This window comes from Muscardinus avellanarius, assembly GCF_963383645.1.
Source record: "Muscardinus avellanarius genome assembly, chromosome: X".
NCBI classification, from domain to species: Eukaryota; Metazoa; Chordata; class Mammalia; order Rodentia; family Gliridae; genus Muscardinus; species Muscardinus avellanarius.
Window position 1 is genome coordinate 60,389,249 of NC_137792.1, and position 72,089 is coordinate 60,461,337.

Here is a 72,089-nt window from a genome sequence, read left to right on the forward strand (position 1 = left end):
TGTCGTAAGGCTATTTATTTGAAGATTTTCTGTTTTTCTTATGTGAACACTCAGTGCTATAAATTTTCCTCTTAATACTGCCTTCAAAGTGTCCCAGAGATTTTGATATGTTGTTTCTTTATTTTCATTAGTTTCTAGAAATTTCTTGATTTCACCTCTTACATCTTCTATGACCCATTCTTCATTCAGAAGTGTGGTGCTCAGCCTCCACATGTTTATGTTGTTTCTTTGGGTCTTCTTATTGTTGATTTCTAGTTTCATTCCATTATGGTCTGAAATGACACAGGGAAGTATGTAACATTTTTTAAATTTGCTAGTGCTCATTTTGTGTCCCAAGATGTGATCTATTTTGGAGATGGTTCCATGAGCAGCTGAGAAAAATGTGAACTCTGCTGTAGTTGGGTGAAATATTCTATATGTGTCCAACAGGTCCATTTGGTTAATGGTGTTCTTTAGTTCTGAGACATCTTTACTGACCCTTTGTCTGGAAGATTGGTCTAGTATTGTGAGAGGTGTGTTGAAGTCCCCCAGTATTATTGTGTTTGGATTTATGTGTGACTTCATGTCACAAAGAGTTTGATTTATGAAAGTAGCTGCCCCTATGTTTGGGGCATAGATGTTGATTATTGTTATTTCCTCCTGCTGGACTATTTCTTTTACCAGTAAAATGTGACCTTCTTTGTCTCTTCTAATAAGTTTCGGTTTGAAGTCTAACTTGTCTGATATCATAGTTGCTACTCCTGCTTGTCTTCGAGTACCATTAGCATGGATAACCTTTCTCCAGCCCTTTACCTTGAGTTTGTTCCTATCTTTACTTGTAAGGTGTGTTTCTTGTAAGCAGCAGATGGATGGATTCTGGTTTTAATCCATTTTGCCACTTTATGTCTTTTTATTGGGGAGTTAAGGCTGTTTACATTCAGTGTGATTATAGAGAGATAATTTTAAATTCCTAACATGTTAAGATCTTATTTCTGTTTGAGATACTGTTTATTCTTCTTTGTTTAGTTGTCTGCTGGATGGGAATTTTTGTTTCTTTGGTTCTGGCGTGTATTACCCATTTCCTCTTTGCAGTTAATCTCCTTGAGTACTTTCTCTAGCGCTGGTTTTGAAGACATAAATTCCTTCAGTTGCTGTTTGTCATGGAAGCTTCTTATTTCCCCATCTAATTTGATGGATAGTTTTGCTGGGTAGGAAATTTTTGGCTGGAAGTTGTTTTCTTTCAGAGTTTGGAATATGTTACTCCATGCCCTTCTGTCTTTCATAACTTGGTTTGGGAAGTCTGGAGTGATTCTAATTGTTTTGCCTCTGAATGTCACGTGGCCTTTTGTTTTTGTTGCCTTTAAGATTCTCTCTTTGGCTTCCACATTAGTCATTTTGACAATTATGTGGCGTGGGGATCCTCTTCTTTGATCCTGTCTAAAGGGAGTTCTATAAGTTTCCTGGACCTGTGTATCGACCTCTTGCTCTATGTTTGCAAATTTTCTGCTATTACTTCCTTGAAGAGATTGTTGATCCCTTTGGTTTCACCTTCTTTTCCCTCCTCTATTCCAATTATTCTTAGGTTAGCTCTCTTGAAATGGGCCCATATTTCTTCAATGTCAGATTCCTGCTGTCAGGTTTTTTTTTCTAAATTAGAAACTATGCGTTCATTTTTGGAATGGTCATCTTCAAGAAGCGAGATTCTGTTCTCCATGTGGTCTAATCTGTTGTTTATACTTTGAATTGAAGACTTCACTTCATTAATTGCATCCTTTATCTCTTTTTGACTCTCTCTAAATTCTTTTCGAAAGTCCTCTATTATTTCTAGAGTTATTTTCCTAATTTGATCTTCTAGAGATCTTTGGATTTCTGTGTTATCAGATTCTGATGTTGTGGGGTTGTGGGCATTCACTACTCCATTGTTATTTCTCTTTCCCATGATTTTGGAAGTTTGTGCCTTCTCTGGGTTCTTCCCTGTGTCACTACGAGTTCACTTAAGATGTTCTGGATCTCGAGTCTGTGGTATCTCAGTCACCACTACTCCTTTACTGAGTTGTATCACAAAGTCTCAGACCCAGGGAGTCAATTGAGGCTGCTTAGACCGTGGGGGGTGCCAAGTTGGGTGTTCTCTAGCGGGGAGTTGTGACTATGGTATGATATCTCTGCCACTGCCACTCCCCCACTGGGCTGCACTGCTAAAATCTCCAACCCAGGGAGACTATCTGCGCAAGTCCCTGGGAGTGCAGTACTGGGATTTCTCCCCTTAGGGCCGCAATTTGACTCACGTTTGTTGAGTGCGCTGATGGAGCTGTAGTGAACTCGGTGGATTCGCTGCTGCCGCCACTGGCAATATGGCACCACTGCCACGCCCTTGGCTGTGATGTGGCCTATTTCTTCTCTGGTTTTGAGCTCCACTGAGTCCCTGCCAGATGTGTTGTGCCCGGTCCTTGGGAGCTTTAGACGCTCCTTGCACCAGAGAAACTGCTGACTGCCGCCCGGCTCTTCAGCAGCGGCTTACCTTGGCTCGCTGTCCACCCCTCCTCTCAGGCGTCTGGTGGCTGGTTGTGTGGGTTGGTTTAGGGCCGTCTGGTGAATTCGCCGCTGCCGCCAGCAGTAAGACGCTGCTTCTGCATCCTAGGCCGCGAGGCCAGAGTACCTCCTCTCTGGATTTGAGCTCTGTTTTGAGTCTCCCTCCTCTCTGGAGCCCGGTGCTGCTAGGGGAGATGTAACCCGCGCCGCTCCGGCCACTCTGCGCTGTGACTCAGGCTGCTCCGCACCACGGGTCTGGCCGCTCTGGCCTCTCTGGCTGCTCTGCACTGCGGATCCGGCTGCTCCGCACCGCGGGTCTGGCCACTCCGGCCGCTCCGGCGGTTCCGGGAAGCGGCTCTGGCTGCTCCGGCTGTTCTGGCCGCTCCTCTCTGGCTGGTCTGGCTGCTCCGCTCGGCTGCTCCGGCCGCCCCGCTTCGCGCCGTGGCTCTGACTTCTCTGCACTGCGGCTCTGGCCGCTCCGGATCCTCCGGCCACTCCGCGCTGCAGCGGGCACGGCCCTTCGGTCTGGTTTTTTTTTCTGATGTCTTGTTTTTCCAGCCCTTTTCCTCTGTCCCTTGTATTTACCATTTTTATTTCTTTGCTGGTGGTGTTTTCTGGCTCTGAAAGGCGCTGGTTTTGTGGTAATAGAGTTCGATTGTTAGCGGGACTTGTAAGTGCCGCTTTCCTCGGTCGCCATCTTACTGGAAGTCTTTAGTCATCAATTTTAATGCCACTTATTTTAGGAAAATACCTTAGTTCATTACCACTGCAATAAGAAAATACCATACAAAGGTAGTTTATAAACAACACATCTTTATTTTTTATAATTCTGGAGGAAGAGAAGTCCAAAATCAAAGTGCTGCCAGATATGATATCTGAGGAGGCCTACTTCCATGGAGATAGTACCTGTATTATAGGTGGCTCAGCTTTCATGACACAGTGAGTTCCAAAGTCCCAGCCTCCTAATCAACTTGGAAATTGGGATGTCAAAATATTAATGAAATATTAATATAATTAATTAATATTAATTAATCTTCTTTTCATTGTAGAAAGCCTTCCCTGATACCTCAGTCTAAGCATACCACATCAGAAAATATTAACATAGCACTTGCTATTTTATTCATATGAACCATTTCAATTTGTACTTATATATGTTTTCTTTTTTTTTTTTTTTTGCAGTACTGGAATAGAACTGAAGGGTAATCTACCACCAAGGTACACTCCTAGCCCTATTTTATATTCTTTATTTTGAAACAGGGTCTCACTGAGTTACAAAGGGTCTCACTAAGTGGCTGAGGCTGTCCACAAAACACGATCCTCCTGTCTCAGGTTCCCAAATGCTGGGATTACAAGCATGTGCCATCACACATGGCTTCATTTAGTTTTTAACTGACAAATGAAATAATATATGTTACATAATGTGCTGACATAGTTATATACTGAGAATGGCTCAAACTAATATATCAGTACCTCAAACAGTTAGCATATTTTCTCAACAATATTTTTTGCGTTACTTGGGATTGAACTCAGGGAAATTCTACCTCTGAGCTACACTTCCAGCCCCAGTTTTTATTATTTTATTTTAAACATGGTCTCACTAAGTTTCAGAGAGCATCACAAATAGCTGAGGCTGGCTGAAAAAAAACTGCAATTCTCTTGTTTGAGTATCCCAAGTACTGGAATTACAAGCATGCACCACCACTTTTGATTTAGCAATTTTTAACTATATTTTGTTAAAATATCTATAGTCACTCTGAAAAATATGCATCTCTTAAACTTATTTATCTTGTTTAGCTGAAACTTTTTATCCTTTGACCAACTTGTCCCCTAACCCCAGGCTCTGGACCCCAGCATTCTACCCCTTGTTCTTATCAGTTTAATGCCAGTATAGTATACTTGTATGTTAGAGCATGCACTATTTGTTCATCACATTTCATCTAACATGATGACTTCTAGTGATGGAACAACCAATAACTGAATGTACTTCTTTTTCAAGATCAACTAATATTTTGTTTTGTTTACATACCATATGTTTATTCATTCATCCATTTGTTGATGCTTAAGTTGATTCTCTACCTTTGCTATTGTAGAATAGTGTTTCAGTGAATATGGGAGTGCAGATATTTCTTCAGGATACATACTGATCTCCTTTGGATATGTTCCAATTAGTGAAATTACTGGATCATATGGTAGTTCTATTTTTAATTTCTTAGTGAAATTCCATCTTATTTTTCTTTCTTTTTTTTGTGGTACTGGGGGGGTGGAACCTAGAGGCTTTCTACCTCCAGGCTATACTGACCCATTTTATATATTTTTTTGAAACAAGGTCTCACTAAGTTGCTGAGAGCCTCACTAAGTAGCTGAGGCTGGATTTGAACCTGCGTGATCCTCCTGTCTCAGCCTCCCAAGTGCAGGAATTATTTTTCACCATAGCTATACTAGTTTACATTCCCACCAACACTGTACAAGGACTCCCTCTTTTTCATGTTCTTGCCAACATTTGTTATCTATTGTCTTGTTGACAGTAGCTATTCTAACTGGAGTGAGGTTTTGATTTGCATTTTCTTGACAAGTTTTAATGAGGCTTTTTTATATTCTAGATGGATATCTGTATGTCTTCTTTGAGAAGGGCACAGAATCAACCTTAGGATTTTTTTTCTATGGTTATAAAAATACCAGAATTTTTGTAGGTATTGTATTTGATATGTATATATTTTGGATAGTATGCATATTCAAACAATATTATTCTTCCAGCCTGTGAACATGGGCTTTCTTTTTATTCATAGTTTCTTTAATTTTTTTTCATCAAGATTTTAGAGTTTTATTTATTTATTTTTTGGTGGTACTGGGGTTCCTGGAAACCCTTTTACTTCTGGGCTACACTCCCAGACCTATTTTTATACTTTTTAAATTTGGAAACAGGGTCTCTTAAGCCAGCGCATGCAGCTGGCTTTGAACGTGTGCGATCCTCCTGTCTCCACCTCCCAAATGCAGGGATTATAAGTGTGCGCCACCATGCCTAGCTAGATTTTAGAGTTTTAAAGTGTGCAAATTTTTAATCTCTTTAATTTCTAAGTATTTTCTTCTTATTTTGATGCCATTGTAAATTGAATTTCTTTTCTAGAGAGTTTCTTGTTACTCTACAAAAATACTACTGTTTTGTATGTTTATTTGTCCTTAATCTTAATAAATTTGTTCACTAGCTCTCACTGTTCATTTGGGATAAATTTTAGTTTTTTCAGTATGCAAGATCATATGATCTTCAAACAAGCAGTTTTGCTCTCTTTTCCAATCTGAATAACCTTTATTTCATTCTCTGTCCTGTTCTAGCCTGAACTACTTACTAGTACTTGGCTGAAGAGAAGTGGCAAGAAGAGCATTACTTTTTGTTACTGTTCCTAGAAGAATACTTTCAGTGTTTCAGCATTAAGTGTGTCCTGTATAACCTTTATTGCATTGAAGTACTTTCATTCTATATTTAACTTATTGAGACTTTGTATCAATGAAAGACTGTGAATTTTTCAAATGCTTTTACTACATGTATTAAATTGGCCAGATGTTTTTATTCTTTATTCTATTAATGTGATGTATTACATTTATTCATTTTGTTTGTTTAATTATCCTTGCATCACAAGGATAAATTTCACTTGGCCATGCTGAATGATCATTTATTGGTGCTGTTTGATTGGGTTTATTAGTATTTAATTGAGGCCTTTTACCTTTATTCATTCAGGAAATAAGCTTGAAGATTTTTTCCCTCTTTTCTTTTGTGATGTCCTTGTTTGGCATTTTTATAAGAAGTAGTGGGAGGCTTAAATAAGTTTGAAATTTGTTTCTTTCTCTACAGTTCTTGGGAGAGTTAGACAAGGATTGGTAGTAGTTATTCATTAAATATTTGGTGGAATTCAAAAGCAAAGCCATCTTGTGGTGATCTGGTCTTTAATGGAAAATTTATTACTGTTTCAGATCTCTTGTTTTTTTTTTTTTACTGATCTCATTGATTTTTTATTTCCTCAACATTTACCCTTGATTAGTTTTATACATCAAGTATATTCTCTGTTTCTTCTAGATTATCAAATTTGTTTATATATCATTGTCCTTAGCATTATATGTTCTTTTTATTTCTGAAAATTTCATTATATATATCAAACTTGTTGGACTCATTTATCATTATTCTAAATAAAGTTTTGGTTTTTTAGTTTATCTTTTCAAAATACCAGTTTTGTTGACTTCTTATTTTTATTATTTAATTTGTAACTTTTTTATATTTACCTTTATTATATTCTTTCTTGTACTAATTGTGTGCTGAGTTAGTTACTCTCTTTATGCTTCTTGCATAATATTATGCACTTTATAGTCTTTATTATTCTGGTTTGATTTTGTTGGCATTTATTTCTTCTTAGTACTGCTTTCACTACATTTCATAAGTTTTGCTATGTTATGTTTCTGTTTCTATTTTCACTAATATATTTTAATTCAATTATTAGTTTCTACTTTTACCCATTAAATTTCCAGGAGCATGATATTAATTTTTACAAGTTTGGGGGGTTTTGAATTTTCTTCTATCATTCATTTCTAGCTTAATTTAATTATGGTCAAAAGGATGCTTGATATAATTTTAGTTTTCTAAATTTGTTAATACTTGCTTTGAACCTTAACATGATGAGTGTTGGAGAATATACTATGTGCATTTGTGAAAGATGTGTATTAATAGTCTTTGTATGTATAATATGATTAATTGGCCTAAAGTACAGTTTGAGTAAAATGTTACAGTTTGAGATAATGTTACTATCTGGGAGATCTGTCTTCTGTTGAAAGTAGAATATTGAAGTTTTCTTTTATTTTTTCTAGGTAAAAATGATATATTATAATTTTATATATTTCTATAATACAATATGATGCTATGATACATGTGTGCCTTGTAGAATTATTGATTCTTACATATGTATCACATTTTATATTAATCATTTGTATATGATAAGAATATTTAAAATCTATTGTAGCTATTTTGAAATATACAGAAATTTATTTTAGATATAATTACCATGCTATATCATAGATAATTGACAATCTTACTGAAATCTTGCACCTTTTGACTAACTTTCCTTTTTTACAAAGGAAATTCTTCACTCTTTGTATGTGGAAATTCCAATTCTAATTCATTCTAATCTCTACTTCTATGAAATACATGTCTTTTATTACACATGAAAGTGTAATCATACAGTATGATATTATGTTGCCTGGTTTATTTCCTTCAGCATAATGCACACTAGAATTAACAATGTTTTTGCAAATTACAGAGATTCTTTCATTTTTGGGGGGGTTTATGTAGCATTCGATATTGTATATTATATATTTTTACCCATTAACATATTAAGGGACAACTATACTATCTCTATATCTTGACTATTGTGAATAGTGTTGCTATGAAGATGGGAGTGCAAATATTACTTTCCCAAGTTGATTTCAATTCCTTTGGATATATATGCATTTGTGGTATTGAAAGATTGTATAGAAATAATAATTTAATTTTATAGAAAACCTTCATATTCTTTTCAAAAATGGATATAGTAATTTATAGTCTCACTAAAATATCTAAAGTTTCCCTTTCTTATCATGTAAAATAATGTTGTCTTATTTTTGGTAATGGCTATTCTAATGGATACTAGGTGATACCTCATTGTAATTTTAATTTGAAATTTTCTGATGACTAGTAATGTTAATCATTTAAAAATATATTTGTTGGCAATGAAAACATTCAAATAAGATGAAATATTCTGTTTCCTGGACTGGTCTCATTTATGAAACATTAATACCTCAAGCTCAACAGACTTGTATTCTGGCACCTCTAAACCTGTGTCCTGCATACTCTTCTGTTTTTCATCTCTTATGCTTTAAGTTCAGTTTAACTTCTGTGAGAAAGAATGGTTGTAAACAGCTTAAATTTAATAATAATTATTAAAATATTTCCTACCTAGGCATAGTGGCACACACTTGTAATCTTAGTACTTGAGAGGCTGAGACAGGAGAATCAAAGGTTTGTGGACAGCCTCAGCTACTTAGTGAGGTTCTTTGCAACTTAGTAAGACCATGTTTCAAAATAAAGAATAAAACATGTGGGGGATGTATCTTGAAGTTCAAATGTCCCTGGGTTTATTTGCCCATACCACACATACACATACATACAGAACTATTTTCTTATACTCTACGTTATGCTTTTGGTATTGTCAGTATTTAAAAATTACATAATTAAATGGTCATTGGTTTGACAAAATGTTTAATCTTATTTTTGGAAAACCTTAAAACTCCATGTAAACAAAACTAATAGTTTCAGGACAAAAAATTAGTATTGAAATGGCAGGATTTCTATGCAATAATAACAAACTATGCAAACTAGAAATTAATAAGACAATCACATTTACAATAATATCAAAAAGAATAAAATACTTAGGAACAAACTTAACCAAATAGATGAAAGACCTATAGAGTAAAATGTATAAAGGATTGACTGAAGAAGAGACAGCAGAATTCAGGCATGCTGAGTGTCTCACCTCAACCAACTAAAAGACTGATTTTTAACAGGGAAAGAAAAGTAATGAAAAACTAAATAAATTAAAGTTAAAAAGTACTGAAACCAGAACTAGGAAAAGATAACAGAGAGATGTAAAACACTCTATGTGTTCCACATGGGGATTGGAGACCTGAGATAGGAGGCAGTCACATCTGAGTCAGGCCACTCTGGAGGAGCAGAGCAGATGATACAGTCATACATTGCGGTGGTGGCTAAACTCATCTCTCTATGGTATCATGGGCTAACAATTGGGAGATAAGCAGTGGTCTCTTGGGAATGCATGAAGTCCCAAACAACAAACTTCAGGCCCTAAATAGAACATGTTAGCCTCTGTTTCTGTAGAGTTTGGGCAAGGATAGCACAGCAATCTGCAGTCAATCAGAGATTCCTGCTTACCTTCACTAAGAACTATATCTAGTCAGATTCTGGGGGGAGAAAATAAAATGTTTGTGTATTCGAGTCGGATTGTTAGGGGTGAACATATACCCCCAGCATAAACCTTAATATAAAGGGATAACAAATAAACACAGGACTCAAATAAAAGAGAATAAAGATACCAAGACAACAAAAATGCAAACCTGAGGACTATGAAAATATGAAAATGTGAAACAATGAGGAAACAATAAATTCCCACAACTCAACAAGGGAGATCAATAAAACTGATCTACAAAAAATGCAAGAATTCCTGAATTTCATTTTCAGTATGATGAAAGGCTTCACAGAAAGTGTACAGAAAATGAAAGAGGAAATTGAGGCTTTAAGAAAGAACCAGAAAGTCTTTGAATGAAATAAAGAATTCAATAAATGGAAATGGAAATATAAAACACTTCTGACAGGCTTGATCACATGGAGAACAATATCACTCTTGCACTATAGTTCATTCAAAACCAAAAGCACGCCGGGCGTGGTGGCGCACTCTTATATTTCCCGCTCTTGAGAGGCTGAGGCAGGAGGATCGCACAGATTCGAAGCCAGCCTCAGCTACTTAGTGAGTCTTTCAGCAACTTAGCGAGACCCTATTTCCAAATAAAATATAAAAAAAGGTCTGGGAGTATAGCCCTGAGGTAAAAAGCCTCTGGGTTCCACCCCTAGTACCACAAAAAAAAAAAAAAGCACAGTCAACAGTACACAGAAGTCATTATAACAATAAAACCTAAACAGAGAAATTATGGGACTATAAAAAACATCCTAACTTATGAATAAAAGGCATTTAGGAATGGATAGAGATACAAATCAAAGATATCAGAAACCTCTTTAGAGAAATAATTTTAGAATAGAAATAATTTGGAAATCCACATGCAGGAAACATACAGAACACCGTTAAGACAACATCAAAGAAGAAACTCCTGATGCCACATAACAATCAAAATTACTAAAATAGAGGTTAAGAGAAGAGTCTTAAAAGCAGTGAGAACAAAAGAAAAGGTGAGACAGCTGGGCATGGTGGCACACACTTATATTTCCAGTATTTGGGAGGCTAAGACAGGAGGATCATGGTTTGAGGACAGCCTCAGCTGCTTAGTGAGGCCCTTTTCAACTCAGTGAGACCCTGTTTCAAAATTAAGACTAAAAAATAGGGATTGGAATGTAGTTCAGAGGTAGAATGTCTTTGGGTTCCATTCCCAGTAACACACACACACACACACACACACACACACACACACAATGGTGATATTCAGCAGCAAAACAATAAAATTTGCTCCAGACTAGGATCGACTAATATGAAGTAATCTGAATGCTGAAAGAAAACTTGCAATCAAGGCTGCTATATGCAGAAATCCTATCATTCAAAATTGATACAGAAATAAAAACATTCCAAGATAAGCAGAAACTTATAAACGAATGACTACCAAGCCAGCACTAGAGAAATATTTAATGAAATAAATCATAGAGAAGAAAAAAGATGCAAATTTCAGAACCAGGGAAGAGGCAAAAATTTTACCACGTGGGAAACTAAGTAAAGGAGAAATAGCCCTACATCAAATAGAACATAGGGTACAAAATGATAGGAAAAAAAAGTCATATTTTAATAATAACATTGAAGGTCAAATACTTAACTCCCCACATAAAAGACAGACTGTTAATGTAGATTAAAAAACATAATCCAACAGTTTACTGTTTGCAAGAAACTCACCTTACAGCCAAAGATACCCATATGCTAAAGATATAAGAATGGAAAAATATATCCCAAATCAAACAGGAATAGCAAAACATAATTTAATCTAAGCACATTAGAAGAAAAAAATGTGGCACTTCTTATTAATAAGAAAAACAATCCAACAAGAAGATACAAAACAGTTATGCCTCAATTTTGGGTGCACCCACATTTGTAAAACTGTCTACAGGACATAAGTTATCAAATAGACCCATATATAAGAATATTGATATACTTAAACACACCACTAGATAGATCAAATGAGAAATGGATCAAAACAGAAATGAGTACAAAAAAATTTTTGGTATTAAATGAACATAGTGATATGACATATAAAAACCTATGGAACACTTTGAAGGCAGTGTTAAGAATAAAATTTCTAGCACTCAGTGCACCCATAAGAAAAACAGAAATTCAACAAATAAAAAACTTAATAACACACCTCAGTGACCGAAAAACCAGGAGCAGTCTAATCCCAAATCAGCAGAAGGCAGGAAATAAATAAAATCACATAAAAATAAATAAAATAGAGAATGAAATACAATAAAAGGATCTATAAATCCAAAGACTGGCTCTTTGAAAAAATTACCAAGATTTAAAAATCCCTTAGCCAATCTCATCTAAAGAAAGAGCACTGGGCGTGGTGGAACAGGCTTGTAATCCCCACTCTTGGGAGGCAAAGACAGGAGGATCACACAGGTTCAAAGCCAGCCTTGGTGGCTTAAGAGATCCTGTGTTTCCAAATAAAAATATAAAAAAAATAGGTGTCTGTGAGTGTAGCCTGGAGGTAGAAGGGTTTCCAGGGTTCCCAGTATGACAAAAAAAAATAGAAAAAGAAAAGAAAGAGAGAGAGAGAGAGAGAGAGAGAGAGAGAGAGAGAGAGAGAGAGAAAGAAAGAAACAACCAAATCAACCTAAATTAATAAATTCAAAAATGATAAAAGAAACATCAGTACAGGATTGGGGAAATTCTGACAATCATCAGAAACTATTTTGAAAATTAATATTTCCATAAACTGGAAAACATACAATTTAAGCAAATACAAACAGATTTCTAAACACATACATACTACCTAAAATAAACCAGGAGGATATAGAAAACTTAAGCTGACAAATGGCAAGCAAAGAAACAGAAACAGCAATTAAAAAAAAAAAAAAAACAAGTCCAGATGGTTAAACCATTAAAGAAAAACCAAGTCCAGATGGTTTTAAACCAGAATTATAAAACTTTTCCAGAAAAACTAAACCTAATACTGCACAAGTTATTTTACGAAATTGAAAGAGATGGAATTCTTCCAACTTCTATGAGTCCAGTATCAAATTAATATCAAAACCAAATGAAGATAGCTCAAGAAAAATTAGAAACCAATATCATTAATGAATACAGATACAAATATTATAAACACAGTACTAGCTATGTGGATTCAAAATCACATCAAGAAAATTGTACACCATGACCAAGTTGGTTTGATATCAATAAAGCAATGCTTGATCAACATGAACAAATCAATACATATTATAAATCAAATAAATAGAAATAAGAACAAAAATCACAGGATCATATCAGTAGATACTGAAAAAGCACTTGATAAAATTAACAGACATTCATTTTAAAAACACTGCGGTAATTTGGAATAAAAGGAATTTATCTCAAAATTATCAAGGCAATATATAATAAACCAAAGGCAACATCATATTGAATGAGAATAAACAGCAGAAATTCCCTCTAAAATCAGCAACAAGATACCCCCTGTCACCACTCCTTTTCAATACAATCCTTGAGACTCTTGCTACTCAGTGAGACCCTGTTTCAAAATAAAGAATATAAAATAGGGTTAGGAGTATTGCTTGGAGGTTGAATGCCTCTGGGTTCCATCACCAATTCTGTAATAAAGAAAAAAAAAGGAAAAAAAGAAATTTAAAACATACCCATGTTTATAGGAGCACAATTCACAATAGCCAAATTATGGAACCAATCCATATGTTCATCCACAGATAAATAGATTACAAGTTTTTGGGAAATACACAAATTGGGATTCTATTTATGAATAAAGAACAGATTATGTAATTTGCAAGAAAAAGGAAGGACATGAAGAACATTATGTTAAATGAGATTAGCCAGTCACAGAAAGTCAAGGGTCATATGTTTTCTCTCATATGTGCATGGGAGGAAGTAGTTGGGATATAAGAAGAAGAAATTTCAGTGGATCCAGGGAAGAGATATATGGGTATGGGAGGAGAAATATTGTGGTTGATTGATGGAAATATTACCATTGACTATGTGTATATAGGTAAATATACCAATATCAATCACAGTACTTTATATTGGGAGGGAGAGAAATGGGGAGACAGTACAGGGTCCATCAAGTGCTGTGTGCATGCATATTATTGTCAATTTGAATTACATTATGATGTGAGACTATAATGTACCAATAAAAGCATATTAAAAAGTGTAAAGCATTGTCAAAAGAAATTGAAAGAGACATCAATAGAAGCAGTCCATGTTCATGAACTAAAACTTAATATTTAAGCTGTTTGTGCCATCTAATTTGATGTATATATTCAATACAATGTTGATCAAAATACCAGTGATATTGCCAGGTATGGTGGCGCACACTTGTAATCCCCGCACTTGGGAGGCAGAGACAGGAGGATCGCACTGGTTTGAAGACCCTGTTTCAAAAAAAAAAAATTGTAAAATAAATCTGGGAGTGTAGCTCAGAGGTAGAAGGGCTTCCAGGAACCCCAGTACCAAAAAATAAAAAAATAAATAAATAAATAAATAAATAAATAATAATAAATAATAAAATAAAAAGAATACCAGAGATATTATTCATAGACATTTGAAAGGAAATCATATATTTTTATGCAAATACAAAAATTCTGAAGTAGCCTAAGTAATATTAACCAGAAGGACAAATCTGGCTATGCATGGTTGTGCATATCTACAATTTTAACACTTAAGAGGCTGAGACAGGGGGACACAGGTTTGACATAAGTTCAAGCAACTTTATAAAGCCCTGTTTCAAAATTAATTTTTCTAAATAAAAAGTTCTGGAAATGTAGTTCAGAATTGAGAGTGTTCCTTGGTTTAATGCCCAGTACCAAATAAGCAGCACATTACTTTTTTTCAAAATGTGTTACAAAGGTATGGTAATCAAAACAATATAGCACTGTTTTTGAAAGAGACACACAGACCAATGGAATAGTAAAGCCCTCAAATAAACCCATTTATGTATGGTTAGTTGGTATTCGACTAATTCCAAAATTACAAAGCAAGGAAAGAGACATCTATTTAATTAATGATATCCACTTTCCCCACATCTTTAAATAAAAAATGGTTCTTGAATACAAGAATCAACTCAATTGCCTTAAAGACTTAAATATAGCTGGGGTAAGGCTATATTATCTGTAATTTAAGCTTGGAAGGATGAGGCAGGAAGATTGCAAGTTAGGAGGCACTCTGGGTAACTTGATGAGCCCCTGTTTAAAAATAAAAGTAAGATGTAATTCAATCCAGTTTTATTACCTAATACTGAAAAGAAGACAGAGTATACCAAAAATAGCAAAAGGGAAGAAAAAGAGACTAAAATGTAGTCTTAAAATTTTAAAACTATGCAAGATGGCGATAGAGAGATGCAGCATACCTCACTAGCTGAAGCAAATTAAGTTCAACTACTGAGACAGAAGCATCTAAATAAAGAAAAAAAATTAAACATAAGATCCAAAACAGACTTGGGAACTATGGCAGAAGGAATCCAACAACTGAACTGCAAGATTCACCACAACACACAAAGAAAGCAGAAAGTGAGCTGAAGACGCAGGCAGCTTGCAGAGTACAGGTGCAGGCATAGGCGCAGGCAGCCGCAGGGCCGCCAGCCCAATTGGGACTTTTGGGTCCTTAACATTCCGAGAGAGGCTCTAAAGTCTGAAAGTGGCCAGAGAGTTCCCATACCTGAAGTTACGAGCTAACTGGAGCTCCTGAGCGGCACTGTTCACCTACCAAAGGCAGCCCTGCAGACAGGTGTCCAGAGATCTGCAGGGACCCAGAAGTGGAACTGCTAACCGCAGAAGCAGAAAGTCAGTGGGATAAGGAAGAGCTGCCAGAGCTCCAGAGCCACAGATTGGACTGCCAGCATGAATTCAGAGGAGCCACAGGACCTGGCTAGCACACAGTGAGTGCGATAACTGTGAATGCCAGTGTGCGCAGAGTGGGCCACCTCAACTCTGGTATCACAGAAGGGCGCTTAAGGCATGATGCCTGCACAGGGCCACAAGGGGACATTACAAGCAAATACCAAACAGTGTCACATTCATCATATATCAGTAACATAGTAGGACTTATTTATTTTATTTTTTATTATTTTTCTATCATTTTATATTTTATTTTTTATTTTTGCGGTTTGATATTGTTTGTTTTACTATTTGGGTCATTTGGTTTGTTTTGGTTTGTGGTTTTCTTGGGGGAAAAGTTTTTGGTTCCTTCTTTTTTTACTTATGTATGGTGGTTAGTGTTTTGTTTTATTTTAGTTTATTCTCATCCTGTTTAGTCTTAATCTTTTCTGTTCTCTCTGGGTGGTATTTTTTCTTTCTTTGTAGAAGTTGCTATCTATACATGATGTATAAAAGTAAGCCTTTGTACCTTATTTTGTTTCTTTATCTGTTTGTCTTTGCTCCTCTCCCACCCCTTCGACAAAGTCTTCAATTTAGGCTATATACTATTTTCCCTCAAAACTTTCTCTCTGTCCCCTAAATGTATCTCTGTGTTTTATACACAAAATTTCTCAAAACTCCATACTTATATATTCCAATAATTACAACAACCTTACTATCTAAACTTCTTCCATTCTCAACTGGATACAAACTTATTATATGTAAATTTTTCTACAACATAATCATATTTTCTACCTTACCTGAATCCTGAAACCATCACCCTAGCTACTCCACCATCACCCAACCCCCACCACTTGAAAAAGTACTGCTTATCGGCTGAGTTTTCTAAATTCTTAATACTAAGACTGGGCTAAAAATAATATCCACTAATGATGGGAAGACAGCAGAAAAGCAGACCTGAGAACTTTGAAAATATGAGAACCGGGGAAGATGGTGACCGAGAAAAGTGGGGCTTAAGAGCCCCGCCAACAACCAATCTCCATTACCAAAAAATCAGCGACTTTCATAGCCAGAATACACCATCACCAGAGAAACAAAAAAATCACCAGGCTCCAGAGAGGAAGGGGACTCAAACGGAGCTCAGAGCCACAGAGGAGATACACCGGCCTCATGCCTGAGGACGCAGCAGCAGCGCCTTACTGCCAGCAGCAGCGGCAAGTTCACCGGACTGCTACAGTGAGCTGAGGTGAGCTGCTGCGGAATAGCCAGACGGGATTTTTTGGCGCAGGGAGCATCTAAAGCTCCCAGTCGCTGGGCTCAGCACACGCAGCAGTAACTCAGAGTGGAGCTCAAAAACAGAGAAGAAATATGCCAGCCTCACGGCCAAGGGCGTGGCAGCTGCACCATATTGTCACCAGCTGTGGCAGCAGCAGCAAATTCACTGAATCCACTACAGCTACATCTGCGTACTCAACAACAGTGAGTCAAATTGCGGGCCCCAGAGGAGAAATCCCAGTACTGTACTCCCAGGGACTTGACCCAGTGGGGGAGTGGCATTGGCAGAGATATCACACCATAGGAGAACGCCCAACCTGACACCCCCCATAGTCTAAAGCAGCCTCTATCGACTCCCCGGGTCTGAGACTCTGCGATACAACCCAGTAAAGGAGTAGTGGAGTCTGAGATACCACAGACTCGAGATCCAGAGCACCTTAATGAAGTCATAGTGACCCAAGGGAAGAACCCAGAGAAGGTACAAACTTCCCAAATCATGGGAAAGAGGAATAACATTGGAGCAATGAATGCCCACAACATCAGAACCTGATAAATCAGAAATCCAGAGATTTCTAGAAGATCAAATAAGGAAAACAACTTTAGAAATAATAGAGGTGTTTTGAAAAGAATTCAGAGAGCCAAAAAGAGATAAAGGATGCAATTAATGAAGTAAAGGCCTCAATTCAAAGCACAAACAACTGATTAAACAACATGGAGAATAGAATCTCGCTCTTAGAAGATGATCATTCCAAAAATGAAAGCATAGTTTCTAATCTAGAAAAAAATATCCGACAGCAGAAATCTAACATTGAAGAAATATGGGCCCATTTTAAGAGAGCTAACCTAAGAATAATTGGAATAGAGGAGGGAAAAGAAAGTGAAACCAAAGGGATCAACAATCTCTTCAAAGAAGTAATAGCAGAAAATTTTCTAAACATAGAGCAAGAGGTTGATACACAGGTCCAGGAAACTTATAGAACTCCCTTTAGACAGAATCGGAGAAGAGGATCCCCACGCCACATAATTGTCAAAATGACCAATGTGGAAGTCAAGCAGAGAATCTTAAAGGCAACAAAAACAAAGGACCAAGTGACATTCAGAGGCAAACCAATTAGAATCACTCCAGACTTCCCAAACCATGTCATGAGAGCCAGAAGGGATTGGAGTAACATATTCCAAACTCTGAAATAAAACAATTTCCAGCCAAAAATTTCCTACCCAGCAAAACTTTCTATCAAATTAGATGGAGAAATAAGAAGCTTCCACGACAAACAGAAACTGAAGGAATTTATGTCTTCAAAACCAGCGCTAGAGAAAATATTCAAAGAGATTAACAACAAAGAAGAAATAGGTAACACACACCAGAACCAGAGAAACAAGATTTTTCATCCAACAGACAACTAAGATTAGTTGCCTGTGAAGATGCCTTACTTATGTTAGTCTTATACCTAACTCTAAATTGTATTGTTTGCTTTTATTGTTAAATTTTAGGATTTCTAGTTGGAATATTAATATACCTTCATATATAGCATTTAAAAATATTTTATCCCATTCTATCAGTAACTTTTAACTCTGTTTACATTGTCTTTGGATATACAATATATTTTTTTATTTTTTAGGGAGTTTGTATACTCTTTTGTTGCCTATGCCATTGAAATCATATCCAAGAAATCACTGCCAATTTCAATGTTGTGAGGTTTTATGACCCAGATTTTCTTCTAAAAGTTTATAGTCTTAAGATTTATATTTAGGTCTTTTATCTATTTTGAGTTAATATTGGTATATGGGATTAGGTAAGAGTCTATTTTATTCTTTTTCATGTAATTATTATTTTTCAACAATATTTAGTTAAAAGATTATTATTTCTACCACCAAATGTTCGTGGAAACCTTGTCAAAAATAACTTGACAATATATGGAAGAATTTATCTCTAGGCTTTTAACTCCAGTGGTTTATATATCTGTCTTTAGAAACAGTACTACACTGTTTCAATTATAGTAGCTTTATATGGTTTGAAATCAGAAAATATATATCTTCTAGCTTTGTTCTTTTTCGAGATCATTTTGGGTATCTAGAGTCCATATTCCATATTAGGATAGATTTTTTTCTGAAAAATGAATATATAAATATATGATAGGGTTACCTAAAAAAAAAGAAAAAAAAATTCTCTATTAAGAAAGAAAGCAAAAAGAAATATTGAAATGTATTCTTTAAGTTATCAAAAGCCAGGTATTAGACAAATTAAACTGTTATGTGAGATTATCATTTTTAACTTTGGATAAATTGCTATAATACCTGATGTCAACCAGTAAGCCAAGCATGGGAAGGAGGGATGGGGATGGAATGGGGTGGGGATCAGGTGGGGGCTGACTGGGCAATGTGTACATGTATGTCTACAAAAGTTTGTATCCCACTATGATGTAGGAATACAGTGCACCAATACAAAATTAAAAAAAAAAGATAATATGAGAACCAGGATAGTGGAGAAATGACAGAAGTCACGAATACTGACCTACAAGAAATGCAAGAAGGGGAGTTCCAAATCTTGATCTACAATATGATGAAAGGATTTAAAACAATTTTAGAGGAGATGAAAGATGAGTTAGAAATACTTTAATAAAGAATCAGAAAGTGGTCTGGAATGAAACAAGAGTCAGTAAATGAAATGAAGTTAGCAATAGAAAGAAATTATGGAAGATTTGATGAAATGGAAAGTAGAATATCACTGTTAGAAGACAGTTCATCTAAAACTAAAAATACAGTCAATAGTATACAGAAGTTATTACAGCAACAAAACCTAAAAATACAGCAAATTTGGGACAACATGAAATGCACTAACTTATGGATAATAGGCATTGATAAAGGGATAGAGGTACAGACCAGGGGCATCCATAATCTCTTCACAGAAATAATTTTGGAGAATTACCCAAACATAGAAAGAAGAGATAGATCTTCATATTCAGGAGACATGCAGAACTCCATTAAGACAAGATCAAAGAAGGACCTCCCCACACAACATAATAGTCAAAATGACTAACATAGAGGCCAAGGAAAAGATCTTAAAAGCAGTGAGAACAAAAGGCTGGGTGACATACAGTGGCAAAATAATAAGAATCACCCCTGACTATACAACCAAGGTCATGAATGCCATGAGAGACTGGTATGATGTGATCCAGAACTTGGAAGAAAATAACTTCCAACCAAAGCTTCTTTATCCAGTGAAACTACATTCAAGTTGACAGAGAAATAAAAGTGTTTAAAGATAAACAAAATTTCAAAATATTTATGAATTCAAAGCCAACACTAGAGAAAATACTTAAAGAAATAATCCATAAAGAAGAAAAAAGAAGCAGACTTTAGAACCAGAAAAAAGAGGAAAGTGATCAGAGGCGCTTCTAAGAAGAAAGAATAAGCTACCAAACAGAAGACAGAACACAAAATGACAAAAAACAAAAATCATATTTCAATAATAACTCTTAATGTCAGAAGACTTAACTCACCAATCAAAAGACATAGAATGGCAATGTGGATCAAAAAACATAACCCAAATATATGCTGTTTGCAAGAAACTCACCTAACAGCCAAAGACATTCACAGACTGAAAGTGAAAGGACGGAAAAAGATATACCATGCTACTAGAGAACAAAAAAGGGCAGGGGTAGCAATCCTGATATCCAACAAAACAGACTTTAAATTAAGAAACATCAGAAGAAACAAATCATGGCACTTAGTTTTATTAAAAGGAACAATACACCAAGTTGATATAATGATAGTAAATGTTTATGCTCCAAATGTGAATGCAACCACGTTTGTAAAACAAACCCTTCGGGACATTAGATCTAAAATAGACCCAAATACAATAATTCTGGGAGTCCTTAACATGCCTTGCACAACACTGGATCGATCTTCAGGCAAAAGATGAATAAAAATTCTGTAGAACTAAAGAAAACTATAAACCAAATGGACCTAATAGACATATACAGAATATTTCATCCAGAAACTACAGAATACACATTCTTCTCATTAGCCCATGGAACCTTCTCCAAAATAGATCACATCCTGGTACACAAAGAAAGCACGAGCAAATTCAAAAGATGTAACATTATTTATTGCATCTTTTCAGACCATAATAGAATTAAAGTGGAAATCAACAACAGGAAACTCAAAAGAAACTATGAAAATACATGGAAACTGAATGATACACTATTGAATGATGAATGGGTAAGAGCAGAAATTAGGAAAGAAATAATGAATTTTTTGGAAATAAATGAAAACAGAGACACAACTTACCAAAATCTATGGGTCACTACGAAGTCAGTATTAAGAGGAAAGTTTATAGCATTGAGTGCCCACATAAGAAGGACTCAAAATCACCAAGTTCAGATCCTATTGGCCCAACTCAAGGACCTAGAAAGACTACAACAGTCCAATCGCAAAGCTAGCAGAAGACAGAAAATTATTAAAATTTGAGCAGAAATAAATTAAATAGAGAACAAAAATAATTAAAAGAATCAACAAAACAAAAACCTGGTTCTTTGAAAAGGTTAATAGAATTGTTAAACCCCTGGCCAACCTAACCAAAAGAAAAAGAGTATCAATGCAAATTACTAAAAATCGAAATGAAAAAGGAGACATCACCACAGATAGTGAAAAAATTCAAAGGATTATCAGAAACTACTTTAAAAATTTATATTTCAGTAGATAAGAAATCATGGAAGAAATAAATAGATTCCTAAACACAGTTAACCTACCTAAAATCAACCAAGAGGACATAGCAAGCCTAAACCAACCAAGAGCAAACAATGAAATAGAAATGACAATGAAAATTCTTCCTTCAAAAAAAGCCCAGGCCCAGATGGGTTCCCAGAATAATTCTACAAAACCTTCAGTAAAGAACTGATACCAATACTGTATAATTTATTTCAGGAAATTGAAAGAGATGGAACTCTCCCAAATTCCTTTTACAAGGCCAGTATCACATTAATCCTCAAACCAAATAAAGATACCTCAAGAAAGAAAACTACAAACTAATATCTTTAATAAACATAGATGCAAAAATTTTAAACAAAATACTAGCCACACGCATTCAAAACCCTATCAAGAGAATAATACACCACAACCAAGTCGGTTTCATCCCAGAAAAACAAGGCTGATTCAACATATGCAAATCAATACATGTGATTCATCACATAAATAGAATCAAGAATAAAAACCACATTATCATAGCAATAGATGCTGAAAAATTGACAAAATCCAATACCCATTCATGTTAAAAACACTACAGAAAATTGGAATAAAAGGAACATACCTGAACATCATAAAGGCAATATACAACAAACCCAAAGCCAGCATTATACTGAATGGGGAAAAAGAGCAAGAATTTTCCCTAAAATTGAGAACAAGACCAGGATGTCCACTATCACCACTCCTCTTAAATATAGTCTTTGAGTCTCTTACCACAACAATAAGACAAGAGAAGAAAATCAAAGAAATTCAAATAGGAAGAGAGGAATTAAAATTATCCTTATTTGCAGATGACATGATCCTTTATCTAGAAGACCCTAAAAACTCAACCAAAAAACTTCTGGAGTTAATTAACAAATTCAGCTAAGTTGCAGGATACAAAATCAACCTAAAGAAATCAGTGGCTTTCCTTTACAAAAACAGTGAATCCACAATGAAAAAAATAAAATAATCAATTCCATTCACTATAACCTCAACACCAATAAAATATCTAGAAATAAATCTAACCAATGATGTAAAAGACCTCTACAACAAAAAGTATAAAACATTAAAGAAAGAAATTGAAGAAGACCTTGGAAGATGGAAAGATCTCCTGTGCTTGTGGATAGGCAGAATAAATACCATCAAAATGGTCATTCTGCCAAAAACGATTTATATATTCAATGCAATTCCCATTAAAATACCAACGACATTCTTCACAGACCTAGAAAAAGCAATCATGAACTTTATATGGAGAAAGAAAAGACCCAGAATAGCCAAAGCAATTCTCAGCAATAAGAATCACACAGGAGGAATCACAATCCCAGACTTCGAACTATACAATAGATCAATAGTAGTAAAAACAGCATGGTACTGGCACAATAACAGGTACACTGACCAGTGGAACAAAATAGAAGATACAGAAACAAATCCACACACCTACGGTCAATTAATCTTTGACAAAGGGGCCAAACTCATATGCTGGAGAATAAACAACCTTTTCAACAAATGGTTCTGGGAGAACTGGCTATTTGTAGAAAGATGGAACTAAACCCCTATATCTCACCATGCACAGGAATCAACTCGAGGTGGATCAAAGAATTAGAAATTAGACCAGAGACTGTGGAGTTATTAGAGGAGAATATAGGCTCATCACTACAACATATAGGCACAGGCAGTAACTTTCTCAGCAAAACCTCCGAAGCTCAGGAAATTTAAGCAAAAATAAACAAGTGGGATATTATCAAACTAAAAAGCTTCTTCTCATCAAAGGAAACCATCAAGAACCTAAAGAGGAAGCCTACAGAATGGGAGAGATCTTTACCAGTCACCACTCTGATAGGGGGCTAATATTGAGAATATACAAAGAGCTCAAAAAACTCTGCACTAGCAAAACAAACAACCCAATCAAGAAATGGGCAATCGAATTGAATAAACACTTTACAAAAAAAGAGATACAAATGGCCAATACATTCATGAAAAGATGTTCTTCATAGTTAGCCATCAGGGAGATGCAAATCAAAATGACACTGAGATTCCATCTAACCCCAATCAGATTGGCAATCATAAATAAATCAAACAATAACAAATGCTGGCAAGGATGTGGGGAAAGTGGAACTCTTTACATTGTTGGTGGGAGTACAAACCAGTTCCACCACTATGGAGATCTGTGTGGAGACTCCTTAGAAAACTGGGAATAGATCCATTATATGATCCAGCTTTACCACTCCTTGGTATTTTTCCAAAGGAGTTGAAAACAGAGAACTAGAGCAACATATTCATACCCATGTTCATAGCAGCACAATTTGTAATAGCCAAAATATGGAAACAACCTAGGTCCCCATCAACAGATGAATGGATTGCAAAGTTATGGGAAATACACACAATGGAATTCTATTCATCTATAAAGAAAAACAAAATCATGTCATTCGTAAGAAGAGGGAAAGTGTTGGAAAGCATTATATTAAGTGAGATCAGCCAAACACAGAAAGAGAAGGGACATATGTTTCCTCTAATATGCCCAAACGAGTGAGCATTGGGGATACCAGAGGGACTCCAGATAATGGAAGGGAAACCTCAGCAAAGTATGAATGGAAAGCTAAGAGAGGAAGGAGGCTGAACTTGATTGATGTGGGGTTACTTCCTAATAGGTGTAAAAGTATGAATATATCAAGGTTAGCCTGGGTATTGATTGTCGGGAGGGGGGAAGGGAAAACAAGGGGTGGGGAGAGGGCACCAATTATAGATTAAATGTATAACATTTACTTTCAATAAAATATATATAACAGATAAAAAAATAAAAAGAAATTAAATTAAATAAATAAATAAATAAATAAAAATTTTAAACTACTAGAAAAAATAAAAAAGGAAAATAATCTGTAATATTAGTCTATATAATGATTTTTTAAATGAATACAAAGCACAGGGAACAATGTAAAAATATCTTTTGGAAAAATATATTTTTAAAGTCTTCTGTAAAACAAAGGGGACAATTAAAATGAAGAAATAAGTTAATAATTTATATTATAAGAGGATAATATTAAAAGCATATATGGAACTCATGCAACTCAATAACAAGAAACAAGAACTTTTTTTTTTGGTTGTACTTGAGTTCCTGGAAACCCTTCTACCTTCAGGCTATACTCCCAGACCTATTTTTTTTTGGGGGGGGGGTTCTGGGGATGGAACCCAGGGGCATTCGACCTCCGAGCTACACACTCTGTCCTATTTTTTATTCTTTATTTTGAAACCAGGTCTCACTGAGTTGCAGAAGGTCTCACTAAGTAGCTGAGGTTGTCTGCGAACCATGAACCTCCAGTCTCAGCCTCCCAAATGCTGGGATTACAAGCCTACGGCACCACGCCCGGCTTCCCAGACACACACACACACACACACACACACACACACACACACACACACACACACACACACATATATATATATATATATATATATATATATATATATATATTTTTTTTTTTTTAATTTTATTTTATTGGTGCACTGTATTCATACATCATAGTGGGATACAAACTTTTGTAGACATACATGCACACATCGCCCAGTCAGCCCCCACCCGATCCCCACCCCATTCTCTCCCCATCCCTCCTTCCCATGCTTGGCTTAGTGGTTGACATCTAGTATTATAGCAATTTATCCAAAATTAAAAATTATAATCTCACATAACAGTTTCATTTGTCTGATACCAAGTGTTTGATGATTTAAAGATAGCATTTCAATATTTCTTTTTGCTTTCTTTCTTACTAGAGCATATTTTTTTTCTGTTTTTTTAGGTGAAACTATCATATATTTATATATTTATTTTTCAGAAAAATATCTATCCTAATATGGAATATGAATTCTAGATACCCAAAACGATCTTGAAAAAGAACAAAGCTAGCAGATATATATTTTCTGATTTCAAACCATATAAAGCTACAATAATTGAAACAGTGTAGTACTGTTCTAAAGGCAGATATATAGACCATTGGAGTTAAATACAAGCCTAGAGCTAAATTCTTCCCTATATTGTCAAGTTATTTTTGACAAGGTTTCCACGAACATTTGGTGGTGGAAATAATAATCTTTTAACTAAATATTGTTGAAAAATAATAATTACATGGAAAAGAATAAAATTGGACCTTTACCTAATCCCATATACAAGTATTAACTCAAAATAGATAAAAGACCTAAATATAAATCTTAAGACTATAAACTTTTAGGAGAAAATCTGGGTCATAAAACCTCACAACATTGAAATTGGCAGTGATTTCTTGGATATGATTTCAATGGCACAGGCAACAGAAGAATATACAAACTCCCTAAAAAATAAAAGAAAATATTGTATATCCAAAGACAATGTAAACAGAGTTAAAAGTTACTAATAGAATTGGATAAAATATTTCCAAATGCTATATCTGAAGGTATATTAATATTCCAACTAGAAATCCTAAAAATTAACACCAATAAAGGCAAACAATACAACTTAGAGATAGGTAAAAGACTAACATAAATAATGAATCTCCACAGATAACCAATCTTAGTTGTCTGTTGGATGGAAACTCTTGTTTCTCTGGTTCTGGTGAGTGTTCCCTATTTCTTCTTTGTAGTTAATCTCTTTGAGTATTTTCTCTAGCGCTGGTTTTGAAGACATAAATTCCTTCAGTTTCTGTTTGTCATGGAAGCTTCTTATTTCTCCATCTAATTTGATAGAAAGTTTTGCTGGATAGGAAATTTTTGGCTGGAAGTTGTTTTCTTTCAGAGTTTGGAATATGTTACTCCAAGCCCTTCTGGCTCTCCTGACTTGGTTTGGGAAGTCTGGAGTGATTCTTATTGGTTTGCCTCTGAATGTCAGTTGGCCCTTTGTTTTTGTTGCCTTTAAGATTCTCTGCTTGGCTTCCACATTGGTCATTTTGACAATTATATGGCGTGGGGATCCTCTTCTCCGATCCTGTCTAAAGGGAGTTCTATAAGTTTCCTGGATCTGTGTATCAACCTCTTGCTCTATATTTGGAAAATTTTCTGCTATTACTTCCTTGAAGAGATTGTTGATCCCTTTGGTATCACTTTCTTTTCCCTCCTCTATTCCAATTATTCTTAGGTTAGCTCTCTTAAGATGGGCCCATATTTCTTCAATGTCAGATTCCTGCTGTTGGATATTTTTTTCCAGATTAGAAACTATGCATTCATTTTTTGATTGCTCATCTTCTAAGAGCGAGATTCTGTTCTCCATGTGGTCTAATCGGTTGTTTGTGCTTTGAATTGAGGCCTTTACTTCATTAATTGCATCCTTTATCTCTTTTTGGCTCTCTCTGAGTTCTTTTCGAAGCACCTCTATTATTTCTACAGTTATTTTCCTGATTTGATCTTCTAGAAATCTCTGATTTTCTGTTTTATCAGGTTCTGATGTTGTGGGGTTGTGCACATTCATTACTCCATTGTTATTCCTCTTTCCCATGATTTTGGAGGTTAGTGCCTTCTCTGGGTTCTTCCCTTGGGTCACTATGGCTTCACTTAAGGTGCTCTGGATCTCGAGTCAGTAGTATCTCAGACCCCACTACTCCTTTACTGGGTTGTATCACAGAATCTCCGACCCAGGGAGTCGATAGAGGCTGCTTTAAACTATGGGAGGTGCCAGGTTGCACGTTCTCCTATGGTGTGATATCTCTGCCACCACCACTCCCTCACTGGGTCAAGTCCCAGGAGGCCCAATACTGCGATTTCTCCTCTGTGGCCCGCAATTTGACTCACTGTTCTTGAGTACGCAGATGTAGCTGTACTGGACTCGGTGAATTCACTACTGCTGCCGCCGCCGGTGGCAATATGGCGCCTCTGCCACGCCCTTGGCCATGAGGCTGGTGTATTTTTTCTTCTCTGGTTTTGATTTCTACTCTGAATCCCTGCAGCGTGTGCTGAGCTCAGCCACTGGGAGCTTTAAATGCTGTCTGCACCGAAATATCCCGCCTGGCTGTTCCGCAGCGGCTCACCTGGCTTGCTGTAGCCGTCCGTTGAGTTCGCCGCTGCCGCCGGTAGTATGGCGCTGCTGCCGCGTCCTCAGGCTCGTGTGTCTCCTCTGTGGCCCTGAGCTCTGTTCTCAGTCCGCTTTCTCTCTGGAGCCTGGTGGTTTTTTTTGTTTTTCTGGTGATGGTGTTTTCTGGCTATGAAAGGCGCTCTTTTTGTGGTAATGGAGATTGGTTGTTAGCGGGACTCTTAAGCCCCGCTTTTCTCGGTCGCCATCTTGAAATGTAGCCTTTTTTTTTTTTTTTTTTTAATTTGGAAATTGTCTCTTAAGCCAGCATGGCTGGCTTCAAACCTGCGTGATCCTCCTGTCTCTGCCTCCCACATGTGGGGATTACAAGCATGCGCCACTATGCCAGGTGAAAAAATAACTTTTTAAAGTAGAAAAATGGCCTGAATAGACAGTTTGGAAATAAAAACACACAAATCCCAACAGATGTATGATAAAAAATACTTAATATCACTGATTGCCAGTTATATGTAAGATAAAATATGTATGAAGTACAATAGCAGCCTAGTTATATCTTTGAATCTATTAGTAGTTGCTTTATATTTTTGATGTACTCGTGTTATGTGAATGTATTTATTTTATTTTATTTTATTTTTTTGGTGGTACTGGGGGTGGAACCCAGAGGCTTTCTACCTCCAGGCTATACTCTCAGACCTTTTTTATATTTTATTTGAAACAGGTTCTCACTAATTTGCTGAAAGCCTCACTAAGTAGCAGAGGCTGGCTTTGAACCCGTGCGATCCTCCTGTCTCAGCCTCCCAAGTGCGGGGATTACAAGCATGCACCACCATGTCCGGCTGTGAATGTATTTTTATAATTTTATGTGAATTTATCCCTTTATCATTTTATAATGAACTTTTCCCCAATTCATACCATAATTGGAGCCAAATTCATATTTTCCTACAAAAATACTTCTGTTCACATGTTTTCTATCTCTATTTTATATGTTGAAGTGTGTTGTCCTCCTGTCCAAATATCTATCATAGCACTCATCACATTTAATTGAAGATCTGCCTCCCTATATAAGCAGTTAGCAACTTCTAAATGCTATCCATGTCTCTTTATATTTATGCTCCCAAGTCTTATAAAAATTTTTGACATAGACATGGTATTTGCATGTAGTTAGTCTCACTTCCATATATGAAGTAATTTTATATGTAGATATCATAAATACATTTTTGTATTCCATAACTGGACATTAGAATGTAATATTTGATTTCTCCTTCTTGTGTGATTGTAACATGCAACCATTATATTTCAAGATTTCCACATGTAAAATGTCTCATAGTCCCCATTTCACTCCTTTTATCATTACCCAGTCTTTTACACAAATATTATAATTGCCTGTTAAGTGCTGAAATTATACATAAATTATTTTCATGGATATATCCTACAAAATCATTCCTTTCCTCCTATTGGATAGATATTAATGGAGTGAATATTTGCTAGAAGTTTATAGACACTGGAAAAATGTCAGTAAACAATACAGGAAAAACTTTCTTAAGGAACTTTATTGTTTTATATTTTTATGTGTATCATATTGAAAATGGTGTACATTCAGACAGTGCTTGGTGCCCTTATCCCCCAACTCCCCTTCCCTCCCTCCCAACAATGATTGTCCTGGTTAACCATGCTACATTCATACTTTTCCAGATATTTGGATGTAGCTCCTCCATTAATCATCCTCAGCCTTCTTTCTCTACCTTTCCATTCTAACTTTTGTTTTTTGATTTTTTGTTTTTGTGGGTCTGGGGATGGAATCCAGAGGCATTTGACCTCCGAGCTACACCCCCTGCCCTATTTATTATTCTTTATTTTGAAACAGGGTCTCACTAAGTTGCAGAGGGTCTCACTAAGTAGCTGAGGCTGTTTGCGAACAGTGATCCTCCAGTCTCAGCCTCCCGAATGCTGGTATTACAAGTGTGTGCCGCCACACCTGGCTCCATTCTAGCTTTGATGATATTATCCCTCCCTTATGTGTAGTCCCTGTGGTATTCCTAATAGTCCCTAGTTTGGGCTTATTAGATAAAACATATGTCTCTTCTTTTCCTGTGCTTGGCTGATATCATTTAACATAATGCTCTCCAGGTCTTTCCATTTCTTGAGAATGACATGATTTTGTTATTTATAGCTTAGTAGAATTCCATTGTGTGCATTTCCCATAATTTTGCAATCCATTCATCTGTTGATGGAGGCCTAGGTTGTTTCCATATTTTGATGATTATGAATTGTGCTAATATAAATATGAGTGTGCATATGTTACTCTAGTTCTCTGATTTCAACACCTTTGGAAAGATACTCAGGAGTGGTATAGCTAGGTCATATGGTGAATCCATTTCAAGTTTTCTAAGAAATCACCACTCTGATCTCCATATTAGCTGAACTAGTTTGCACTCCCACCAACAGTGTAAAAGAGTTTCTCTTTCCCCACATCCTTGCCAGCAATTGTTGTTTCATTTCTTTATGCTTGCCACTCTCATTGGGGTTAGATGGAATCTCAGTATAGTTTTGATTTGCATCTCCCTGATGGCTAGTGATATTGAACATCCTTTCATGTATCTATTGGCCATTTGTATATCTTCTTTTGTGAAGTGTCTATTCATTTCAGTTGCCCATTTCTTGATTGGGTTGTTTGTTTTGCTAGTGTAGAGTCTTTTGAGCTCTTTGTATATTCTGGATATTAGTCCCCTATCAGTGGTGGCTGGTAAAGATCTTACATTCTGTGGGCTTTCTCTTCAGGTTCTTGATAGTTTCTTTGATGAAAAAGAAACTTTTTAGTTTGATGTCCTCCCACTTGTTAATGCTTGCTTTCATTTCCTGCATGTTCTAAGTCTTGTTGAGAAAGTTACTGCCTGTGCCTATTTGTTGAAGTTTGGGCCTATGCCCTTCTCTAATTACATCACAATCTCTGTTCTAATTTCTAAGTCCATCTCAAGTTGATTACTGTGCACAGTGAGAGGTAACGATATAGTCCCACCTTTCTATATATGGATAGCCAGTTATTTCAGGGTCATTTGTTGAAAAGGTTGTCTTTTCTCCAATATATGAGTTTGGCCACTTTGTCAAAGATCAATTGACTATAGGTGTGTGCATTTGTTTTGATTGGAGGAGACATTGAATTCACTCACATCTAAATATATTAAGACAAGGATGCCCATTATCACTACTCCTTTTCAATATAGTCCTTGAGACTCTTGCTGCAGCAATCAGAAAAGAGAAGGAAATCAAAGGAATTCACATAGGAAGAGAGGAATTAAAATTATCCTTATTCGCAGATGACATAATCCTTTATCTGGAAGACCCAAATAACTAAAACAAAAGACTTCTGGAGCTGAATGAAAAATTCAGCAGAGTTGCAGGATACAAAATCAACCTAAAGAAATCAATTGCTTTTCTTTACGTCAACAATGAATCCACAATGAAAGAAAAAAGAAAACAATTCCATTCACTATAACCTCAAAACCAATAAAATATCTAGGAATAAACCTAACCCAAGATGTAAAAGACCTCTATAACAAAAACTATAAAACATTAATGAAGGAAATTGAAGAAGACCTTGGAAGATGGAAAGACCTCCCTTGCTCATGGATAGGCAGAATAAATATCATCAAAATGGCCATTCTACCAAAATTGATCTACAGATTCAATGCAATTCCCATTAAAATAGCAGCGACATTCTTCAGAGACCTAGAAAAATCAATCATGAACTTTAAAGACCCAGAATAGCCAAAGCAATTCTCAGCAATAAGAAACATGCAGGAGGCATCATAATCCCAGACTTCAAATTATACTATAGATCAATAGTAGTAAAACAGCATGGTACTGGCACAATAACAGATATACTGACCAGAGGATTAGAATAGAAGATACAGAAACAAACGCACACATCTTTAGTCAATTAATCTTTGACAAAGTGGCCAAGCTCATACGCTGGAGAAAAGACAGCCTTTTCAACAAATGGTGCTGGGAGAACTGGCTATCCATGTGTATAAAGATGAATCTAAACCCCTATATCTCACCATGCACAGGAATCAACTCAAGATGGATCAAAGACTTAGAAATTAGACCTGAGACTGTGAAGTTAGTAGAGGAGAGCATAGGTTCAACACTACAACATATTGGCACCGGCAGTAACTTTCTCTACAAAACCTCCAAAGCTCAGGAAATTAAGGCAAGAATTAACATGTGGGATAACATCAAACTTAAAAGTTTCTTCTCATCAAAGGAAACCATGAACAACTTAAAGAGGAAGCCTACAGAATGGGAAAAGATCTTTACCAGCCACCACTCTGATAGGGGACTAATATCCAGAATATGCAAAGAGCTCAAAAGACTCTACACTAGCAAAGCAAACAACCCAATCAAGAAATCGGCAAATGAACTAAATAGACACTTCACAAAAGAAGAGATACAAAGGGCCAATAGATACATGAAAAGATGTTCTACTTCATTGGCCATCAGGGAGATGCAAATCAAAACTACACTGAGATTCCATCTAACCCCAGTCAAAGTGGCAAGCATAAAGAAATAAAATAACAACAAATGCTAGGAAGGATGTGGGGAAAGAGGAACTCTTTTACACTGTTGTTGGGAGAGCAAACGAGTTCAGCCACTATGGAGATCTGTGTGGAGATGTTTAAGAAAGCTAGGAATAGATCTACCATACGATCCAGCTCTACCTCTCCTGGGTATTTTTCCAAAAGGATTGAATTCAGAGAACTATAGCAATGTATACATACCTATGTTCATAGCAGCACAATTTTTAATAGCCAAAATATGGAACCAACCCAGGTCCCCATCAACAGATGAATGGATTGCAATACTCTGGGAAATACACACAATGAAATTCTACTCAGCCATAAAGAACAAAATCATACCTTTTGCAAGAAGATGGAAAGCCCTGGAGAGCATTATGTTAAGTGAGACCAGCCAAGCACAGAAGGAGAATTTACATATGTTTCTCCTAATATCCCCAAACTAGGGAATGTAGAGGATACCAGTGGTACTCCAGATAATGGAGGGGAAATACCAGCAAAGCTTGAATGGAAAGATAGAGGAGGAGGAAGGCTGAACTTGATTAATGAGGGTCCACATAAGAATATATGTAAAATTATGAATATGGCATGGTTACCCGGGACAATGATTGTTTTATTGCTGGGAGGGTGGAAGGGAAAACAGGGGCGGGGGGAGAGCATCAAGTATAGTATAAATGTATACCATTTATGTGCAATAAAAATTTTAAAAAGTAGTTTCTGGTAAAAAATATATTACATATTTTAGAATAGTGTTAAATGCTAGGAAGAAAAATAACAGTGTAAATGGATATTACACGGTTCCTTAATGTGTTAGTTTGTAAATCACTATGTTTTCTTTAATATGCTCAAGTTAGGGAGTATTAGGGACACCAGAGAAACTCCAGATAATGAAAGGGAAACCTCAAGAAAACCATAAAGAAGGGGTAGAGGAGGAAAAAGACTGAGGGTAATCAATAAAAAGCTATATTTGAATATGTGTATACATGTAAATACAACATTGTTAACCTGGACACTCAGTATTGGGAGGGAGGAAAAGGGGAAGAAGGCAGGAGGACATCAAATACTGTGTGAATATATGCCATTGTCAATTTGATCCACATTATGATGTGAAACTACAGTGCATCAATAAAATACAACTAAAAAAAGAAAAAAAACCTTAATAGTAATGAATAATGTGATACTTCCCTTATATGTTGTATTAGATAGGAACACAGATATGTGTTTCTAAGAAGTTGTATTTATGTATTTTGAGGTCATAGTATTGAAGCTCCATGTAAATCATTCAGAAGCTTGAAATACAGGATTGGTATTTTGAAAAGCAAAACAAACAAAAAAGAAAAATTAAAAACAATAAACAAAAAAGGTGTATTTAAGTAGGTAATATTTGAATAAAATAAAAGAGTTAAGCATGTGAATAGTTCTGAAAAAGTATGTAACACAGAGTGGAATACAATTTTAAATCATTTTGTAAAATCCATGTGGCTCCTGTGAACCTAGGAAGATATAGTTGGAGACCAGAATAACATATGTGCTTGTAGTCATGTAGAAGGTGGTTGTATACATATGTTTATTCTAATTATGTATGCATCATGAAATTGAGAGCAGTGGAGTGTCAGTCTATTGTTTTTGCAGAGTATTTTATGTTTTATATTTTTAAAATATTGGTGCATTGTAGTCATACATCTTAATGTAGTACAAAATGGTAGAGGCATACATGCACACATCACTAAATTTTCTTATCCAATTTCCACCCCATTCCCTCCCCCTCCTTCCTTCTCATGTTTGGATTTTGATATGTTTGTAAATATATATCATGTCATATTCTATTCTAAGATTAAAATATAGCTGTATGCCTAACACAATGTTGGGGTTATATACCAATTATCTACTGACACATTAATACTGAAGAAAGAAAAACCGTTCCTAAACTCAAAATTATATTGTAGAATTATGTCTTTCTTAAGCATTTGTGATGGGCTACAGGTTAGATGAAATCCCATCATATTATAATCAGCAGCTACTCAAGGTATATTCTACTCATAGAAATAATAGAAGCATGAGAAAACAAGATCAAATATACACATTCAAGCCTCAATTTGAGTCACATCTACTAATATACTCTTGGCTATACATGTCACATGAGGTTGGGAGTACATGCCTATAATGGAGGAAAGAATGCTGGAAGTAGGTATGGTTCTTACCAAAAATCCAATATATAAAAGCCTTCACCAATACCTGTATTTAGTATTGGTCTTTTGGTTTTGACTTCCCCCAGTTCTGTACTGATATATACTATAGGAGTGCTCATGTCTAGCTTTTTATTGGAACCCAACAGGCTCAGTTTTTCCAGTCTGCTTTCTATGACCCTGCCATAATTCCAAACAATATATCTAAGGATCTACATAATAGTAAAAAAAAAAAAAAAAAAAAAAAAAAAAACTTTACCATCTCAACATTACCATTTTCCAGATGGCATTCAGGACAATATATTATAATTTATTGAGTTAAGTATTTACTGGAAATCATTTTAATTTTTGTTTAGCTGCATCATCTATTAGAATGTAATCTTTTGGAGGGCAAGAAACTGAGTTAAATCAGATTTTCTCCCTATATCTTCTACCTTTTGTTAATTGCTAGTGTGGAATGTTATTTTTGTTGAATTTAAATTTATATTATTATTATAGACTCTATAGGGGATTTTAAAGTGGTATTTATAGAAAACCCAACATAGACACACAGTGGTTAATTATTGCAGTATGAATTTTTGTTGCAAGAATACTCCTTACTTGTCAGCTTAGTACAAAGAATTTCATTGCCCTGAAAATCAAAATCAACTCTAAAACTGATACTTTGCTTCTGCCTTATTCTACTACATATTTATGTTCTTCTATATATTCAATACTCAGAAATCCTGACCATGGATATGGCATTGTACACTAAAATTGTACTTAAGAATATTATTAAAAGAGTGAAAATTTAAATAACCTGTCACTTCTCTAAAAGAAGTAAGTGGCTCACTTAAGAGGTAGTGCCTTAGGAAGTAAATTTCTGTGCCTTGCCACAGTGCTAAAAAATACCTTTTTTTAGGTAGGGGGTAGTGAGCCATCTGTTCTAGGTTAGTGCTGGAAGAGTATAGATACACATAATACATTAGAAGGCCGTTTTAATAAGGATAAAATTGCTTAGAAATAGAAACCTTTAAAAATAAATATTAAAATATCTTTTTGAAAAAAGCAGAAATTCAGATTAAAATACCATGTTCTGAATATAATGTGAATTTGCTTGAGAAAATTTTTACTGGTTTCTTAATCTTTAACTACTCATGGCTGATTTTTATTCCAAACATAGCATTGATTTTATGTTATTTTTGTTTTATTTTATTTTATTTTATTTACTTTTTGTGATCCTGAGGATTGAGCTCAGAGAGCTCAATTTTATTTGAGTCTCACTTGATTTTATTTGAGTCTCACTTGATTGTTTTGATTCTCACTACTTGCTGAAGCTGTCCCCACACCTGTGAAACTCCTATCTCAGCCTCCCAAGTACAAAGATTATAAAGTGCACCACCATGCCAAGCCTTGTGTTATTTTAACTGAAAATTTTACAATGAAGAAACAACATTGCACTGAAAGGTAAGAAAATAAGCTACTTTTTTCAGTACCATGAGACCATTATATAATGTTGGAAAAAATACTTCACTTACTTCTTTATCTATTTATTCAATCATTCTTAAGTACCTATACTATATAATTAGTGATGAAAATATTATATAAATTGTTATAGTTATAATATTTTGGGTTGTAATATGTGTATATGCCAATTAGCTTAAACAAAGAAGGAAATTTATAAGAATGATTAGGTGTCAAGAGCCAAAGGGTATGTTTGTAAGCAGACCTCAGCAATGATTTGGAACTAGGGGTGAAACAGCTGTTAAAATTTTTCTCTCCCTGCCATTCCACATGTTCATGTTATTTAATCACTGTGAAAATGGAATCTTATTTCCAGCTATGAAAACAAATGTTTATAAAGTTGATATCAGAAGGACATCTATGTATGTTTTAATCAACCACAGCTTGGAAGTAATGTTAGATTAAGGTTAGAGTAGTAGGTGTATAATGTCATATGAACATGTTTTGCAGGGAGCCCAACTATGTAGACTATGGGGATGAGAGTTGTTTGGGAGTGATTTGGTGAGTACTGATATTCATTTCTCAATAAAGAGAGAGGTAATGAGAAGATGTATTAGAAAATATAATTACCCCTTCCAAAGACATCTATGGTATAATCCTGAGAGATTGCTTTGTGTTTGATTGCATTACTTTACATGGCAAGAGGAAATTGAGGTGGCATATAAAATTAAGGTTGTTAATCAACTGAACCTGAGATAAGGAAATAATCTAAGCATGTAAAATATAATGAAAAGGGTTTTATAAGATAAAGGCTGACGGTCAGAGTCAGAGAGATTCAAATATTATGATATGATATTCTATTGGCTTTGAAAATAAAGGAGTCATGAGCTAAAAAATGCAGAAGGCCTTTAGAAGCTGGAAAAGGCAAGGAAATGGATTTATCCCTAGATCTTCTGGAAGAAATGTAACCCTATTAACACTGATATAAGTTCAGTGAGATCCATATTGTCCTTCTTATATTCAGAATAAGATAATATATTTATGTTGTTTTAAGCAATTATGTTTTACTCATTTATTACAGTAAAAAAGAATACTAAGATATTAGTTATTCCAGCAATATTCATATATATTTAGTGTTGGCATCTTTTTTCAGATAAAATATATTCAAAACTATTTTAATTCCAAGAAAAAATGAATTTGTTATAATAAAAACTGCCACATCTCATAACTATTATTTATTCCTTTATCTCACAAATAGTTGTTGAATTAGTTTTAAAATTTGCAAGGCACATAATGGCTATTAGAGGAAACAGCAGTAAATGGTGGATAAAAAGTAGGCACCAGGAAGATTAACACTAAACCTCCTCATACCCATATGTAGCCACTCATTCAGCACATATAAATAATATATTGCATAAACATTCATTTTCAATGGAATAAAGCTTATATTTTTCAAAATATGAGTGCAAATGTCCAAGAATTAAATTTCAATCTCTTTTCTATACATTAAAATTTTCAAGCCGGGCGTGGTGGTGTAGCTTGAAGGTTGAATGTCCCTGGGTTCCATTCCCAGACCCACACAAAAATTATTTTTCAGGACTTCCGGGAAGATGGCCACCGAGAAAAGCGGGGCTTAAGAGCCCCGCTAACAACCAATCTCCATTACCACAAAATCAGCGCCTTTCATAGCCAGAAAACACCATCACCAGAGAAACAAAAAAATCACCAGGCTCCAGAGAGAAAGCGTACTGAGAACAGAGCTCAGAACCACAGAGGAGATACACCGGCCTCACGCCCGAGGACGTGGCAGCAGCGCCATATTGCCGGCGGCAGCGGCAAATTCACCAGACGGCTACAGCAAGCCGAGGTGAGCCGCTGCGGAACAGCCAGGCAGGATTTCTCGCTGCAGGTAAAATCTAAAACTCCCAGTGGCTGAGCTCAGCACACGTCGCAGGGATTCAGAGTGGAAATCAAAACCAAGAAGAAATATGCCAGCCTCATGGCCGAGGGCATGGCAGCGGCGCCATATTGCCACCAGCGGCAGCAGCAGTGATTTCACCGAATCCAGTACAGCTACATCTGCATACTCAAGAACAGTGAGTCAAATTGCGGGCCACAGAGGAGAAATCCCAGTACTGTACTCCCTGGGACTTGAACCAGTAGGGGAGGGGCGGTGGCAGAGATATCACACTATAGGAGAACGTGCAACCTGGCACCCCCCACAGTCTAAAGCAGCCTCTATCGACTCTCTGGGTCTGAGACTCTGTGATACAACCCAGTAAAGGAGTAGTGGGGTCTGAGATACTACTGACTCGAGATCCAGAACACCTTAAGTGAAGTCATAGTGACTCAAGGGAAGAACCCAGAGAAGGCACAAACTTCCGAAATCATGGGAAAGAGGAATAATACTGAAGCAATGAATGCCCACAACCCCACAACATCAGAACCTGATAAAACAGAAAATCAGAGATTTCTAGAAGATCAAATCAGGAAAATAACTGTAGAAATAATAGAGGTGCTTCGAAAAGAACTCAGAGAGAGCCAAAAAGAGATAAAGAATGCAACTAATGAAGTAAAGGCCTCAATTCAAAGCACAAACAACCGATTAGACCACATGGAGAACAGAATCTCACTCTTAGAAAATGATCATTCCAAAAATGAACGCATAGTTTCTAATCTAGAAAAAAATATCCGACAGCAGGAATCTGATATTGAGGAAATATGGGCCCATTTTAAGAGAGCTAACCTAAGAATAATTGGAATAGAGGAGGGAAAAGAAAGTGAAACCAAAGGGATCAACAATCTCTTCCAGGAAGTAATAGCAGAAAATTTTCCAAACATAGAGCAAGAGGTTGATACACAGGTCCAGGAAACTTATAGAACTCCCTTTAGACAGGATTAGAGAAGAGGATCCCCACGCCACATAATTGTCAAAATGACCAATATGGAAGCCAAGCAGAGAATCTTAAAGACAACAAAAACAAAGGGCCAAGTGACATTCAGAGGCAAACCAATTAGAATCACTCCAGACTTCCCAAACCAAGTCATGAGAGCCAGAAGGGCTTGGAGTAATATATTCCAAACTCTGAAGGAAAACAACTTTCAGCCATAAATTTCCTACCCAGCAAAACTTTCTATCAAATTAGATGGAGAAATAAGCTTCCATGACAAACAGAAACTGAAGGAATTTTTGTCTTCAAAACCAGCACTAGAAAAAATACTCAAAGAGATTAACTACAAAGAAGAAATAGGTAACAAACACCAGAACCAGAGAAACAAGAGTTTCCATCCAACAGTCAACTAAGATTGGTTATCTGTGGAGATTCATTACTTATGTTAGTCTTTTACCTATCTCTAAATGGTATTGTTTGCCTTTATTGTTGTTAATTTTTAGGATTTCTAGTTGGAATATTAATATACCTTCAGATAGAGCATTTGGAAATATTTTATCCCATTCTATCATTAACTTTTAACTCTGTTTACATTGTCTTTGGACATACAATATATTTTTTTTTCATTTTTAGGGAGTTTGTATACTCTTCTGTTGCCTGTGCCATTGAAATCATATTCAAGAAATCACTGCCAGTTTCAATGTTGTGAGGTTTTATGACCCAGATTTTCTCCTAAAAGTTTATAGTCTTAAGATTTATATTTAGGTATTTTATCTATTTTGAGTTAATATTTGTATATGGGATTAGGTAAGGGTCCAACTTTATTCTTTTCCATGTAATTATTATGTTTCAACAATATTTAGTTAAAAGATTATTATTTCTACCACCAAATGTTCGTGGAAACCTTGTCAAAAATAACTTGGCAATATAGGGAAGAATTTAGCTCTAGGCTTTTATTTAACTCCAATGGTTTATATATCTGCATTTAGAATAGTACTACACTGTTTCAATTATTGTAGCTTTATATGGCTTGAAATCAGAAAATATATATCTTGTAGCTTTGTTCTTTTTCAAGATCGTTTTGGGTATCTAGAGTCCATATTCCATATTAGGATAGAGTTTTTTTCTGAAAAATAAATATATAAATATATGATAGTTTCACCTAAAAAAATAAAAAAAATATTTTCTGGTAAGAAAGAAAGTAAAAAGAAATATTGAAATGTTATCTTTAAGTCATCAAAAGCTTGGTATCACACAAATGAAACTGTTATGTGAGATTATCATTTGTAATTTTGGATAAATTGCTATAATACTAGATGTCAACCACTAAGCCAAGCATGGGAGGGAGGGATGGGGAGAGAATGGGGTAGGGATCGGGTGGGGGCTGACTGGGCGATGTGTGCATGTATGTGTACAAAAGTTTGTATTCCACTATGATGTATGAATACAGTGCACCAATATAAAAAAATTATTTTTCATATTTATTCACAATTATAATACAGCATTTGGTTTATTGCATTTTATGAGACTATTTCACCATAGTACTAAAATAATTTTTCCAAACTACTATGATAATTAACATGATCTATTTTGATAATTTTAAATTTGGATTAAATATATGCTTTATAAAGTGCTTTTCAAGTATATATAAATTCCTTCCTAAATCTGTATTCAATTTTGGTGCTACCTTACAACAGAATTTGAAAAGACAGCTATTATGTAAGGCACAAATAGATTTAAATTTTTTTTAATCCCAATGTAATTATTAGTCTTTGATGAATAGAAAGTTATATTTGCACACATCAATCTGTCAGTCCATCACATATACTGATTTCCAATGGTAAAATATTTTTAAATATTGAATCTATAATAATATAAAAGTGTATATAAAGCTGAAAATAACCGTATCTCTCTTTCCATTAAACTTTATTTTTAATTTTTTTTAATTTTTAAAAATTTTTTGTGGGTCTGGGGATGGAACCCAGGGGCATTCGACATCTGAGGTACATCCCCTGCCCTATTTTTATTTTTTATTTTGAAACCGGGTCTCACTGAGTTGCAGAGGGCCTCACTAAGTAGCTGAGGCTGTCCGTGAACCACGATCCTCCAGGTCTCAGCTCCCGAATGCTGGGATTACAAGTGTGCGCCATCACGCCCGGCTTAGACTTTATTTTTTAGTGAAAGGCTTCTATCTAAATTTGTCTCTCATAGAAAAGTCGCACATGTCTCCTCTAGGAGGCTTTCTATCATGGCACCAGATTTCAAAAGCATCTGCTAATTTCTGGGCTGTTAGTGGGGTGTTATGTATTCAATCACATCTCTCTCACACTGCCTGCCTCCTGCATATTGGACATTTCTTTCTGTGTAACAATGATCTAGTAATGTGACATACCCTCTTCTACAATTTTCATACATACACAAACCTTGCCCACACACAAATATGTAGTCCTATGATTGATTTTACATAACTGATTGGAAAGGAAGGGCATAGAGAAATAGTGTATTTCTCGAAATAAAAATGTTAAATTAAAAATGTCTGCATTACTCATTATATTGTTTCCTATTTTTTCTGTAAAAAGTTGTTACAAACTTAGTTTAAAACAAAACAGATTTATTATTTTGTAATTCTAAAAGTCAAAACCTGAAAGTAGTCCCAGTAAAATTGAAAAGTCAGCAGATCTGGTTTCTCTGGAAGCTCCAGGGGAAAATCAATTTTTTCACATGTTTTCAACTTTTAGAAGCTGCTTCTATTCCTTGGCTAATAACTCATTTCCCCATCTTCAAAATGAATTACTCAAACATCTGCTCCTATTTGTCCCATATCTTTTTCTGACTTTGACTTCCTTTTATCCCATCTCAAAATCTTTGACTTAATCATATCCACATTCCCATGTAATATAACATGTTTGCAGGTTTTAGAGATTAGGATGTCAATGCCTCCCACAAAGATTGGAATATTTAAAAAATACTCATATTTTCCTACTCTCAGGGCAGTTTTATTGCCTATTTCAACATATATAGACATGCAACTTCATATATCTCGTTTAATTTCTTTGTTGAACTAGGGTTTAAACCCACTGTTGTGGGATTAAGCCTATTTCTGTGCAATAATCTCATCCCATTTTATTTATTTATTATTTATTTATTTATTTATTTTTTTATTTTTTATATTATTATTATTATTATTATTATTATTATTATTATTATTATTTTATTTATTTGTTTTTTTTGGTGGTACTGGGGTTCCTGGAAGCCCTTCTATCTCCGGGCTACACTCCCAGACCTATTTTTCTTTTTATTTTTGGAAACAGGGTCTCTTAAGCCAGCGCGGCTGGCTTCGAACCTGCATGATCCTCCTGTCTCTGCCTCCCAAGTGCGGGGATTACAAGCGTGTGCCACCATGCCCGGCTTATTTTTTTATTTTTAAATCTTAAAATGGTCTTGCTGAATTGCTGAGGACCAAAGCTAAATTGCTAATGCTGGCCTACAACCTGTAATACTCCTGTCTCAGTCTCTTTTTTATGTGTATAAATTATTTTTTATTGGTACATTGTAGTCATACATATTAATGGGATAAAAGATGGTGGAGACATACATGCACACATCACCCAATTAGCCCTTACCCTGTCCGCATCCCATTCCCTCCCCATCCCTCCTACCCATGCTTGGCTTAGTGATTGACTTTGATATGTTTAAGTACATCATGTGCTTTAGAGAGATTCTCTCTTCCCCCTCCCATCCCTTCAGTTAGGTCACCTTATTTGCTCCTCTATAGGATCTTCTTCATCTAGTTTCTCTGGTTACCATTTCTCCCTAGCTTTCACATATTAGGGACAAGATCTGATTTCTTATTTTTTGTGACTTACTAATCTCACTTAGCATAATGTTCTCCAGTTTCATCTATTTCCTTGTAAATTATGCAATTGTGTTTTTCTTTGTGGCTGGGTAAAATTGCATTGTGTATACATCCCATAGTTTTGTAATACATTCATCTGTTGATGGATATCTTGGCTGTTTCCATAGTTTGGCAATGGTGAATTGTGCAGCTATGAACATAGATATGTTTGCATTAGCTTGGTATTTTGCTTTCCTTTCTTTTGGGCATCTTTCTTTGGGTAGATATTCAAAATCAAGGAAACTGTCTCAGCCTCTTAAGTACTGGAATTACAGGCATGCACCACAATGTCTAGAAGTCTCATACATCTTAATAATTAATCATTCTCTACTTGCCCCATTAGTTTTCCTCTTCAACATGTCTCTCCCTGAATACTATATATGACTTCAAAATACTTTATTGTTTATACAGCCATTCAATTCTGTTTTGCTATTACATGCTAACTCCCATTCATGTTTACCTATGCTCATCTGATTTTATCAAAATTTTAAGCAGAAAATGAGCATTTTCAATTGAACTTTAACAGTTTTCTTTAGTGAGTTATTACGAAAGGAAAATTATTATTTTATTATGTATAGCTTTGATTTTGAGACCCAGGTGTGTTAGTGCGCTTTTTGTTGCTGTGACCAGGATATAAAAATAATTTAAGTGAGTAAAGATTTATTTGGGCTCACAGTGTCAGAGGTTTCAGTCTATGGGTGGCTGGTTTCACTGCTATAACTCTGAGCCTGAGGCAAGGCAGACCATTACAATGGAGAAATTGCTTAGGTCCTGGCATTTTAGCAGGAGATAGATAGAGGAGAGAGAGAGAGAGAGAGAGAGAGAGAGAGAGAGAGAGAGAGAGAGAGAGAGAGAGAGACCTTCTTCTCCTACTTAACTCTGCTATCAGTAGCTTAATTAACTTGATAAATCCATTTGGATTAAGAAGTTGATTAATCCACTGATGAGGTCAGCACTCAGATTCCAATCATTGTTTAAAAGCCTAACCTCGGAACCTTCCTGCACTGGGGACCATGCTTTCAGCATATTAACTTTTGTGAGACATTTCAGATACAAACCACAAAACATCTGGAAGCTCCTCCAGCTCAGTTTGACCATGTTTGAGTTGTGAAAATTGTCTTGTTTCCTCTTCTTTGTTTCTCACTCTTTGACTTACCAAAAGTAAATATTCATTCCAAATCCCAGGACAGACTCTAACAATGTTATCTTTGGCATTTAGCTGCAGTCTTTAAGACCTTTGAGAACTTTAAAATCTCACATTTTACTATGAATTATTTATGGAGTAAGAACATGAGCTTTCTGCCCCAGGTACTGCCCCAGGTCCATTTTACCACAATGATTGTACATGAAGTAAGTGAAAGAAAAAAAATACTAAAAGTAACTATTAAAATTGAGTTTTCCAAAATGTGTATGTTGAAGTCCTAACCTGCACTCTTTCAAAATATGACCTGGTTCAGAAATAAGATCTTTTCTAAATGTAATCAAATTAAGGTGAGGACATTACAGTGGGCATTTAATTCGATATGGCTGGTGTATAAAGATGAAGATGACCAGTGTTAATACCATGTAATGGCAGAGGCAGAAACTAGAGCGATTTTCTTATAAGCCACAAAGTGTGTGAAATTACCACAAAAGCCCTATGAAATGAATACAAGACACAAAGACTAAAAATAGAGCTTTGGACTTCTTAGCATCTCCAAACTCTAAAAAGTATGTGACCTAGGCCTTTCTATGTCTTAATTTTCCTTTGTCCTGTAAGGGAAAAAATGAGGATAGGAAAACTTGGAATCCTTTGAAATTATCTATCATCCTTCCTTCATATTTTGCCACATATTTTGTTATTCATATTTTGTCACATATTTTGTCATTTGTGGCCACATATTTTGTTATTCATATTTTGTTAGCTCAGTGCCCTAATGGATAATATGATCAATCTGGTACATGGTTGAGCATTTTATAGGGCATTTGTAGACTATCAGAGAAATCCTGCTTCCCTCTTGGCAAAATTACCTCTCCATTCTTTGGAGCTACTTCTATAAATTTGCCACAGATTAATATGAAGGATATTTTAGTCTCTGAAGGCCTTTGATTTTTACCTCTATTTCTCTAAGTAGTCTTTGAAATATTGCAGATATTTCTATAAGTTTTATCCTGAGGTGAAATTACATATAAAGAAAAAATAAGCTTCTTGTTATTCATTAATTCTGTTTAGTTTGTTTTCTCTAATCACAATGAACACACTAGGTTATGGAATATGCATCAAGTTATAATGTACCATTACAGTGATATCAAACTGTCCACAGTATTTTAATCTATGAAATTTAGTACCTCTTTCATTTATTATTCATTCCAAAGGCTGTGCTTACAGATAAATTTGTACTTACATATCTAAACATCTCTTCCATTCACTTAATTTTTTCAGTTCTATTATAGCCAAGAAAGAAGAATTTTCATGAAGTGTCTTGGTTAATCTCATGTATCTTTAATGTCTATATCCTGGAAAAGTTTTATCTGAATTGATGTAGTAACTTTAGTACCTGGAAATTTCTATTATCCCAGTGAATTTTTGGTGTCTCATCCTTCAATGTTCCTAATAAAATTTAAGAAAATTACAATACTATCATATTAGAGGAAATCCTATCAGTTTACAGTATAAATATTAATTTCCTTGCACAGTAATTTTTCAATAAAAAGTAATGGCTCTAAATCATCAGAAAGAAAAGATCAAATAGGCAATCAGATTAATGTTTGAACCTCAGTAAAGTTTGTGCTACAGCTATAAACCAGAAATAAACTTTGAGGGGCATGACACTAGATTCAGATTAAATTGTAATAAACAGTAAAATAATTTCAGCCCAGGATTGAGATTTAAAGAATATTAACATGCAGAGTTTGGATACAGAAGGAGGAACTAGAAAAGGAAAGTGATTAAATACAGCCAGTGAATGGAATTTCAAGGGGTGGTGAGTCACATAAACTATAGAATAAATTGTTTCAAGAAGAAAATGCTAGTAATCCTTGCAAATGAAGCTGCTATTTAATTACATGATTGCAGAAATTTTTCCATTAGCTTTGGCAGCTTACTTTTTAAATATTATTTATGTATGCCATTTCAGTGAGCACAGAAGTCAGATAAATGGAAAGGGGGTGTCTGGTTTAAGTTCTGATAGTGAAGAGATTTAAACTTGTCACCCTCATCTTTACAACAAAAACATTCTAGATAAAGTAAACATTACCAACTTTTCCTTGACCCATCAAAAATGTAGTTTGTATAGCAAACTCCCATCTAGAAATCTACAGACAAGCAAATCCAGATCTCTTTTCTTGGAGAAGAAGCTATTGGATCCATAAGCTAGTAAGAATACAAAAGTGATCATTTAAAATATTCCAAAAGCTCAACATAAACTCATACCTAAAAGGAAACTCATAGGGGCTGTAATCTTAGAGAAACACTATACTTTTATAAAATTTACTCCTAAATTTCACATTTTGTGGATCTAAAAAATCATCTTTTTTATGCCAGGGGCCAGGGAAATAATTTATTTGAAAATATACCCATGGTTCTTCATTAACCCATGGATATTTTTCAGGAGAACAAACCCTACCACATCAGTCTCTCATTTTGTGATAAGTATTCTACTTACTTTAGCTCCCAGTAGACTTCTTTCCTCAGACAAGTGGCAAGGAGACTATGAAATATATGTGAAGTTCACATACTAGGAACACTAACACATTTAAAGACCAAGTTTAATTTTATTTTTTAAATGTTATTTTATTTGTGCACTGTAGTCTCACAGCATAATGTGGATCATTTTGAATTCACATAGTACTTGGTGTCCAACCCCTGCTTCCCTTTTGTCCTCCTTCCCAATAATGAGTGTCTAAGTTAACAATATTATTTCACTTATGTACACATATCCAAATATAGCTTTTCCATTGGTCAACCTCAGCCTTCTTTCTCCCTTAAACCTCCTTCCCTATGGTATACCCAATACTCTATAGCATATGAGAAGAAATATGTCCCTTCTCTTTCTGTGCTTGGCTAAGATTACTTTATATAATGTTCTCCAGATCTTTCAATCTTCTTGAGAATGACATAATTTTGTTCTTCTGTATTGCTGATTAGATTCCATTGTGTGTATTTCCCATAATTTTGCAAACCATTCATCTTTTGATGGAGAACTAAACTGGCTCCATAATTTGGCTATTGCAAATTGTGGTGCTATGAATATGGGTATGCATATGTTACTGTAGTTCTCTGATTTCACTTTTTTTGGAAAGATACACAGGAGTGGTACAGCCTGAACATGTGTTGGATCCATTCCCAGTTTTCTAAGAAAACTCCACACTGATCTCCATAGTGGCTGAACTATTTTACACTTCCATGAAGAGTGTAAAAGAGTTCATTGTTACCCATATATTTCACAGAATTTGTGGTTATTTGACTTTATGCTTGCCACTCTGATTGGGGTTAGACAAAATCTCAGTGTAGTTTTGATTTGCATCTCCCTGATGGACAATGATGTTGAATTTATTTTCATGTATCTATTGGTCATTTGTATCTCTGCTTTTGTGAAGTGTCTGTTTAATTCAGTTGCCCACTTCTTAATTGGGTTTTTTGTTTTGCTAGTGTAGAGAATTTTGAGCTCTTTGTATATTATTGATATTAGCCCTCTATAAGAGTGGTGGCTGGTAATCTTCTCCCATTAAGTAGGTTTTCTCTTTAGATTCTTGATGATTTTCTTTGATAAGCAGAACCTTTTTAGTTTGATGCTACCCAATATGTTAATTTTTGTTTTAATTTTCTGCACTTTGAAGGTTTTGGTCGGTAAGTTAATACCTGTGCATATATGTTGGAGTGTTGAATGTATGCCAGACAGTATCTTGTCTGAATTCTAGGTCTTTGTTCCATCTCTAGTTGATTTCTGTGCACGATGAGAAGCAGGAAATTAGTTTCATCTTTCAACAAATTGATAGCCAGTTCTCCCAGCACAATTTGTTGCAAAGGCTGTTTCTCCAGTGTATGAATTTTGCCCATTTATCAAAGATCTATAAATGACTATAAGTGTGTGGATTTGTTTCTGGGTTTTTCTCTATTCTATTCCATTGATTTATGTACCTGTTATTGTGTCAATATCATGCTGTTTTAACTACTATTACTCTGTAGTACAATTTGAATTCAGAGATTATGATGCCTCCTGCATAATTCTTATTGCTGAGAATTGTTTTGGCTATTCTGAGTCTTTTCTTTTTCCATATAAAATTCATAACTGATTTTTCTAGGTCTATGAAGAATTTCATTGGTTTATGTCTATGAAAAATGACACTTTTGGCAGAATGGCTATTTTGATGATATTTATTCTGCCTATCCATGAGCAAAGGAGATCTTTCCATCTTCCAAGGTCTTCTTCAATTTCTTTCTTTAATGTTTTATAGTTTTCTTTGTAGAGGTCTTTTATGTATTTAGTTATGTTTATTCATAGGTATTTTATTGGTTTTGAAGTTAATGTGAACAAAATTATTTTCTATATTTCATTCATTGTGGATTCTTGTTGGCATATAGGAAAAGCAACTGATTTCTTTTGGTTCATTTTGTATACCCTCACTTTGCTGAATTGGTTAGTTATTCCAGTAGTCTTTCAGTTGACTTTTTGGGTCTTGTAGACATATAATCATGTTGTCTGCAAAAAAGAATAAGTTTATTTATTCTTCTCCTATTTTCAAATTATTTTGATATTCTTCTCTTGTCTTACTGCTGTGGCAAAAGTCGTGAAGACTATATTAAAAAGAAGTGATAATGGGCATCCTTGTCTTGTTCCTGATTTTTGAGGAAATTCTTGCAGTTTTTCCACATTCCATATGATATTGGCTTTGAATTTATTATATATCACCTTAATGATGTTGAGATAAATCTTTCTATTCCAATTTTCTGCAGTGTATTTAACATGAGTTGGTATTGGATTTTGTCAAATGCTTTTTCAGCATCTATTGAATGATCATGTGTTTTTTGTTCTCAGTTTAATTTATGTGGTGGATAACAGATATTGATTTTCATATGTTGAATAAGCCTTGCTTTCCAGCGATGAAATCAACTTGGTCATACTGTATAAATTTCTTGATATGGTTTTGTATGTGTATAGCTAGTATTTTGTTTAGAAATTTTGCATCTATGCTTATGAAATATATTGATCTCTAATTTTCTTTCCTTGAGGTATCTTTATTTGTTTTGATATTAATGTGATAATGGCATCATAGAAAGAGTTCAAAAAATTCCATCTCTTTCAGTTTCTCAGAGCAAGTTATGAAGTATTGCAATTCATTCTTCTCTGAAAGTTTTGTAAAATTCAGCTGAAAAGCTGTCAAGATCTAGGCTTTTCTTTGATGGCAGAATTTTTACTTCTGTCTATTTCTTTTCTTTCTATTGTTTGGTTAAGGTTTGCTATGTGCTTTTCATTCAAATTAGGTATGATATATGTTCTTAGAAATCTATTAATTCATTCCATGTTTTCAGTCTATTGGAGTATAAATTTTCAAAATAGTTTCTGATTATTCTTTGAATTTTCCTACTCCCTGTGGTGATGTCTCCTTTTTCATTTCTGATTTTAAAATTTTGAGTTGATTCTTTCTTTTGGTTTGGTTGGCCAAGGGCTTGTCAATCTTATTCTTTACATGAAACAAGTTTTAGTTTTTGATTATTTGAATTGTTTTTGTTCTCTATTTTATTTATTTCTTCTTTGATTCTTATTATTTCCTTCTTTCTGCAGGCTTTGTGATTAAACTATTGCTGTTTTTCCAGGTCCTTGAGATATGTCATTAGGTTATTTACTTGGTGACTCCCTGTTCTTCTTATGTGGGCACTCAATGCTAAAACACTGCCTTCAAAGTGTCCCCAAAACTTTGTTATGTTGTGAATTTTTATTTAATTCCAGGAATTTATTTCTCCCCTTTTTACTTCTTCTTCTTCTTCTTCTTCTTCTTCTTCTTCTTCTTCTTCTTCTTCTTCTTCTTCTTCTTCTTCTCCTCCTCCTCCTCCTCCTCCTCCTCCTCCTCCTCCTCCTCCTCCTCCTTCTCCTCCTTCTCCTTCTTGTGGTACTGGTGTTCCTGGAAACCCTTCTACATCCGGGGTACACTCCCAGACCTATTTTATACTTTTTCTTAAAATTTGGAAACAGGGTCTCTTAATCCAGGGCAGCTGGTTTTGAACCTACACGAACCTTCTGTCTCTGCCTCAGAAGCGCGGGGATTACAAGCATGCACCACCATGCCTGGTTTAGTCTTCCCCTAATTTCTGATCTTGCTCCCTCCTCATTCAGTACTGTATCATTCAATCTCCATGTATTTAAATAATTTCTTTTGATCTCTTAGTTTTTGATTTCTACTTTCATTCCTTTGTGATCTGAAAAGATGCAGGGAATTATATGACATTTTCTGAATTTGCTCGTGCTTGCTTTGTGGCCCAAGATGTGTTCTATTTTAGAGAAGGTTTCATGGGCTGCTGAGAAGAATGTGAATTCCTTTGTTTCTGATTAAAATATTCTGTATATGTATATTACTTCTATTTGGTTTATAGGTTTCTTTAGTTCTGAAGAGTCATTATTCTTCTTATTGATCTACTGGCATTAGTGGTGTGTTAAATTCTCCCAGTAATATTGTATTTGGGTCTATTTGAGATCTGATGTCCTGAATGGTTTATTTTACAAATGTGGCTGCACCCACATTTGGGACATAAACATTTACTAACATTATATCTTCTTGATGAATTATTTCTTTTAACAAAAGGAAGTGTCCTGATTTGTGTCTTCTGATGTGTTTTAGCTTAAAGTATGTTTTCTTAAATATGTTAAATATCAACATTACTATCTCTACTTGTTTCCATGCTTTCACATTTAGTCTCTCTCTCTCTCTCTCTCTCTCTCTATATATATATATATATATATATATATATATATATATTTTTTTTTTTTTTTTGGCTGTAAGGTGAATTTCTTCCAAGTAGCATATATTTGAAATATGCTTTTTAATCCACCTTGCCAGTCTATGTCTTTTAATTGGTAAGTTAAGTCCTTTAAGGTTCAGTGTTATTATTGAGATATGATTTTTTCCTGTCATTTTCTGTTTTATATTGTGTTTGATATAATGTTATTTCTTCTTTGCTTAGTTTCCCTGTTGATCAAATTAATCTCTTCACTGGTTCTGAAATTTTCTTCTTTTATTTTTATGGTTAATTTCTCTAAGTATTTTCTTTTTCTTTTTTTTTTTTTTTTTTTTGGTGGTACTGGGGTTCCTGGAAGCCCTTCTTCCTCCGGGCTACGCTCCCAGACCTATTTTATATTTTTGAAACAGGGTCTCTTACGCCAGCACGGCTGGCTTCGAACCTGCACGATCCTCCTGTCTCCGCCTCCCAAGCACGGGGATTACAAGCGTGCGCCACCACGCCCGGCTCTTTTTTTTTCTTTTAAATTTTTTTATTGGTGCATTATATTCAAACATTATATTGGGGTAAAAAGCTTGTGTGTACAAACATGTACTCATCGCTGATTTAACCCCTACCCAATTCCTACCCTATTCCCTCCCAGTCCCTCCCTCCCTTGCATGGCTTATTGATTGACTTCGATATGTTTAAGTATATTGTGTGTTTAGAGATTATCCTCTCCCCCCCTCCTTTATCCTAAATATTTTCTATATTGCTGGTTTAGTGTTAATGAAATTTTTGAGATTCTGCTCACCTTGAAACATTTTGATTTCTCCATCAATTTTGAATAATAAGCTTGCTGGATATAGCAAGTTTTGGGTGGAAGTTGTTTCTGAATTACATAATACCAGTCTTTCCCGGTATGCATGACTTGGGTTGTAAAGTCTGAAGTTGTTTATATTGTTTTGCCCCTCAATTTCATCTTTCTTTGTTATCATTGTTTTTAAGATTCTCTTCTTAGCCCCTAATTTGGTATTTTTTTTAATAACATGGTGTATGGGAGTTCTTCTTTGATCTTGTTTTAACAGTGTTTTGCATGTTTCTAGTTAGTGGATGATCAAGTCTCTTTCCATATTTGGAAAACTCTGAAATTATTTGTCTAAAGAGATTAGGGATACGCTTGGTCTCTTCTTCAATGGCTTTTATCTGAAAGTTAGGACATTTCATATTGACCCATATTTGTCAAATGTTTAGTTTCTGTTGTATTGTCTTCTGTATATTTTTGGCTGTGCTTTTGTGTTTGAATGAACTGTTTTCTAACGGTGATATTCTGTTTTCCGTTTCATCTAATATTTCAGAGTTTCTCTCTTTTGCTGCCTTTATTTCATTTATTGACTCTTTCAATTCTTTCCAGTCCTTTTTCTGATTTTTTCTTAATGACTCAATTTCCTCTTTCATTTTCTGCATACTTACTGTGAGGCCTTTCGTCACATTGAAAATAAGGATTTGGAGTTCTCCTTCTTGCATTTCTTGTAGGTCAGTATTTGTTATTTCCCTTACTTCCTCATTATTCCTAGCTCTCATATTTTCAGAATTCTCATTTGTGTTTCTGTTGTCTTGGCATCTTCTTACTTTTTATGTGTGAGTCTGTGGATAACCTATCAGATCCAATCTTAGCAGTAGGGATTTAGAAGTGTTAGTATAATGTTCTTATGTTAAGTGAGATCAGCCAAGCACAGAAGAAGATACATATGTTTCCTCTAATATGCCCAAACTAGGAAACACAAAGGATACCAGTGGGACTCCAGATAATGGAGGGGAAATACTAGCTAAGTTGAATGGAAAGATAGGAGAGGAGGAAGGCTGATCTTGAATAATGAGGGTCTACACCTGAACATGTGTAAAATTATGAATATGACATGGTTAACCTGGACAACCATTGGTGGGAGGGGGGAAGGGAAAATGGGGACAGGGGGGAGAGGGCACCAAATATAGTTTAAATGTATACTATTTATGTTCTTTAAAAATAGTTAAAATAAATAAATAAATAGATAAATAAAGAAGTGTCAGTATCTTCATGCATGGGTAAGTAGTGCTTTTTTTAATGGTGAGGGTTAGTTGAGGGTAGAGGAGCTAGGGTTATGGGTATAGGATTAGGGTAAAGTAGAGGATATAATTAATTTGATTAAGAATTTACATATAATAAGGTAGTATCTGGTTGAAAAGGAGAGATGTTAACATAATAGGAGGCTTGTTAGTGTATAATATTTAGATATGGCGATATGAATTAGCTTGAGTATAAAACAAGTAGATCCAGTAAGGGAAAAAAGGTTTTGAGAGGAGAGTAGATATGATAGAAGAAAGAAGCTTGTAGAAGAAATGGAGAAAGGAGCAAAAAGGCATGCATGTAATAATGAAACAAGCAACAAAAACTAATTATAAGAATAAATTAAAGACAAAGAAGTAATACAAAAGAAAAAAATCAGGACTGGTAATTTAAATATACTGGGACCATATAATGATTATTCACTGTAGTAGATTCTGGAGTATGCTACAGTATCTCTCATTTGCTCTGTGACCTATTTTCAGCTTTTGGACCCACTTTAAAATTGTTTGTGGCACTCCCTTGCCTCTGACTGCTTTGTTTTCAAGTGTCAGTGTGTTGTGTGACACTGTAAATGATTTCTGTGTAGGTGCAGGGTTCTGTTTCTTCCATCTCTGGGCTTTGTACTTTCTGGCTCTGTGCTCCACACTCTCCAGCCCTGGACTTTACACTTTCCAGCCCTGGGTTCCCTGATTTTAGCCAAGGCTTGTCACTCTCTGGCCCTGGGATATGTGCTATGCACATTCAGGCTCTCAACTCTATACTTTCAGGCCCTCATCTCTGTGCTTTCTGGATGTGGGCTCTGCACTTTCAGGCCCTTGGCTCTTTGCCTTCTGTCCCTGGGCCTGCACCTCCCTACCCACACTTGCCAAGGGTGTCCAGTATAATCTCAGTTTGACACCCTGTGACCCTGTGCCATACTGTGCCCTGGGCGCTATGGGCCTTTCCTGTGTTTGTAGGTTATAACCCTACCAAATGAGGGGTGGTATATGAGATTTTAGCTCACTGGGGTTCCTGCAGCTGCTCTGGGTGACAGTTACCTTAATGCTCTGTGGGCTTGAGTCTCTGGAGGGCACAGTGCATTGCTGTGGATACTGGCTTCTGGTGAATGCACAGGCCTTTGGACCTTCTTCTATGTTCCTTCTGCATAGTGCTGGTCACTTATGATGTTGGAGCCTTGCCACTGCTTTTTGCAATCCCAGTCCTTGGTTTACTTGCCAAAATTTCTTGGGGCTGCAGAGCTGGCAGTACCAGTTTAGCCTGGTGGCCTGAGATGGCACTGGCCAACACACCAGGTCCTTCACACACTTGGGATTTTTGCTGTGGATCTATCTGAGGATTGGATATTTTACTGTGGTTCCCTTTTTTATGTTTTTGTTCATACATATCTTTGCTGCTCTGGTTTTCTTGTCAGGGAGCTGCCTTCTGGGTAGTTGATTTTTCTTTGTTATAGCTACTGAGATACGCTGCATCCCACAGTCATAATTTTCTTCCTCCATCCTAAGTTTACTTCTCATTACTGACAAGCATTATATAGCTTTCTCAACACTTTTACTTTTTGTTTCAACTTTTGTATTTATATTGGGTTTTATGAAGGGGAGATAAAATTGTATCTTTTTTAGTACACTCTGAAAATATATTTTCCTAAAGGATGTTTTTAGATAATTCATTTTTTAAAGTGCTTATTTATATGGTTGTTTAAAATCTATCATTTCAATAACTTGTATATTATCTATTCCTTCATTAAAGAGACTTAACATATTAATTATAATAAGTTTGAATCATCTCTCTTAATTTCAACAATTTTCTAGTTCTGATGCCTATTTGTTTTTCCATACTTTTTTGTCCTTGTTTCATTTTTCTTATATTTCTGTATTTTTAAATTTTTACTGGTTCATTGTAGTCATACATCTTAAAGGAGGACAATATGGTAGAGACATACATGCATACGTCATCTAGTTAGTCCTTATCCAATTTCCTCCCTATTTCCTCACCATTCCCTCCTTTTTCTGTTTGCTTAATGATTGACTTTGATATATTTGTTAATATACATCATGATACTTTAGGAAATTTACCTTTTTCTCCTTCCCATCCCCCTCAGTTAGTTCTTTTTTGCTCATCTATTGTATCATACTCTTCTTTTAGAGTTTCTCTTTTGAGCCATTTTCTCCCTAGCTTCCACATATTGTGGAGAGCATCCAATTTTTTATTTTTTGTGATTGACAAATCTCACTTAGCATAATATTAAAAAAAAGCCACTGTAATAAAAACAACATGATACTGCCGGGCGTGGTGGCACACGCTTGTAATCCACGCGCTTGGGAGGCGGAGACAGGAGGATCGCGCAGGTTAGAAGCCAGCCACGCGCGCTGGCTTAGGAGAGCCTGTTTCCAAAAATGAAAATGTAAAAATAGGTCTGGGAGTGTAGTCCGGAGGTAGAAGGGCTTCCAGGAACCCCAGTACCACCAAAAAAAAAAAAAAAAAAAAAAAAAAAAAAAAAAAAAAAACAACATGATATTGACATAAAAACAGATACCTAGACTAATACAGCAGAATAGAAGTCTCAAAAACAAACCCTCACATTTACAGCCAATTGATTTTTGACAAAGGGGCCAAAAACTTACACTGGAAAAAAGATAGCTTGTTCAACGAATAGCCTTGGAAAAACTGGTTAACCATATTTAGAAAAATGGAAATAAACATCACTTTTCACCCTGAAAAAGAGACAATTCAAGATGGATCAAAGATGTGGAAATTAGACCAAAGACCTGAGGATCCTTGAAGAAGGCATAGGTCTAACATTGCAACATACAGGCACAGGTAAAATCTTTCTCAACAAACCGGCCCCAGTACCCTGGGTCCCAGGCAAGGATCATGTGGGGCACGCCAGCCGTGGCCCGGGTCGCGAGACTCTGGGCCCTGGGCTGTAACGCGTGTAGCACACCAGACCCCTGGAGAAACCGGGCCCAGTACCCTGGGTCCCGGGCGGGGGTCGCGCAGGGCACGCCAGCCAAGGCCCAGGTTGCAGGACTCTGGGCACCGTGCCGAACTGCGCGTAGCACGCCAGACTCCTGGAGAAACCGGGCCCAGTACCCTGGGTCCCAGGCGGGGGTTGCACGGGACACGCCAGCCGGGGCCCAGGTCGCAGGACCCTGGACCCCAGGCAGAGTAGTGCAGAGCACTCTGGACACATTGGGAAACCGACCGGGTCACAGTGCTACTGAGTGCCTGATCCCACTACCTCCTCAAACCGTATATAATGTCTTCTCTTATTTAAAAAAAAAAAGGAAAAGAAAAAGAAAAAGAAAAATATCAAAGAGGAGTTAAGAAAGCTGTTGTGGATACCAGGACACTGGAGATGCAGACAAAACTTATCTAAACGCACTGGAACTTATGGAAAAATTCCCCGTGAAGGAGGACAGCTGTTTCTCTATATTGTTAAGAATCTTGGACATCATCTGTAAGGAGAGAGTTTAGCAGAGACCAGGGAGAAAGGTGGTGTTGAAAGTGGTCTCCATGATGGCGGTGGAGACTTGTATTCAGGAGAAGCAGAAACCGGATTCTATCAACCTTATTTTTTTGGAGAAATTACACCAAATGTAGAATGCTACCGTCACGCATGCTTAGGAACACTGGACAACATTCAGAGTGTAAAAAGAGCCTGGGAAGGATTTGAAATGGTGGAGGCAGTGGCAATGGCAGTGGCCAGTACTCAGGGGAGGAAGAGATCTGATACATTGCACCTGGAACCTTTGAAATAATAACCCAAGAGACAGTGATCAGAGCCTGCTGAGGGCCCCAGCACTGGCCTTGTCTCATGGCAGGCTCCGATCCCAGCCTCACTGAACCCAGCATTGACCTAACCCCTCGGCAAGCTCCAGTCTCGGCCTCGGAGGCCCTGGTAGTGGCCTTGCCTCACAGCAGGCTCCGATGTCAACCATTGGCCCCGGCACCGGCCTAACCCCCGTAAATGATATACCTGTGTTTTTCTTTATGGCTGAGTAAAATTCCCCCATAGTTTTGTAATCCATTCATCTGTTGATGAACATCTTGGCTGTGACAATATTTCGGCAGTTGTGAATTGTGCAACTATAAACATAGATATCTATGCATTGTTTTGGTAGTTTGTTTTTCATTCTTTTGGGAAGATACCCAGAAGTTCTATTTCTGGGTCATATGGTAAGTTGCACCAATATTCTGAGGAACCTCCATACTGTTTTCCAAAGTGGTTGTATTAATTTGCAATCCCACCAACAATATATTAGAGTTCCCACTTCTCCACATCCTCACCAGTATTTGTTGTTGTTTGTGTTTTGAAAGATAGCCATTCTAGTTGGACTTAGGTGAAATCTCAGGGTAGCTTTGATTGGTATGTCTCTGATTGCTAATGAAGTTGAACATTTTTTCATACATTTTTTTGGCCATTTGAATTTCTTCTTTCATTAAGTGTCTATTTAGTTCACCTGTCTATTTTTTAATTGGGTTATTTGTTTTCTTAGTTGAGTTTAAGTTCCATGTATATTCTAGATATTATTCCTTTATTGGAGGAGTAGCTGGCAAAAAATCTTTTGCCATTCTATTGGCTCTCAGTTGAAGTTCTTGATAGTTTTCTTTTCTATACAGAAGCTTTTTAGTTTAATGCATTAGCATGTATTTATCTACCTTTTAATTTCTTCTTCCTTTAGGGTTTTGTTGAGAAAGATTTGTTTTTAAATTTATTTATTTTTAATTGATGTATCAATCACACTGGAGTACAAGACTTGAGAGGATATACAAGCACACATCATCCAATTAGCCCTCATCCAACCCCCATCCCATTCCCTCCCCCTCCCTCGATCCCATGTTTGTTTCGTGATTAACTTTGATACATTTGTTTATGTACCTCCTGTGTTTTAAAGAGGCTCCATCATCCACTATTCCATAACCTCTGATTGGTCACATTAGTTGCTTCACTATAGGGCCCTTTCTATAGCTCAACCTCTTCCTGTTGATTAGGGGAAGCATCTGATTTATATTTTATGTTATATTTCTCTGTGCATGCCACATTGCAATTACTGATCCCACTCTTGACAGCCCCAGTAGTGGCCTGACTACCCGGTGGACTGATACAGACCTTGCTGGCTCAAGCAGCGGCCTAATCCCTCTGCAGGCTCTGATCCCGGCCTCGGAGGCCCCAGCACCGGCTTTGCCCCACAGCAGGCTCCAATGATGGCCTCGTTGACCCCAGCCCCGGTCTAATGCCTCGGCAGGCTCTGATCCAGCCACAGAGGCCTCAGTAGTAGCCTTTCCTCATAGAAGGCTCTGATGCTGGCCATTGGCCCCAGCACCGACCTAACCCCTCGGCTGGCTCTTATCTTGGCCTCAGAGGCCCCAGCACCAGCCTTGCCTCACGGCAGGCTCTGATGCTGGCCGCTGGCCCCAGCATCGGCCTAACCCCTCGGCAGACTCCGATCCTGGCCTCGGAGGCCTCAGTAGCAGCCTTGCCTCACAGAAGACTCTGATGCCGGCCACTGGCCCTGTCACCAGCCTTACCCCTCTGCAGGCTCTTATCCTGGCCTTGGAGGCCCCAGTACCAGCCATGTCACAGCAAGCTCTGAGGCTGGCCTCACTGGCCCCAGCACCGGCCTAACTCCTTGGCAGGCTCCGATCCCGGCTTCGGAGGCCCCAGCACCGGCCTTGCCTCACGGCAGGCTCCAATGCTGGCCTCTTTGGCCCCAGTACCTGTCTAAACCCTCAGCAGGCTCCAATCCTGGCCTTGGAGGCCTCAGTAGTGGCCTTGCCTCACGGAAGGCTCCAATGCTGGCCATTGGCCCCGGCACCAGCCTAACCACTCAGCAGGCTCTTATCCTGGCCTTGGAGGCCCCAGCACCGGCCTTGCCTCATGACAGGATCCGCTGCTGGCCGCTGGCCCCAGCATCAGCCTAACCCGTTTGCAGGCTCTGATCCCAGCCTCGGAGGCTCCATTAGCGGCCTTGCCTCACAGCAGGCTCCGATGCTGGTCATTGGCCCTGGCACCGGCCTAACCCCTCGGCAGGCTCTTATCCTGGCCTTGGAAGCCCCAGCACCGGCCTTGCCTCATGGTGGGCTCCGCTGCTGGCTGCTGGCCCCGGCATCGGCCTAACCTGTTTGCAGGCTCTGATCCCAGCCTTGGAGGCCCCAGTAGTGGCCTTGCCTCACAGTAGGCTCCGATGCTGGCCATTGGCTCCGGCACCAGCCTAACCCCTCGGCAGGATCTTAGGTATAGCTCAGATTTAGAATGCAGCAGTACACTTTAACCACCTTCCAACAACAATAACAACAACAAAAAAAGCCCAGACATGTATTGGGAATTAGGAATTCAGATACATTTGACTAGTGAGTATTAATATCTATTTAGATAGGAGTTGAAGTTTATTTATGTAGCTACTGGTGCCAATTTCATCAAAGTTCTCTTATGTCCTTTGTTTTTGTCTCTCATTTAAACTTTGCTATTTCTTATTTATTCTTTCTAAAATGTCTGAACATTGCAGCTTTTAGTAGCTGTTCATATTTCTTATACTGCAGCCCTGTTGTCCTCAAGGTTTATAGATGTTGTTGTAGCATATGATATAATTTAACTTCTTTTACTTGTTTAAAGCTGAATAATATTGCATAATATGTAAATATCACATTTTCTTACTCACCTATCTGTTGATAAACATTCAGGCTGTTTTTGCTTCAATTATTCTGAAAAATACTGTAAAAAATATGACAATGCCAATACCTTTTAGAGATAGCAATTTCAATTCTTTAGAATTCATATACAGAATTTTATTGCTGGTTCTATTTTGAATTTCTTGAGGAAATTATTTTTGTTCTTCCATAATCCCTGTGTTAACTTACTTTCCCACAGTGTATATTACCACCAATAGGTTTCCTTTTCATTACACTCTCATCAACACTTATCTTTCATCTGTTTGATACTAGCTATTCTCAGAGGTATGAAGAGATACTGCGGTTTTTATTTGAATATACCTGATGGTAAGTGATTTTGATTAACTTTTCATAGATTTGTTATAAATTTATATTGTTTCTATGGATAAATATGTTTTTAGGACCATCATCCATTTTTTATTTTTATTTTTTTAGATTTTATTCTTATATTGTAGTCATGCATCTTAATGGTGTATAAAATGTTAGAGTCATACACGCACACAATCACTTTCATCATCCATTTTTAATCAGGTAATTTTGTGGATTTTTAGCATCACATTACTACAATGAAATACCAGAGGAAACCCACTTTATAAATAAAAAAGGCTTATTGAGCTCATGATTCTGGATGGTACAGTCTAAGATTGTGTTAGACCCATTGATTTGATACTCTGGTGAGGGTGTTGAGTAGCAATGGCAAAGAATGTGTATCAGAGCAAAATTCTTACCTCAAGAGCTAAAAATTAGAGAGAGAGAGAGACAGGAAGAGGAAGGGGTCTGGGTTTCACACTGCCTCAATAACCTAATAAAATTTCACTTGGCTCCACCTCCTATAGATCCATAGCACCTTTCCATACTTCCATCCTGGGTATCAAGCACATAAAACTTAGAGGATATCTTCTACATTTAAACCGTAGCACTGACTCTGCCTACTTATAAACAAAATGATGATTATTTAGATCAGAGTTTTAAAGGTTTAGGGGCATGGCACATGCATCAGATCAGCTCTGGTGAGGACCTCATGGCAAATGGTAGATTGTTGATCATGTCTGGGAACAAGCCAATAGATTATATTTTAAATCCGCATCAGAAAGTTCTGAATTCCACAATCCCATTAGAGGCCATAATCCAGTTGAACAAAGAACCTCCCAATAGGTTCCACATCTTAGAGTTTTTACTATCTCTCAGCAACATCACCATGAAGATGAAAATTTCTGACATATATAATATTGGGTTGACATAAACAATATATAAATCATAGCAAATATATAACTCACAATATTAAAGGAATATGCACACACAACAAAAATATATACAAACATAAAATATATGCAATATATACATACATATGATATAATTGTAAGTGCACAAGAAATATCAGTTTTCTTCTTTTGTATCCACCAGGAGATTTCTTACAACCTGCATTGACCTGAGATCAAATATTAAGTTTCATTACAATCCAAGTGATGATCAATTTAGATAATATTATTACAATGACGTGGAACAGTTTTGATGTCATGTAATTTTTTTTCTCATTTTAGCATCTCTCTGTTCATCCTTACTTCTATTACTATAAATTTCCAAAATTGCAATAAAATTTCTGAAGATGGTGGTATTGAAGGAGCAAATCATCCTTTCACATTTTCTTCTGACAGGTCTTCCTAATCTACTAGTGATACCTATGGAAGTCTCCAATCTCCTTTGACTAAAAAGATAGCAATACTTTAGCATAGTGAACTTTTAACACCTAAACTCTAACAGTGTCCTGTGTTAGAGTAGCATGCATTTTATTTATATCACACTTTGGCCAGTCTTAGGTGTAGTACAAGCTGAGATCTCTATGAAAAGCTAACTGAAAATAGATGTCAGAATTTGTGAGACTACAGGATTGAAAAAGGACACAGTTTTAATCATAACTCCTGAAAAAATTACCAGTTTGAATTTTAAGAACCAATAAACCTCATAAATTTCAAATAGCCTGAAGGTTTTTACAAGGTTGTGGATCATAGATTATAATTAGATTAGAAGTTAGAATGATGAAAATGTTAAATGCAAAATGTAAACAGGTTAATATCAACCAGACTGTGTATCCCATAACCAAGTTAATTTTTTTTTAAATTTTTTATTGGTGCACTGTATTCCTACATCATAGTGGGATACAAACTTTTGTAGACATACATGGACACATCACCCAGTCAGCCCCCACCCGATCCCCACCCCATTCCCTCCTCATCCCTCCTTCCCATGCTTGGCTTAGTGGTTGACATTTACTATTATAGCAATTTATCCAAAATTAAAAATGATAATCTCACATAACAGTTTCATTTGTCTGGTACCAAGCTTTTGATAACTTAAAGATAACATTTCAATATTTCTTTTTGCTTTCTTTCTTACCAGAGAATATTTTTTTCTTTTTTTAGGTGAAACTATCATATATTTATATATTTATTTTTCAGAAAAAAATCTATCCTAATATGTAATATGGACTCTAGATACCCAAAACGATCTCTAAAAAGAACAAAGCTAGAAGATATATATTTTCTGATTTCAAACCATATAAAGCTACAATAATTGAAACAGTGTAGTACTGTTCTAAAGGCAGATATATAAACCATTGGAGTTAAATAAAAGTCTAGAGCTAAATTCTTCCATATATTGTACAAGTCTGTACATTTATGAAACTGGCATTGAAAGAGAGAGAGAAATAGTTGTAAAAAATTAAGTGAACGTTGTGTTAGATTGTAAGTGCCACAAATAAGAAAGGGTAAAACTAGGCATTTCTGATTATTAGTAAAATGTGGACACGTTAAAATGGACACTCCTCAGCATAAGCATCAATAATTAGTATGAATAATTTGGCATAATTTCTTTTTCTTTTTTTAATTGTTTGATACTGAGAATTGAATCCAGGGGCATTTTACCTTCAAGATATATCGCCATTTAAAAAAAAAATTGACATTGGCCCTTTCTATGCTGCTGGGCATATATTTTATTTTTGTGACCTCTGTTACCATGAGCCCTCACATTAGGATCAAACCACAAACCATGTTTTACAGTACATGCCTGTAATATCTCTACTTGGTAGGCTAAGGTAGGAATATTGCATTTTGGGGGCTAGCCACAGCAACTCAGCAAGATCTTCAACAACTAAACAAAGTCCATTTCAAAATAAAATAAATAAATGGGTTGGATTATAGCTTGGAAGTAGAATGAAGCTGGGTACAGTCTCCAGTACAAAAAAAAAAAAAAAAAAAAAAAATGGTGGCTCCATCTGCCAGGGCTCAAAAGTGCTTAAAATGAGCTGACCCCCTGGTGAGCTCATGTAGAGTTTGTACCATGAATGAGAAATAGACATTTTTGTTTAAAGCCATGGGAATTTCCATGTTGTTTGTTACTTTCATATAATCTAAACCATTATGATGCTTCTCTCTAAGTATGAAGGTCAGGGAGTTAAAGAAGATTTTGGGAGAAAAACTTGAAGGCAGTAGGATATACTTGGTATTTACTGTCATGAATCTGGATAAGATCACTGAGAGGAAAAAAATTCATATTGAAGAGATTCATGCCTTGAATTGTATGGCCCTCCACAGTAAGAGATCAAAAAGGAAATAGGGATCCAACAAAGAAGGAAGATAAAAAGTCATATATGATGAGAAAAATAGAGGAAATATTATTGAACACAAGGATAGATAATGAGTCTAATGTTGCTACTACAGCTAGAAATCAGAATTGATAATTTTATATGGAATATGAAAGTATGAACTTTGACAGATATAATTTTGGTGGAAAAGTCAAATTTGATAGAATAACTTTATGAGACAATCAGGTAAGGAAGTGTAAGCAGTGGGAAAAGATAACTTTTTAAATTATCTCCTATTCTTTGAGAGCAGGAAAAGTAGTTGGTAGCCAGAAGGTAATGGAAGTAAACAGGCTTGTTTAATAAGATGGTAGATACTAAATTATGTTAGTACCAGGATACTTTAGTAGGGAGGAAAATTTGATTATGATACAAAACAAATAACTTTTAGCCTTAGTGAGGAGCATAGAGAGTTTATTTATGCTGATAAGAAAGAAATAGTGTGTTTGGATTAAGTGAACTCAGGTGAGTAAATGTGGATTTGAGTTTGTGCAAATTCTTTTCTAATTATTTAAATTTTTAATATCTTAAGAGGGAATATTATAGCCAGATGTGGGAAAGCTTGGGAAGCTAAGACAGACTGATGGCAAGTTGGAGGCCAGCATCAGCAACTCAGCAAGACCCTGCTTCAAGTAAAATAAATAAAAAGGACTGAGGGTGTACCTCAGAGGGAGAATGCCACTGGTTTCAATTTCTCATATGAAAAACTAAGAAGGATCATTAGTTTAATATAAGGAGTATGAGAGGATATAAGAGGTTTGACTAGAGAGGAAGGTACAAATGATCACGCTGGAAAGTAGGAGAAGGAACAGATGACTAATAGACAAAAGTAGCAATTAATATATTAAAACAAGAAAAAATCACATCTATAAAGACATTTAAGACTTGGTTGTTAGGAATGATCAGTGAAACAGGTAAACCTCTGACACAACGAATGACAAATAAAACAGAAAAAAATATATAAACAATATATGAAATATAGAATGACTATAGGTACAGAGATTGAAGAACTGGAGCCCAGGCCACAGGACCCTGGGCCCTGGGCAGGGGGCACATGGGGCACGCCAGACCCCAGGAAGAACTGGGGCCCGGGCTGCAGTGCTACCAAGGGTCTGATCCCACAACATCCTCAAACCACACATACTGTCTTCCCTTATTAAAAATAAGGAAAATAAAAAGAAAAAAGAAAAGAAAAATATCAGAGAGGGGTCAAGATGGCCGCAGCTGCTCCCAGGATACTGGAGATGCAGATAAAACTTATCCAACTGAACTGGAACTTTTGGGAAAATTCCCCGCGAAGAAGGACTTCTTCTTCTCTACATCCTTAATAATCCTGGACATCACCTGTAAGGAGAGAATTTAGCGAAGACGTAGGAGGAAGACAGTGTTGGAAGTGGTTGCCAAGATGGTTGTGGAGACTTGTATTCGGGAGAAGCAGAAATCTGATACTACCAACCTTATCTTTTGGAGAAACGTTGAATGCTACCATCATGCATGCTTAGGAACACTGGACAGCATGCAGAGTGGAAAAAGAGCTTTGGAAACATTTGAAATGGTGGAAGCAGTGGCAATGGCAGCGGCCAGTACTAAGGGGAAGCAGAGATCTGATGGATTAAATCTGGAACTTTTGAAGAAATAACCCCAGAGGCAGAATGCTACCATCACACACCCTCGGGAACGTGCGACAACCTGCTGGGTGAAGAGGGTTCTCAGATCGGAACCGGCCGAGAGGTAAGGCCAGTGCCAGGCCAGCAAGGCCAGGATTGGAGCCTGCCATAAGGCAAGGCCGGTGCTGGGACCTCCAAGGCTCGGATCAGAGCCTCCAGAGGGGTTAGTTCGGTGCCGGGGCCAGCGAGGCCTGGATTCAGGCCTGCCATGAGGCAAGGCCACTACTGAGGTCTCCAAGGCCAGGATTGGAGCCTGCTGAGGGGTTAGGCTGGTGCCAGGGCCAGCGAGGCCAGCATTGGAGCCTGCTGTGAGGCAAAGCCGGTGCTGGGGCCTCCAAGGCCGGGATCAGAGCCTGCTGATGGGTTAGGCTAGTGCTGGGGCCAGCGAGGCCGGGATCAAAGCCTGCCGTGAGGCAAGGCCAGAGCTGGGGCCTCTGAGGCCAGGATAGGAACCTGCGGAGGGGTTACGCTGGTGCCAGGGTCAGCGAGGCTGGGATCCGAGTCTGCCTTGAGACTAGGCCGGTGCTGGGGCATTCGAGGCGAGGATTGGAGCCAGCTGAGGGGTTAGGCTGGTGGGGGGCACCAGCGAGGGCATAATCGGGGCTTCCCATGAGGCAAGGCCAGTGCTGGAGCCAGCGAGGTCGGGATCAGAATCATCCGGGTGGCCAGGCCACTACTGGGGCTGTCAAGAGTAGGATTGGAACTTGCAATGTGGTATGAACAGAGAGATAGCACAGGAAATAAAAACCAGATGCTTCCCCTACTTAGCACAAAGTAGGAGGAAAACGGTAACAGAAGGAGGTTGAGTTGTAGAAAGGGCCCTATCACGAAGCAATTAAGGTGACCAATCAGAGGGTATGGGATGGGGGAGGATGAAACCTCTTTAAAACTCATGAGGTACATAAACAAATGTATCAAAAATAATCACCAATCAAGCATGGGATCGAGGGAGGGGGAGGGAATGGGATGGGGATTGGATGAGGGCTAGTTGGATGATGTGTGCTTGTATATCCTCTCAGGTCTTGTATTCCAATGTAATATATGATTACAATGCACCAATAAAAATATATATAAAAATAGGTGTTAAAATATCCTTATGGAGGTGCATTTGATGTCAAAGAAGTACATATTTTTATTGTGCATACTTTGTTGATTTGGGCCATTTGCAATCAACAATAATACTATTTTTATGGACAAGATCATCGACATAACTTTTTTGTGTGGTAAGTGCACAGAACATGAGTTTTATCATTTTAACAAATTTTAAAGTGAACAATATAGTATTACTAAGTGTAGTGTTGTTTGTTTTCTTGTTTGTTTTTGTGATACTGGGGATGCAATTCAGGGACATTCTACCTCTGAGGTATGCCCCTAGCCCGTTTTGTTTATTTTTGAAACACAGTCTTCAATTTCCAGAGGTTGCTGAAAGACTCACTCTAGAGCTTAAGCTGGCCTCAAACTTGTGATTATCCTGTTTCAGCCTTCCAAGATTACAGGTGTGAGACACCATGCCTGTCTGATTTGCTCTGTTTTACAACAAATCTCTAGATACCATTCATCTTACACAATTGAAATTTTATACCCATAAAACAACCCCTTATTTCTGCCACCTTACACTTGATAACCCTTTTTCTACTCTCTATGAGTTTGACTATTTTAAATATCTTGGATAAGTTGAATCATATGATGTTTGTTTTTCTATTTTATACTTTTATTGGTGAATTGTTGTCTCACATAATAATGAAGTTCATTGTGCTACTTTCATGTTGGGTTACTATTCTTGTTTGTGAGTGTGAGTGAGTGTGTGTGTGTATGTGTGTATGTGTGTGTGTGTGTGTGTGTATACAACAGGTGGTACATACTCTGAATTATTTTTTGTGTGTGATACTAGGGACTGAACCCAGAGGTGTTCTACTTTTACACTATACCCCAAGTCCTTTTTTTTATTCTGTTTATTTCTTTATTTTTTGTGGTACTGAAGATGGAACCAAGGGACTTCAGCCTCTGAGCTACACTTGTAACCCTATTTTATTTTATTTTTCTTATTTGGAAACAGTCTCACTAAGTTTCTGAGCCTAGCTTCAAACCTGCAATCCTGTACCAGCCTCCCAAGTACTGGGATTATAAGCATGCACCACAATGACCAGATACTCTTACACACACACACACACACACACACACACACACACACACACATATATATATATATATATATATATATATATATTGAACCCAGGGCCCAGGGGCTTTCTACCTTTGTGCTATACTCTCAGATCTATTTTATATTTTATTTGGAAACAGGGTCTCACTAAGTTGCTGAATGCCTCACTAAGTAGCTAAGGCTGGCTTTGAACTTGTCTGATTCTCCTGTCTTGGCCTCTCAAGTATGGGGATTACAAGTGTGCACCACCACATCCCATTTCCTTCTTTTTATTTTGAAACATGTTTCTTACTATATTGCCCAAGCTGTCTTCAAATCTGTGATCCTTCTGTCTCAGTCTTCATAGTACTAAGATTACAGGCATGTACCAGTGCACCTAGCTTAATCTAAATTCTTTATCTGCTAATTTAGAGTCTTTATGATTTCAAATTATTTACGTCACTATTTGATACAATATGGATGAAGGGTATGCAATTACAGTTTCAAAATTATTTTTCTCTTAAGCCAGACTTATTGGTCCCTGTTTGTAACCCCAGTACTTGGAGGCTAAAACAGGAGGAATGAAGGTTTGAGGCCATCCCAGCTACTTCGTGAGTCCCTTTGCAACTTAGTGAGACCTTGTTTCAAAATAAAGAATAAAAAATAGGGCTGGGGTATAGCTCAGAGGTAGAATGCCCCTGGATTCCATCCCCAGTACTGAAAAAAATTATTTTTCTCAGTGCTGTGAAGATATTATTCTCCTAATTCAACATTCATAAGATGTTAATTGGACACCTGGTGTGTGCTGGGCCTTGCTATAATTTTGATATTACAGTACTGAATAAAATCAAATAATATCCCTTTAATCATGAAACATGCATTTCTGTAGGTAAATTGTCTCTAAGACCTGGAGTTGCTGATTATAAAATGCAGTTTATTCTAATTAACCATCCTTTGAAGTCAATTTATTTTCTACTTGTTTACCTATTTTTTAATCTGGATATTTTGGGGTTTCACTGCAGTATGTCTAGACAATATTTAATCATATTGGTGGAATACTTGACACTTGATAGGATTTGTTAATATTCTTGTTCTTCATTTAAGGGATCTTTGCTGAATGCCTGCAATGTTGTGGTCACCACGGTCTTGGAAATACAATTACCAAAGCCAACTAACTGCCTGTCCTTTGAGAATTTTATATTCTTGTGAGGAAGAGATGCATAAAATGAACACAAAATTGAAGGCATAATTTCAGTGATTTTCCCTAAGGAAAAATAAATCAAAATAGCAATCTAAAAAGTGGGGCTTGATTGCTAAGGAGGAATCCCTTGGAGTGTGGCCTTTGGAATTATATCAGGTCTATCTCCACCCTTCTCTCTCACTTGCTTTTGTGATGTGAGAGGAGAGCCTATGCTCTCCCTCTCTCTGCTTCCAACTGCAATACCTTGAACTCTGAAAACCTAGCCTAATATGGGCTGAAATATTGAAAACCTTCTACGTTATATGCTCAAGTTTTTTTTTTTTTTTTTGTATTATGGCAGTGAGGATGTTGACTGAGACATCATCTGAAAAGAAACATATGAAAAAGAGATGGCGGTTTTATTTCAGATACCACTGTCTGAGAAGAGATGCACTATACATAGGGAGGTTCTTCTTCAAGGAAAAGAAAAGTTGGCTGCAACAATTAGCTAGTTGATTGGGCGTTTCTCCAAATTGAGTATTTTTTTTTTTTTTGCAGGTCTGGGCATGGAACCCAGAAGCATTTGATCTTCGAGCTACACCCCCTGCCCTATTTTTTTATTCTTTATTTTGAAACAGGGTCTCACTAAATTGCGGAGGGCCTCACTAAGTAGCTGAGGCTGTCCGTGAATCGATTCTCCGGTCTCAGCTTCCTGAATGTTGAGATTACAAGCGTGCGCCACCAGTGCCAGCTTCCAAATTGAGTATTAATATACTATTATTACACTATCTGTATTAATACACTATCTGTAGTTTGTACTCCAGTAGAATTAGAGGAGTCATACTAAAAGTGAACTTCAGAGTGTTTCTTCATTTTTCCTTTTATTTAACCTATTTTAATAAATTATTCCAAGTAATACTAAATGTCTGCTTTTATATTCCAGATTCTTTGGATAAATTTTTTTTTGTTGGTTGTAGAGATATTATTCTTGTTTATTCATGCTTATATTCTTTTTTTTTTTTTTTTTTTTTGGTGGTACTGGGGTTCCTGGAATCCCTTCTTCCTCCGGGCTACACTCCCAGACCTATTTTTATATTTTTGAAACAGGGTCTCTTATGCCAGCACGGCTGGCTTCGAACCTGCGCGATCCTCCTGTCTCCGCCTCCCAAGCGTGGGGATTACAAGCGTGCGCCACCACGCCCGGCTTCATGCTTATATTCTAAGGAGTTGAAGTAGTTGGAAATTTGATTTAATTTTTGGAAGATTTTAAATGTAAGATTCTGTACCCTGATAAGTTGTTAGAGTTTTGGAAAAGTGGGAAAGATAAAAGATCAAAAGTTGGATTATAATCCATTTTGAATCATCTGAGAGCACTACACCATCTTTTTTGGAAGACAGACTAAATTACTTTTGTGGAAGGATAACATATAATGAGCCACAAAAACCCTTAATGGTATCTATCATAGTGATATTATTGTTAAAAAGAAGCATGGAGGTTATTACTTCTTTTGGAAACCAAGGAAGAGAAAATTAGCATTCTCTTAAAAATAGAACATTATTTAATGTACCATCAAATAAATGACACATATTAAATGAACTATCATTATTTCTTAGCAGTCTCTGTAATTATCTTGGCAATAAATACTAGGTTTTCTCTGATGGTTTATGCTATATTTTCAGGTCTGAGAGAAGAGCTAGAGATCATCACATGTTTCAATTATGTATTTCCCGAAGATCTAAGAAGAGAGGTGAACAGTCTCTATGTTGTGCAATCTGACCCAAGCATAACACTGAAGCTATGGCTCAGTTGCCTTACTAGTAAGGCCTCTGCTTTCTTTCTTGTGTTCTAGGGGTGAATATGGAGAGGCTAATATTAAATGTTCTCTGTCCGATTCCCTGTAACTTCCTGTTCACTGATTATGAAATGATTCTACTCCACTCATAGAAGTCTGAGGATATAGCAAGTAGCAGAAGCACTTGAGAAGGGATTAAAATGACTGTGTGATTTTCACCTTTGTTACCAAGGACAGATGATAATGGGATTCTTGTCATTATATCCAATAAAAGAGAAATGACACAACTCAAACTATACTGACTGCTTCATTATCATCAAGAGTGAAGTAAAGAGGAAAAGACAGCTTTAGTAATTCATTTCAATCAGATCTTTCTTTGATTTGCTTAACTGTCAGTTTTTGTATATCCTTATGGTAGAATCATATGCCATCAGTAAAATCACATGTTAGAAGAATATTTAATGAATAAAAATAGTTTCATTATATAATCCAAAATGTTAAAAAAAGAATGCAACATTTTACTCATAGTATGATGATCTCATGCAGGTGAAAAATCTTAATAATTTTTATAAAATTATGGGGTCATACAGAGGTGGAAATATTTTTTCATTTGTATTATGTTGTTCTGTTCCCTAACATGCTATGTTAGACTGGTTTTGCTTTTGTAGTTTGAAAAATAAAAATCACTATTAAAATTATTTATTTTAATTATTTCTTTAATTGAAGTCTAATCCAGAAATGCCTAAAAACACACAAAATTAAAGGAAGAAAGAAAATATAAGGAAATTGGCACTAGTTTTCCCATTTTCTGAAAATTCTGAATTCTTTGGCAGCTAGGTTTGAATTTTTCAAACTGATAAGTTTTATTTTAACCTTGTGTAATTGGAGAAGCAAGAGAAAGTAAAAGAAAGGAGAAAGTATAGATTTGGCTAGAAATTTTATTATAATAAAGAATTAAAAAGTATTATGGGCATTGGAACAGATTGCTAAGTTATTAATTACTAGAATAAACAGTAGCATGGACAACAAGGGGACTTATCTCTTTTAAAATCATTATGGAATACCTTAATAACAAATTCAGTGTTAGCCTATACTTTATCTAAACAAGAATTAATAAGCACAACATACAAAGTGAGAGAATTAATATCATTTTGTCAGTTTATTAATACATTTCCTTATGTTATATTTAAGTTATTATTTTAAATTTTAACTTTAAATCTCAACTCCCTTAAAGGAAATAAAATAATAAGAATGAATTTTAAAACTCCTTGTGGTAAAGTCAGGATTACTGAACCCAAGTAATCGTCTCCAGGAAAGTCATGTTTTCCCAAGATGCAAATGCTACATTTAAAGGTCTACAGATAATTCTCCTTTGGAAGAAATGTCTACATATTTTTAAATCTGTACAGTTTTATTTGAGAAATAAAATAAAGTAATAGCTATGTAATAAAGTTACATTCTTAACTATCACTAGATTCCAGAGAGTTGTTAATTGAAACCTATTTGTAAAATTCTCAAAATTTAAAGACAGAAGTTATTTTAAAAAGGCATAAAAATTTACCACATTACTTGCAGACTAGGAAATTTAGAGTGAAGAGTTGAAGGGAGTGCAAAAATCTATGACTATATTCAACTGTACATGTCATTGCATAATGGCCATTTTCATATCAAGGATAACTGATACTTTTTTTTCCAAAGATTACTAGAGCCAAAATTAATAAAAAATAGGTGAAGTTTAAAAATTTTCCATCTCATTCTTGGCTGTAAATGTCCTTCTCCAGAATTCCTGCCTGAGTGCCAGGCAGCTTTTGCTTAGGAATGAGATGACAGGCTAAACGGTCCCACAAAACAATATATATGGTTTGTGAATGTAAACTAATGAAGAGTTTGTCAGGCAAAAATATAATGTGATGGCTCTTAAGAATATTCATTAAGAAAATAAAAGTATTAGCACAGAAAGTATTAAGTTTCAAGTGTCTCAAAAATTATTTTTGAATGATAGTGGATAGAAGAAACTGTGGAATATGTTTTCATTTTTATTTTTTATACCATGTGATATTTCTCTTACTCTCTGATCCATGCAATCATTATCGATATGCTTAGTACTGTTTTATGCTACTATATTTTAACTAATTTGATATACATAGTTTTCTTATCTACTTTAAAGTCTTAATCATTAGCTTTATAGTTGTTTCCTTTACTTTGGTACCTATGCTCATTATTGATATTCTCTATTGCACTGGGAAAGAAAATGAACATATAAAGCCTGCCATTTTAACCAAAAAATAAACAAGCCCCCAAGTGCCCATAGGAAATACAATTCAAGTTCAAATACCTGATCTTCGGTTGAACACAGACTTTCTAATAAAATTGCAAAGGGTGATTCGATTCCTTTTTTTAATGCTATTTTATTTTATTTTTTGTGCCTGGTTTATTTTATTTAGCATAATATTTACCAATTATACACTTATTATGAATAGATAAACTCTATGTGATCTGAAAAATACATACTTTTAGTTTTTGTTTTAAACATTATTTATTGATGCACAGTATATATACATACTTATAAATTATACAAACTTACATATACATACTTATAAATTATAAGGTGATGTTTTTGATTATCAAAGATAGAGGCTTACTTTTTTTGCTCAGGATTACTT